The sequence below is a fragment of the Bos grunniens genome, chromosome 11 (genome assembly GCF_055505025.1).
Source record: "Bos grunniens cultivar Pamir isolate PY7600 chromosome 11, Bosgru_T2T1.0, whole genome shotgun sequence".
NCBI lineage: Eukaryota > Metazoa > Chordata > Mammalia > Artiodactyla > Bovidae > Bos > Bos grunniens.
The window spans coordinates 65,873,142-65,945,230 of NC_141175.1; the positions used below are offsets into that span (position 1 = coordinate 65,873,142).

General features: G+C 40.7%; 1 long non-coding RNA gene across 4 annotated transcripts; it reads left to right on the forward strand.

Annotated features, from left to right (window-relative positions):
* Positions 1-11,040: 11,040 nt before the first annotated feature.
* On the forward strand, positions 11,041-58,562 carry LOC147363266 (uncharacterized). Of its 4 annotated transcripts, XR_015135915.1 has the most exons (7): positions 11,041-11,326; positions 20,463-20,604; positions 24,264-24,578; positions 25,060-25,119; positions 26,326-26,451; positions 55,527-55,600; positions 58,198-58,562. It is a non-coding gene; the product is annotated as an uncharacterized LOC147363266 (long non-coding RNA). The 4 variants fall into 4 exon arrangements; XR_015135918.1 differs by lacking the exon at positions 24,264-24,578; XR_015135916.1 differs by lacking the exons at positions 55,527-55,600; positions 58,198-58,562 and adding an exon at positions 33,113-33,349.
* Positions 58,563-72,089: the final 13,527 nt, after the last annotated feature.

A 72,089-nucleotide genomic window follows, 5' to 3' on the forward strand; every position in this document is an offset into this window, starting at 1 on the left:
GAGGGGATATATCTATACCTATGGCTGATTCATGTTGAGGTTTGACCGAAAACAACAAAATTCTGTAAAGCAATTATCCTTCAATTTAAAAAAAAAATCCATTTTAAAAAAATGTGAAAGAAAGAATTCTTTGTGATCTAGTCCATCCTTTTCAGTTTGCAAGTGTGGGGACCGGGGTCATGAGAGCTAAGGTCAGACCATGTGCTGATTGCATGTGATGTCCGTCTGCTCCACCCAAACCTCCTTCTCTCAGAGGTGAGTATCCTCCTGATGCTGAAAACCATTTAGCTCATGGGGGTCCCTAAGCCCGTAACCACTAGGGGGCAAAACCAACCCGGCACTTCCAGTAATTCATCCCAGCTGAGCAGCCCGGTTTCCTCCAGCCTCATCCCAGGAAGTCTCTTTCTAGTGATGTTTTGAATTAAGAAGTTACAATAACATTCTCACAGTCCCTATCGCCTCTGTGGGTTGGCCTCACAGAAGGCCAAAGGAATTCACAGCAGCCCCCTGAACAGCCTGGGGCCTGTTTCTCCAGTAGTTAGTTACAAAGACAGAAACACATTGTCAGAAATGACCGACTGGTTCAACGCATCAGCCCAGTATCTACTGCATCCAAGGCCATTATCCACACAGAAAGAGGTGGGAGGCAGTCTGTGTCTGTTTCCTGTACCCTTAGGAGTTGGAGGCTGGGACAATCTGGTGTTCCCACCTTTCACAGCTGAAAGAACAAATGCAATCAAGGGTGCTGTTAGAGAAGTCACTGTGAGGAAGGGAAGTCTTAGCAATGTCAAGACTGGTGATGCTTTCCCATACGTAACTAGCCCCTTAGAGAGTGCCTGGTACACTTCCATGTATTGAATAATGAATGTGTGATGAATTAGTGATTCTACTGTGAGTTTCTTCTCGGGACATTGGTGGGTATGGAGAGAAGAATTTATTAGCCCATCTTACAGACGAGAAGTGAGGGAGAGGAAGTGGATCTCCCAAGACCACCACATTAATCAACTCAACATTTTATATGAAATAAAAATGAGGTCACTTAACTATTCTCTCACAAACCACAGTGCTTGAGTTAGCAACACTCTAAGATTTCCCCACACTTGATAATGTGACACATGGAGTTGGGTGAAAAAAAAAAGCATTTCCTTTTTTTTTAGAATCAGTGCCAATCTCTTATTATTTCCCACTTGACTATATGCTTAGGGATAAATATTACAGTTTTGTAAAGAAGGTCATAACATAACAGTTGCATATTTGTTTTAGTTTCATATGATGATATAACGTCATATAGAAGGAGTCTCTGATTCCTCATCTGGGCATGAAAAAACCTGATAATATAAGAACTATTTTTGGAAAACATTTGCTTAAACTGTATTTGCCAGTTTTCACTTGGCATAGGGACTTTTGGAGCAAAGATTCTAGATTACATTGCAAATTGTATTTATTTTCTTCCATTAAGACTAATTGAGGGAAGGAGACACTCAGTGATGGGGAAGTATTTTAGACCACAGGGAATTGTGTTCTGAATATTCCTCTGCTCCTCACTTTTCCAACTCCTTGCACTGCTTGGAGGAAAGTCTAAAACTCAGATTGTTTTTTGCTTTAAAGACAATTTTCAAACATATAGACACACACATTGGGGCTTCCCTGGTGACTCAGATGGTAAAGAATCCACCTGCAATGCAGGAGACCCGGGTTCAATCCCTGGGTTGAGAAGATCCCCTGGAAAAGGGAAAGGATATCCACTCCAGCATTCTTGCCTGGAGAATCCCATGGACAGAGGAGGCTGGTGGGCTATGGTCCATGGTGTTGCAAAGAGTTGGATGTGACTGAGTGACTAAGCGCACGTGCACGCGCACACACACACACACACACACAAACATTAAGGAAAAAAAGCACAGCTTTGCTTCCTTTATGTTGGCATAACTGAAAAATAGAAAGATGCTTAAAAATTCCCCCAAATTCTTTACTCTGCCTGCACCCACAAGCTGGAAAGAGAATTGAGGCAAACAGCACACACAAAAGCAGGTGTATCCACAGTGACACCCTAGGGAAGGAGTTACTTGTTTTTTAAGGAATAGGCTTTGTTTTCAAGACAGTAGTTTTTCTGACTCACAAACATAGATGTCATGTTATTAAGTCCAAGGGAAGAAAAAAATACCAAAGCTGGACAAGATCCCAGTCACTATATGCAAAATGGAGGGAAGGAAAGTCAGAGGAGGGGGAACCCCACTCTTTAATAGGGAAGAAAAACAGCATGAAAAGACAGACTTAGAAAGGCATGTCAGAGGACCCACTATTATCCTGCCTCCTCTGCCACACCTGTCATCAACTTACCATCTCTCTCCACGGGCTCAGCCACTTGCACTTTCGACCCTCCCGGAAGTCCCATGGCCCTTCTCATGTACAAGTAGCACAGAGAGTGTGGCAACTTCAAAACATTAAAAAGAAAAATGAAGCTCCTTCCCCACCACCATCGTTTCCCAAGATGGCAATTGATGTTGCCTGATGTGGAGGCTTGGAAACTCAGTTATACCACATTTCATTCGAGTGTTAGAAATTGGAATAAGAGCGCTGGACAGTGAGGCTCTTACAAGTAATGATGCTGCCATTTTATTTTGTGCTGGCCCAATGTTTTCATAGATTCAGGCTTGGAGTGGAGCTCACTGTTACTTCTTTCAAGGTCTTTGCTTCCATGTCCTTTTTCTTGTTTCTTGCTTCTCAGTCCATCTCTTTGCACGTGGCTGGGGCCATCTCATGATGTAGGCCTCAGCCATGCCTGGCCTGTGACTCCAGTGGCTGCTCTGTTTATTGAACAGCAAATGCATCACTGGAACACTTTCTACACCCCTTGAGCCAAATGTTTTATATATTTGGCCCTGAACAACATTTTGGGTGGTGTGATGAGAAGCCATTGAAAACCATATGGTGACCCCTAGCTCATATACTCTAAAGGATTTTGTATGTTATTGCCATTGTTATTAATAGTTGCCATTCCCTGAGGGTGACATGCACCACAATGAGTTTTAATTAGAATGGCTGTGCTTTGCAGAATGTTTTCCTACCAAAGGCCTCCCTATCATACTTTATTAACAGTTAAGAAGATAGCTTGCTTACTGACCCAGACCTAGTCATGCAAGGGTACACTATTATATGTGATATCCTTCTCAACTTGCTGTGAAAAGGGCACTCAATTCTCATTTACTTACTTAGCTCTTCAGCAGGTGGCAACTGCATCTCTGATGACTCAGGTGAGAAAAGATGAAGCAAGCCTGCATGAAAACATGGGTAGGAAGGATGGACTTAGTTTTATTGACAATAACCAACCATTCCTCAGTTATGGGTAGGATGACTCCTGGGCTTCCCCGGTGGCACCGGTGGTAAAGAACCTGCCTGCCAAGGCAGGAGACATAAGAGATGAAGGTTTGATCCCTGGATTGGGAAGATCCCCTGGAGGAGGGTATGGCAACCCACTTCAGTATACTTGCCTGGAGAATCCCATGGACAGAGGAACCTAGCAGGCTACAGTCCATGGGATCACAAAGAGTCGGATATTACAGAAGTGACTTAGCACACAAGCATGCATGCACCTCCTGTTAGATTAGGTATCTCATTCGCTCCTACCATCTGAATGAAGGATGGGGAAGCCTAGCATGCTGCAACCCATGGGGTTTCAAAGAGTCAGACAAAACTGAGCGACTGAACAACAACACCAACCCTCCATCTGAAGGACTTTCAAGGATGTCTTCTCTCTCTCTCTCACTTTCACTCTCTTTCTCTTTCTTTGCTCAGTGCTTATCTACCAAACCTTGTCTTCATGTTCCTGGCAGGGTGTTAGATACCAGTGCAGAATTCAGCCAACTTTTATCTCTGATCTATGATCATTTATCCTATAAGCCCTGAAATATTGACCTATACTGTATATCTGGATTGAGAAGTAGGATGATGATCCCAATCTCTTTCTTGTAGCCCACTTCCCACCTTTTTACTTCTGGCTTGGCGGGTCCTTTCAGACACAGATGTTTGGATACTAACTTCAAATTCACTGTTAGCATCAGTCAGCCTACAATAAACTACCAAGAGCAGAGCCTTTCAGCCAACTGGAGTTGGTCATAAAGTGCGAGCGATAAATAAATGTTGATACTCTGGTTGTTGCTCATTCTGCCAGTGAAGTCAATGGACAAAAACATAGAAAATAAATTGGTCAAGTTTCAGAAAATTGATCAAGATTGATTAGGGGAGATTTCTCAGGATAACAGCTGATCTGGGGTAGGAGGTGGGAGGTATAAAATTGGCACGGGACTTCAGGACCAGAGTCATGATGTGTAGAGAATCATGTTGTGTTTGGGGAAATTTTAATTATTTTTATAGATACAGAGTGTAATACAATTGGAGAAGTAGAGGGAGATGAGCTCTGAAACGTGGTTTGGACTCGATTCATTCATCCCCATTTGCCTGGGACAGTTAGTTGTACTCCTGTGGTCCCAGTATACTTTTTACTCTCAAGGATTTCGTACTTTAGGTGATAAATTATATGGTCATTCTACTTACACATCATGATTCTAAGACTAGCTTTTATATTATAGGTGATGCGGAGAAAACAGAAAGAAGACAAGATTAGATTTAGATTGTAGAAATAATCCTTTCACAGCTAAGTTTTGTTGTGGCTGCTGCTGCTGCTGCTGCTGCTGCTAAGTCAGTTTAGTTGTGTCTGACTCTGTGCGACTCCATAGACAGCAGCCCACCAGGCTCCCCCGTCCCTGGGATTCTCCAGGTAAGAACACTGGAGTGCGTTGCCATTTCCTTCTTCAATGCATGAAAGTGAAAAGTGAAAGTGAAGTTGCTCAGTCATGTCCAACTCTTAGCGACCCCATGGACTGCAGCCTACCAGGCTCCTCCATCCATGGGATTTTCCAGGCAAGAGTACTGGAGTGGGGTGCCATTGCCTTCTCCGTGTTGTGACTGCTAGGTACCTCTAATGTTCTTCCTACTGTTCTTTAGAAATCAGAATCCTCATGTTTATTGGGTCCAGTATTACAAGATTAGTGACCTAGCTTCCTTCACAGGTCAGTATAGCCACTGTATAAATTTTGGCCACAGAGATGGAAGTTAGAATGTTACATGGAATATTTGAAAACTCTCTTTAAGGAGTGAGGGGTACACTTTGTTGTGTCACAGGTAGATATAGGCGCATCATATTGGTAAAGCAGAGTCACAGCCTAGGGGCAATCTAGATCCCTGATGACATGGTGGAGTTACCCCAGCTGCCCTAGATTGCCTCCTTTTAGAGTTCTTCAGTGGGAGATAAATACATTTCTGTTTTATTTAGGCAATGGGTTTTGATCTTTTTATAATAGGCTGCTGAACAGATTAGCAACCTATAGGTCAATCCTTCAACCTGAGTCAGTTAAGCATTATTTCATAGGGGAGATATAAGAGGCAACCATGTTGGTCCAGATTGTGACATCATCCTCTAAGCCAGCTTTATCAAGATGTCCCATATTTTGAAAGTTATTGGACCCTCATAAATAAAAATGATCATTTCTCATTTGTCTCTTTGGGTCGCATCCCTTTGATGAGAAGCTTTTAGTCAGAAAGCTTTGCTTAGAAACTTAGCTCTTGGATTTGGTTTTGTGAATTTTAGTAATTCAACTCAAAAAAATCTATTGTATTTTAAAGTACTTTCTGGTGACTGTGGAGTGAGAATGATTTTTAGTTGGATGGGGATGGAATACAGAGAAATGAAAGAGAGGTAAGGAAAGGAGCCAGCATTTACTTTTGAAGGAACAACAGTGTTCTCAAATAAATGACTATCACCAATGAAGTGCTCTCCTATGGCTAGATTCACGTTTCTACCTCTGCCACTGGACTTACTATGTAAAAGAGCAAAAGCAGAGTGTTCTTTCATGTAAGACTTCCGATCAAAGAAAATGGAAAATATATGTATATTATATATACATATATATACATACATAATTTAATATATACATATTAAATCAGCCAAAGGAAGAATAAAATGGAGGAAAGCAGTAAATGTAAAGAAACAAAAGTAGATCTAGCCAGATTATATATTAAATAAAAGGCAATAAATAAGCACTGAGTGAAATTTTATATGTGCACATTACACCAAACCAGTCAAAGATTCTGACCCCTGGCACTGCAGAAATGATGCAGCCATCTTCTTCATTCTGATGCTTTCAATAAAATCATTCCCAAGAGAGCCAGGGAAAAATTCTCTCTCTCAATAAAATGTGAAACCGTCAGTATTATGAAAAAGCATACTAATAATTGGATAGTGTTCTGAAGTCGCTTTCATAAAGCCTCCCTTTCGATTCCCCTCCTCAGGTATTAATATTGCCCAGTGAGTCCATCAGATCACAGGGGTTTTGTTGGAAAAGAAAGTTGTAGGCTTGATTGGTGGCCTTGTGAGGTGAGGGTCAACAATGCGCATATCAACAGAGATAACTTGTGAATGATGTGCCCTGAGTTCCTGAACACAGCCCACCCGAAATGAATGTGCTGCTCAACAGCTTCCACCATGAATAAAGGAGTCACGGTGATGCCTGGGCTCTCCTGGCAGAGGGGGGAAACGGGTTGCATGTAGCCTGAGCTAAAGTTACACTGAGCTCTACAAATCGAGAGCTATATGCTGAAAGATGGATAGAAAGGCTGTTGTGATGGTGAGGGAGAAGGCTCTGGAAGCTGACGTCTCCTTAATGGCGATGAAACAACATGGGAATGTGGGATTGGCCCAGAATGTGAAAGCAAAGGAAGTCTGCAGCAGCACCCAGGATGAATGAAAGTTTGCAGTCACAACAATTAGTGCCAGTTGACAAGGTCTTTTTGAAACATGTCAGCAGAGGGAGTTCACATATGGTACCTCTTTTACACCTTTCCAAAGTTGGGAGAAGAGTGGGAGGAGGAGGAGGGCTGTTGACAGTAAACATTGAAGACAAGGGAGGGGAAGAATTTTTTAAAAGCAAATGAGCAAAAACGGCAACTCTTCAGTTTCAGGATAAGCCACAGGGAGTGAGCACCCTTGGTCTTGCCAGGTACTGAGCCTCTGCTGACCTTGTGTCCTGTTCACCACCACCCCAAAAGCTGCCAGAGGTGGTATTGCTCAATCTCCTGCTTCACTGAATCACCTTGGCATGTTCTCTGGCCACTTCACTGAGGTCTTTCTTACCTTCCACTTTTTCTTTATACCTTATGGGGTCAGTTCTGCCATCCTCTGTGTTGACCAAAAAATTCACTCAAGGCACTGTGATGTTCCACTCAATCTCCAACAGATAAAATCAATTTGAAACCTGTATCTACAATAAGATCTAAAGGGGAGAGGGGCCAAAGGGATGTGTTTATTGGAAACACAGAAATCCTATAGTGGTGGAAACGGAGGAAACTAGACTGCAAGACCAGAGGATATGCAAGCCTCTCGGGCTGATTTCAGCACTCCCCGGGAAGAATGGGCTTTCTTCTTATGTTACGTTCCAAACAGTGGGGCTCATCTCAATGTGCTCCAATTTTTCATAATCAAGATGTTTTCACTACCAGTAACACCATCTAGATGGGTTAAAGAATAGGACAATTGTCCTAGAGAAGTTTGGAAGTAGAGCAGAGGAGGAGGAGGAGGTGTTTATGGGTAGAGCTGAAACAGCTCTCCCCTTGACACTCTCCCCATCCGGGGAACTGTGAACGGGTATCTCCCCACGTACTGAAGTGCTGGCAAATAGTGTAACTGCTAGGTGGATATTCTTTAATTTTTAAAGCCAATAGTAGAGCATAGTATGTTCATATTTAGGATACTATGTCATTTTATTGCCTCTACTCCTGGGGCTACATGGCCCATTTTTTCCTCTTCCTTTCAGGTATCCAGGATGTTTGTCTAAGTGGATAGGCTCTGACCTCTGAAATAATAGTGTTTGGAGGTAACATGTTTTTCAGGGAACACTTTAATCTTTTTTTTTCCGTAGGTATCAGAGAGCTGAGTCAATAAACCACTGGGTAGAAAGAAGGAATGCTCCAGCTTCACATGGTCTTTGCTTATTTACAGGGGAACTTACTTTTGTTGAGGAAGACCTAAAGATGCTTTGGCTCTTAAACTTCTTTCCTTGGTCTGTATGCTTCCTTGTCAGATCTCATACATCCCAACCAAGAAAACCAAAGAAAGGAACCTTTTTTCCTTCTTAACCTGAGGAAGAGACTGACTTATCCACTTGGGTGAAGGAAACCAAAGTGAATGCTGGGAGGAGCAGCAGGCACACAATGATATTTGCCTGTTACCTGAAAAGAGAAGTGGATGCTCCCCATGAGGAGAGGTTGGGCAGGAGCATTTTTTTCTGAACCCAGCATCTTTGCCTCTGGTCATGTCTACCAGAGACCACTGAAGTAGCGAGCGCTTTGTCAAATACAGACTTAGAAACGAATAGAGCAGCTATGAAGCAAAGTTTTATACAGCTGCTTCTCGAAAAAACAGCTGTCCACCATAGGTCACCAGGGAGCTGCTGGAGCCTGGAGAAAAGAGCTTTCCTCTGTCTTTCCAGGCAACAGTAGCTACTCCTCATTCAGACTCAGCAGAGGGCCATGTGGACTTCATGCTCCTCCTTTGTGTGTGTTTGTGTGTGCGTGTGTGTGTGTGTGCATGCACACGTGTGCGTGTGCTCAGTTTCTCAGTCCAACTGTTTCCTCCAGGCTCCTCTGTCCATGGGATTTCCCAGACAAGAATATTGGAGTGGTTGCCATTTCCTCTACCAGGGGATCTTCCCGTCCCAGGGATTAAATTTTGCCTCTCCTGCATTGGCAGGGGGGCTTTTTACCACTAGCGCCACCTAGGAATCCCCCTCTTCTGTAAAGCAAGGCATTTAGAAAAGGGCAGTTTTCTGAAGTTACACTTTACAGAGGAGCAGTCGTACCTGATGCTTAGTGAAAGGGGGGCACGGAAACCAGCAGGGAATCAGAGACCTTCCTTGGCTGCTGGACAAAGCCAAACAATTCAAGAAAGTCACTGAAACTTTGATTTCTTTTTCTGAAAGTGAAGTGGGGAGAATAAAGCTGACATTAATTTCTCTTAGGCTCCTTCATTCTTAGACTTTCCTGACTCTAAAATGTCATCATTTGCTCCACATAAACATGTTTTGTCTATGTCCTTGGGTGAGAATAAAATGCTTTCTTTCTCAGAGAGATTGGGATAGATTTGCCTTTAAAATTCTTTTCACTAAGAAAACCTGAGTGCAGGCACTCAGGGAGTATGTAGGCAGGAACCGGGTCATTTCAGGGGACAGTGAAGCATCCATGTTGTTTCCTATTCTCAAATGGAAAATAGGGAGTCTACTCACTTCAAGAAGTGTTTATTTGGTTCCCACAGTGTTCAAGGCTCTGAGTCGGTTCTGATAATGCATTCTTGAATTTTCAGGGCACTTCAAATGATCTTAAGCAACACCAACATGACATGTATTATAGGATCCTCAGAGAAGTCCTTTGAGTAAAAGAACCCAGTACTATGTTGTCTCTGACTTCACCTGTGAGGAGATGGAAGCCAGGGTGCACAGCGTGACCGTCGCTCACCAGGTCTCAGCCCCAGAGACTGGCTGCACCCAGACTCGGCTCCAGGTCACTTGGTTCAAACCCAGTGTGCTTCTCTTCTCCTGCCCTCAATTCAGAAAACCATTGGTTACCTTTCTGGAATAGAAGAGTTTTCAAGAAAATGATGCTTTATCTTCAAACGAAACCAATGTTTCCTCTTCCTTTTTGTTGCTTTTTATTTTTTTTTAATGTTTTGTTTTTTCTAAAGGGATTCACTTGAACAGAGAGTTTGAATTATTCAAAAGGGTTTAACTCAACCTCTAGTCTCCTTAATATCCAAGGATCAAAGAAACTTGGAATGAGGAGGCTTGGCAAACAGAAGGCAGATAATCCATAGGCAGAGGAAAAACCAAGGGCAGAGGGCGGCTACACTCGCCACTATAGCGCTGACCTGAGAACTGAACTCATTAGCCTGATAAACATCACAGCCACCCAAAGAAGCAGAGGGAGGGTCTGCGTGGCCTGGGGTGACAGATAGAAACCCGAAGACAGAGGCACTCTAAAGACGCGGGGAGTTGATAACAAAGCCAATGATCACAGTTAGGCTGTCCACCCAGCACCCTGGCTGCTTGACACAGACCCCCAACTTCATTTCTGGAAATATTCTACTTTCTCTTTAAAAACACTCTGGGCCTTTAAAAATGAAAACAAACATCTTCCCTCTAGGCAGGTGTGCATGTGGCAGCACGCACACAGACACACGCGCACTCACAGTCATTTAACAAGGATGAGAGGCCGTGATCCCAGAGGCTTTCCAACCTCCTGTCCAAGGAGACTTCCCGGCTGGCCTAATCACTCTGGCAACAGCACACCTGAGCATTTCCCTCTCGGCACAAAGGAGAGAGGGGCCGGGAAGCCAGTTCTGTTGGACAAATAGTATCTGAGACTGGAAACAGCCGGTAGATGCTAAACCATTTCAGGGCCTTAATAAGCAAGGGAGGGAATCACCTTATTCGAAGGTTCAAATGTGTCTCGGCCACTGCTTCAAAGTAGCTAAGTCGATAGAGTCTGCTGTCCATCAGACTTTTCAAATAATAATAATACAATTTGAAAATTATGATAATTATGTGTTCTTGTACCCTGGGTGGGGGCAGAAGAGAGTGAGGCATATTTTCTAATGTAATTAAGGCTTTCAGCTGATCCCTCCCAATTGCAATTGTTATTTCAAAAGTGAATTAATAAATTATATTCAGCCTGCTCAGAATAAAAATTTGCCTTGAGGATTTTTGTTGCAACCTGCAAACTGTGACTCAAAATTCGGAAGAGAGAGGCTGAGTAGAACTTCTATTAGATTGGCCTGGGCTGGCTCCCAGACTGGGATAAACTTTTGGGGAGAAGGTTTTATCTGGGACATCTGGAACCATTTCCAAGCTTTATTGCAAGCAATATGCAAATAGTCTTTACCCTACATTCACTTACGGTTCCCTATGCTAAACTCGAAGCAATTAATGCTGACTCCTGGATGCCCAGGGGACTCAGATCTCCTGTGGTTTACACAGACCACTTTAGCTATCATGATGAATTAGTGTAAGGCCCAGTAATGCACCTTTGAGTATGTGAGGCCTTTTAAGGCTCTCGGAGGTCAAGCTTGTGGCTGTATAAAGTACATTTCCCCTTGGCAGGCCAGAGCCTCTGACAGCATACAAGGTTGTATTTCTATTCATCACAGGTTCCAGATTCCAAATGTCCAAAATCACCATCCTGTTTTCTCTGGATAGCTGATGTTTCAGGCCTGTGATGATTCAAGGTAAATATTTACCAAGAGGGGCTGGCAAGAGCACTTTGCATGCTTGGGAAAGAATGATGTGTCAATTCAGAGAAGAGGTATCATTTTTCTTTCTGTCCAAACACAGAGTGGGTGTAAAATCCACAGTAGGGCACCACCGATTGCATATCTCCTATCTGGACCTGGTGGTGTAGGGGGGATAGTTCTAGCCAGCAGTAACTCTGCTGATCTCCCTTAAAAGGAAAGCCAGAGGAGACTGGGCACATGGCCCAGAGGCCTCCTTGGTCACCACTGTTTATACAGGTAAGTGATGGTGTGAAGAGATACCAGGCTGAGAGTTACAGGCATGGTCCCTAGTGATAACTTCACACTATTGATTTGCCCTGGTACAAATTTGTAATTTCTTTTGGATGTTAGTTCTCATTGCTAAGATGAGAGAATTTCAGCACCATTTTATTGGTCTTTTCTACATATAAAACATGCTTGCTGTATTTTCCTCAGCAGGTATTTTTGCTAGTCTGTGATTTGTGTCTGGTACAGAGAAATGTATCAATGACAAAGATTGAAAGATACATAACACCCTGTCCCACTTCAGCTCCTCATCTCTTTAAACATCTCTCTTAGTAAGCTCTCTACTTTTCTGGCCATGTGGCCTTTGACAGTCCTTAACCAGTCTGAAATTTTGTCTCCTATCCATAAAACGGGATGATAGTAGAGCTTACCTTATAGAGTGGGTGTGAAGATCAAATGAAAAATGCACATGAAGCGCAGGATAAGCATTCTGAAAATGTTAGATGTTAGTGGTATCTATGTTGTTATTGTTCAGTCTCTAAGTTGTGTCCAACTCTTTATGACCCCATGGACTGCAGCATGCCAGGCTACTCTGTCCTCCACTATCCCCCAGAGTTTGCTCAAATTCTTGTCCATTGCGTCACTGATGCTATCTAACCAACTCATCCTCTGCCGCCCCTTTTCCTTTTGCCTTCAGTCTTTCCCAGCATCAGGGTCTTTTCCAGTGAGTCGGCTGTTCACATCACGTTGCCAAAGTATTGGAGCTTCAGCTTAAGCATCAGTCCTTCCAATGAATATTCAGCATTAATTATTTTTAGGATTGACTGGTTTGATCTCCTTGCAGCCCAAGAGACTCTCAAACATCTTCTCCAGCACCATAATTTAAAAGCGTCAATTCTTTTGCACTCAGCCTTCTTTATGGTCCAACTCTCACATCCATGCATGGCTACTGGTAAAACCATAGCTTTCACTATATGGACCTTTGTTGGCAAAGTAATGTCTCTGCTTTTTAATACACTGTCTAGGTTTGTAATAGCTTTCCTTCCAAGGAGCAAGCATCTTTCAATTTCATGGCTGCAGTCATCATCTGCATTGATTTTGGAGCCCAAGAAAATGAAATGTCACTGCTTCCACATTTTCCCCTTCTATGTGCCATGAAGTGATGGAACCATAGGCCATGATCTTAGCTTTTTGAATATTCAGTTTTAAGCCTATTTTTTTTTTCACTCTGCTCTTTCATCCTCATCAAGAGGCTCTTTAGTTCCTTTTCACTGTCTGCCATTTGAGTGGTATTATCTGCATATCTGAGGTTATTGATATTTCTCCTGGCAATCTTGATCCCAGCTTTTGATTGACCCCGCCTGGCATGTTACATGATGTACTCTGGGAAGTTAAATAAGCAGGGTGACAATATACATCCTTGACATACTCTCAGGAGACAAGGAAGGGGGCCTGGTACTCCCATCTCTCTAAAAGTAGTGTCTGTTGACTTAGCATTTCCCAGAATCCACCCTGTACCTTCTTTCCTCTGGGTTTCTGATCATTGTATCAGTTTCCTATGGCTGCTGTACCACAAACTGAGTGGCTTAAGCAACATAAGTTTATTGTCTCACAATTCTGGAGCCTAAACATCTGAGATGAAGATGTTGGCAGGGCCAGGCTCCCTTTGAAAGCACTAGGAAAGGATCTGTTCCAGGACTCTCTCCTTGCATCCTTGTCTTGTAACAGCCTGACTCCAATTTTTACATGGTATTTTTTCTATGGGTGTATGTCTGTAGTCAAATTTCCCATTTTATAATATGACGTCAGCCATAGTGGAGTAGGTGTCCATTCTACTCCAATATGACTTCATCTAAACCAATTGCATCTCTCACAACTTTATTTCCAAATAAAGTCACATTCTGAAGAACTGGGAGTTAGGACTTAAACAAGTGAATTTTACTGGGGGCAGGGAACAATTCAACCTGTAACAGTAACAGTTACATCCTTGCCTTTAAGGGAAATCTCTCCTAATCTTCAACTTCGAAGTTCCTGCTGCTCCTTTCAGACACAAGTTACTTCTTAAGCCGTCTCTGCCCATATTCACCTGGGCTCAAAAAGGTTCTTTCTTTGAAATTCTAATAGGACTCATCTGGATATCTCATTTGAAACTTATTTTAAATCTCACAATGTGGTTAATAGGCTTCCCCGGTGGCTCAGGGGTCATGAATCCACCTGTAATGCAGGAGATGCAGGTTCAATCCCTGGGTCAGGAAGATTCCCCTGAAGGAGGGCACAGCAACCCACTCCTGTATTCTTTCCTGGAGAATCCCATGGTCAGAGGAGCCTGGCAAGCTACAGTCCATAGGGTCACAAAGAGTTGGACATGCATGTGATGTGGTTAATTGTCTTTATTTCATATGTATTTTGTACCTTTAACTAGAGGAGAACACTGTATATAAGTGTATCACCCTCAGCTCTTAAAACACTCATTGCATGGAGTAGTAGAAACTTAGTAACTACTTCCCTTTACAATAAATATTTGAAGAAAAGATCAGAAGCAAAGTCATCACAAGTTTCACATAAGGCTAATGAGAACAAATTTTCATCCTTCCGATCTACTGTGCATACACAATGGTCTTCAGAAATGTTCTGCCCAAGATTTTTGTGAAGATGTCCATCAAACCTTGTTTGTAGACATCTTGTTCCTCCAGGCGGCACCTTGGATTCAGATGGTAGACTCACTATTACCAAGTTCTTGGTCGAGTCCACACTATAGGAAAGAAGTTGTCAAGAAGCATCCATTCCGCTTTCTGGGACTCGACAGCGAGTCTCTCTTGTATTATCTCTGACTTTGTTCTGATAGGTCATCATCATATTTCTAAGCACTGGTCATCTGAAACCCCCAACTGCGGTGACTCCTCAGTGGTGAAAGTAGTCTTAGGAACAAAGTTGTGTGTGGCCTCTGTAAACCTTTCTTCTTACATGATCCAAATGGCCACTCCTAGCTACTGCTAACGTACTTTCCTGATACCACCTTATTTGCTCTGCTCTTAGATTTTAGAACAGCAATTTTTTTCTGATAAATTCTTCTGTACTGGGTTCTGCCCTACACTTGGAACAATGCAGGTACCTTGTACATTGACTTCTTGTTTTACCAGAGCCTCCTATCAGAAGACTTGCGTATTCTGTATTTCTCTTTAGCAATTTAGTCTCTGCTTTTAATTTTCAGTCTTGCATCTTCAGGAACCAGGTTACAAGCTTGTTCTACGAAATGGCCTAAAAAATTTCCAGAACAAAAATCTCATGAGATTAGTCACCTATTGATGAAGACCCATTCTTTTTTAATTTTTATTGGCACGTATTTGATTTACAATGTTGTATTACTTTCAGGTGTACAGCAAAATGAATCAGTTATGCATATATGTGTATCCACTCATTTTTAGATTGTTTTCCCATATAGGCCATTACAGAGTATTGAGTAGAATTCCCTGTGCTATATAGGGAAGGATAAAGGATATAAGGATAAAGACCTATTCTTTACTTGTCCAAAATACATTAACTCTATATTCATTTTTTAAAAAGTGATTGATCCTTGAAACATAGTACTACTTGTTGACTAAAACAATAAGCATGGGTTGAAAAGTAGTGTGCATTAAAACAAACGTGATGACTTTTGAGGTCAGCCAGAGCTCTGAGTTTGAGGAGGCCACAGAAACTGGGTCATAGTGATATTATAGAAGTAACGCAGGAGAGAAGATGCTACAGCTTGCAAAGTGCCCAAATATCCCTGCTTGGTCACAATACAAGTACGGGAATGAAGGAAGCTGGGTGGCTTCCATCTTCTTGTTTGTGTTTAATTTAAATTGGAATCAAGTGCTAAATAGACTCAGAGAGAAAAGGCCTGCTTCCTCACACACATGTTCACAGGAGGTATTGGTTGGGCAGCACTGTTTAGTGGGAAAACCTGGATACCAAATTGGCCTGGTGTTTAGCTCTAAAGTATTGATCATTAGAGCATTGAAAGCTGCTGGTAAAGAAGCCATGTGAGAGCCATGTGAGAGCTGGCAGGCCATCCTTAATAGAGGCAACTAACAAGAATGATAAACCTGGAGAAACATTCACCAATAGATAGTCAGCCAACTAAAGCAGCTTAATGAAGTGTTTTACTTTAAGGTTCTGCTTTAAATGAATAGTTTGTTTTCTAAACACTTTGTCTAACATAGAAATAGAGCTATATAGACATCTATATATTAGACGGTGTGTAGACAAACTATAGATTCAGATACATAAAGGTGTCTTTGTTAATGTTTAGAAAAATATTGGGTCATTTCTATTCTTAAAAAAACATGTACTGAAAACGTACATAAGGGGTACCTGATACCCACCCAGGGAAATATCATTAAATGGGAACTATCTCATCCCCAGAGAGAGTGGGGAGCAGAGTTGAAAACTTTGTGAGGATGGGGCCAGTGCACTGAGACATGCAGAAGAACGTGTGATAATTTACGGTCCCACGAGGGAATGACACCTTCTGCACCAACACAGAACGGAGAACCAAGCCTCATCCTGCACATGCTGATGTAATGGAGACTTCTTGTCTAGTCAAAGGAGATAGAGGCCCAAGGAAATTGCAGGGCAAGCCCAGACCTTGTTCTCCAAGGTTAGATGAGACCTTGTTCTCCAAGTTAGATGAGAACAGGTGAGAAATGGTGAATGAGCACTGGCTTTAATAACGATACCAGGATGGGAGGAAAATGGAAAATATTGGTAGACCTCTTGAACAATGTTTATGAATTTCTTTCTTTGTCTCTTTGAAGCAGATTGATTGAAAACTTCTCTGAGCTATTGAACAAAGCATTACTCACATTAAGCTTGTGAAAAATACCAAAGCAAAGAGCACTTTGATTCCACTAATAAACTCTTAGGTTATTAAAAGTTTAATTTTTTAAAAAATCTAATTACTCCTTTCTCAGACTTCTGAGTTTATGTTTTGCTTTCTGCCCTGTGTGTAGTATGCCCTGACACTGATCCAAGATGTTTTAAGGTAGATCCAAACTGTATTGATGTTGATACAGGCTTAGTTGCATGATCAGAAGATCAAAAGCAACAGATTAAAGTTTCATTTTTTTCAAGCTAAAAAGATATAAATCCATTTCTGTCCCATACAGGATTCGGAGGCTGGAATTCCATAAGGTCATCTTACGTACCATCACAAGTCCCATTCTGGAAGCCAGAATAGTACTCTGTGTTTAAGAAACTCGGTGTTCCTTTCCAGCCGTCACCTTGCGGTGTGTGTGTGCATGCTCACAGCTGTGCCCAACTCTGTAGACCCAGGGACTGTAGCCTGCCAGTCTCCTCTGTCCATGGGATTTCCTAGGCAAGAATTCTGGACTGGGTTGCTATTTCCTCCTCCAGGGGATCTTTCTGACCCAAGGATCAAACCCACGTCTCTTCTGTCTCCTTCATTGCAGGCAGATCTTTATCACTGGTGCCACTTTGTCTTATCGAGGATGCTAAACTTGTTCACAGTCCAGGATGACTTATCTCTGGTTTTCCATAGCTTGATTTTGATGTACCTATGCACAGCTTTTTTTCATACTTATTCTGTTTGGGATTCACTAAGGTTTTGAGTCTGAAAGTTTGTGTCTTTCGCCCAACTTTGAAACTTTTCACCCATTATTTCTACAAATAGTTTTTCTAGCCCATTCTTTCCTCCTAGGACTCAATTGCATATATATTTGACCTTTTGTTATTACATTACCTGCCCCTGAGTCTGGTTACTTCTTAAATTTTTTATTCTCTTTGTTTCTCAGGCTGAATAATTTCTGTTGACCTGTCTGCACATTCAGTTCTCCTTGGTTGTCTGCATTCTTCTATTAAGCCCATGGGTTACATTTTTATTTTATATACCATAGTTTTTTAGCTCTACAACTTCTATATGGTTCTTTGTAAAGTTTTTATATCTCTGCTGAGCTACTCTATCTTTTCATTAATCATAAGCATATTGTTCTCTACCTTATTGTGCATAATTGTCATTGTCATTGTTCCAGCACCCTGGCCATCAAAAGGTTGGTTTTCATGGATTGTCTTTTATCTTAAGAGGGGTCTCATTTTCCTGGATCTTTGGATGTCAAAAAATTTTGAAGTATTTGTAAATATTTCTGAACATTGTAAGGATTTTGTTATGAAGACATTGGACTCCCTTATATTCCTCCAGAGAGATGATTTTTTTATTTGTTTTGGAGACAATTAAGTTGGTGGGATTCAAACCAAAAATTTTGTCTCTTGGGTTATAGGTCAAATCCAACTTCAGTTCTTTAATATTTTGCTGGATTCTATTCTGCCCATGCATGGTTCTGAGTAGAGCCAGAGGTCTGTGCAGAGTTTAGGCACAGAAATTGAGGTTTATTCTCTTTGCCTCCCTCTTTTCTCAGATGGACTCCTACTTTTCAGTCCCTGCATTTGCCTCAAACTCTTCCCTCTGTCCCTTTATGGCAGAAAGCCTGTGGGTTTCCTATTAGAGTTTTAAGTGCTTTACTCAGTGCAGCTGTGGCTTGCCCTCACTCTAAGAGCCATAAAAATTGGCAAGTCAACCTGCCATTCTCTTTTCGTAATGTATCTCCCTTCAGCATCCACCTGCTTTGTTCAATCTCCAGTGCCTTTGAGTCATTGTCTGTTTTGTCGATAGTTTATATCTGTGAGAAGGTCAGCTAGTAGAAGTTTATTTGGCTAGACCAGAAATGGAAATGAATTTGAACCTTTAAGTATAAGTAAAGGGGAACCTACTTATTTAGGGATAACTAGTAGCCTCTGTCCACAGTGGCCTTCCCTACATTTGTGTTTCTCCTAAAGAACACACTTTTAATTTTGTATCATACTCAATTTTCCAAAGAAATTTACCACTGAGTTCTTCATAATGAGGCACAAGGGGTTGCTTTCTGATGCATGTATTGCCCAAATTTTGTATATAAAGCTAATCATTTTTAAATAAAAATTTGAGTGCTACCTTTCATGTTTCAGTAGGATATATACCTGTTTCTTTCTATATACACAATGGTTTAACTATTCAGATAGAATATATGAGCTGATAATGTCTCAAAGCCAACCTTAAGCATAACCAGAGACTGCAGACCAAGATTCTTGATGCTGCTAATGCTGCAGTGATATCCATAGGCTAAGAGTAAATATTAGCTCATCCACGTAATGGCTTATTGCCAATGGTAGTATACCAAGCAAACCAGCCAGAGAATATTGACTTCTTACTATGTATTGGGCACTGTGTTATATAGGATCTAAATGCTTGTGTTACTGAATTGTCAGAAAGAATCTACATTCTTCTTTGAGAAATTGAAAATATGTTTCTATATTTAAACTGCAACCACAGAGAGAATATGCTATTATAAATTTCAGTTTTCAGGACCAAAAGCACAATCTAGAGCTTGATGTGATACTTCCGTATCTCCCAAAGACTTTCTTCCTTCTTCTGCCCACCTTTCCTTTCTTCCTTCCTTCCATCTTTCTTCCTTCCTTCCTCCCTCACTCCCTCCCTTTCACCCTCCCTTCTTTTTTTCCTTTCTCTCCTTCCCTTTCTTTGTTACAGGAGTTACAGGGGATAGGCAGGTGGAAGTGTGAAGTTCATTTTCATGAGAGATATGACTATGGGAGATAAAAAAGGAAATAAAATATTTCCCTGGTGAAATGTTTCTATTTTATTGTAGATTTATGAGCCCATCCCTTTCCTGGTGGAATCATTACAAAGTATGGAAAACCAAGTTGAAAATTATTAATTTTATTTCAGTGAAACATAATATGGGTAAATAAATACTAAGACACAGATATTTTTAAAATATAGAACAAATAATACATATCTGTTTTTAAAATGCTTTTAATCCAGAGGTAATCTAATGTTAGGATCTGGAGGATTTTGTAATATTATACTGCTAAGTCACTTCAGTCGTGTCCAACTCTGTGTGACTCCATAGACAGCAGCCCACCAGGCTTCCCCGTCCCTGGGATTCCCCAGGCAAGAACACTGGAGTGGGTTGCCATTTCCTTCTCCAATGCATGAAAGTGAAAATTGAAAGGGAAGTCGCTCAGTCGTGTCCGACTCTTTGCGACCCCATGGACTGTAGCCTGCCAGGCTCCTCCGTCCATGGGATTTTCCAGGCAAGAGTACTGTAGTGGGGTGCCATTGCCTTCTCCTTGTAGTATTATAAGGTACTTAGAAATCTATAAGTTCAACCAGAAATGTGTGCATAACTAAATATAGAAATGGAATGTAAGAACATTAAATGTTTAAAAAGGTATCCATTTCCAAAGAGAAATGGGAACTACTACACGCAAATATAACCTTTTGGGGGAGATATAATCAAGAAACAAGGTCTTCTAATTAGTAGGAACTTAAAACAGACTTCTCAAAGAATTCTTGAAAACAGGGAGCATGTAGCAAAGAAGAGTTTTATTTTGCATTCATGATCTTAAAATACTTTCTGACTTTGTAACATCAGTGATCACCTTCATGCATCTAGACAGCAGAGTCGTTAATTGCCAGGATAGTAGATACTCTTCTGCCAATGATGAGATCTTTTATTTGGGACAAATTACTTATACACTTAGTGCTTTAGGGTTTTTTCCTCCATAAAATGGGTTTAATAAGCCTATTACATCAGGTTGCTATGAGAAGCAAGTTATTTAATAAATATAAGGAAGTAAGAACATATCTGGAACATAAGCAGGGCTATTTCAATGTTAAAAACTATTGCTGTTCCAGTAAATGATACTGAAGGTGAACATTTAGATAACTTTTATTTTAACGTCTTAAAACTCCATTTAAAAACTTTCTCATACCAATGTCAGTTAATATAAGTATTATTTGGTTTGACAGGAGCCTGTGGGCTGCCGTCTATGGGGTCACGCAGAGTCGGATACAACTGAAGCAATTTAGCAGCAGCAGCAGCATAAAGCAGTTATGAAACTTCCCTCGTGGCTCAGCATCAAAGAATCTGCCTACACTACAGGAGACACAGGTTCGTATCCTGGATCAGGAAGATCCCCTGGAGGAGGGCATGGCTACCGGCTCCAGTCTTCTTGCCTGGAGAATCCCATGGACAGAGGAGCCTGGCGGGCTACAGTCCATGGGGTTGCAAAGAATCAGACACGACTGAAGCAACTGAGCACACATGCACAAAGAGGTCGTAGGCTGTTTATTTGCAAGAAGCATCAGTTCTAACATTTCCTCCATCATAGATCAGCTGTCTGTATTTGGGCAAGATTCTTTTCAACACATGAGGCATATCAGATTTCTCACCTGTAAAATGTTGAACCTTAAATTGCTAGGAAGTAGGGTTTGTGTTCTGTGCTCCAGAGCCTAGCACAATGCCTGAAACACAGTGTTATTAGTGATAGTTGAAATAGAGAATGATAACATTTTACCTGCACGACTAGGAGACACAGTGAAATATTCTCTTGAGAGTTCTCTCAATTTAAGATTTATCACTACTTATTAGACATTTCTAATGGATAGAAATTAAATTTTACTGCTTTATCTTCATGATGATTTTCAAAACATGTGTTAGCCTTTACCTACCAACCATTAGTGGATGACAAGCATCGAATTATTTTCTGGTATGAGAGATGAGTCTCAAGTGATATACAATCTCTTTCCTGGTCTTCTTAGTTACAAAGAGCATGGCTAGATATAAGGGTGTATTTTCTAGTCAAGAAAGAAGGTCTTTTCTATTGAAGATCTAATAAACCCAAGCAAGATTTTAACTCATCTCATGTTGCACCTTCAGAGCATGGTATATCAGTCCCTCATCAGGATACTGACCCTGGTAGCCATTACTGACTGCCAGCAAGGGATAGAGTTCCTGTGCCTCAGCCATGCATGAACTTCATGCAGAGATTCTTGAAGTTAGTCTGAATAACATGCTTGACGTGTGCACGTGTGTGTGCAAACACACCCATACCCCACCCACACCTTTCTAATATATGTAAACAAAGATGTGAGAGGACTCACTCTTCTATCCAGAAAAAAATATAAAATTACTTATTCTTAAAATCTGACGATCCTTTAAATGATTTCAGGACCTGAGAGAAATCTGAGAGGCAGCAATAGAGCTACTCTTTATAAAATAGGATGCTTCAAATACTTTAGTTTTATCCTTTGGCACTATACTAGGACATGTTGGTGATTGGAAGCCTTAAGGATCTTAAGAGCAGCCTTGCTTCCAAACACATAATGGGAAGATGGGTGGGTAAAGGGTAGGGAGCAACTTGTAACAATCTTCTTGCTCATATGACCAACCATTTAGGGAGCAACTTGTAACAATCTTCTTGCTCATATGACCAACCATTCATTTCCCCATATATTTGTACATTCAGTCCTTCATTATTTACTCAATATTCCAACCGTCCACTTCCTAAAAATATGAGATGAATATAGCATCATTCTTTCCTCATGCTCTAAAGAATTTCCCAGAATATAATAAGAGTGAAGCTGGAAAACATTTGTGTTATTTCCCTGAAGTTTCAGTGAGTACCTGTAACTAAAGCCTAGATGTTGGTTCTATGAACTCATTCAAAAGTGTGATGTAGATGGCTATCTCTTAAAAATTGGAAAGCTTTATTAACATTTGTAAGAAAAAAATTTAAGAAAAAACTGCTCATTTATATTTTTAACAATTAGCATTTTAAAAGAATACCTTATTTTTAAAAAGATGTTTGCATTCAAGATGGAGCCATGATTTCATGCTTAAACCTATATCCTCTATTTTAAATGCATGAATAAGTAAATAAGCAAATCTTAAACTTCCCAGAAAGAAAGACATGTTACCCAGAGGAGATGGCAGATTTTTGGCAGTAGGTTTTTATTAGCAACCATTGAGACCAGAATATAGTGAATTCTTATTTTTCAATGAATTCACAGAAATTAACTGTTAAACCCGAGAATTTTATGCTTAGCTATACTATCATTCAAAAATAAACAAAATAGACAAATACATTTTTAGATGTACAAAAAGTAGGCATGCTTTTCCCCACATAGACCTTTATTAAAAGAGCATGTAAACATATGCTTGTGGCAAAATAAAATCAAATCTAAAATAAAATATAATATAAGAAAGGTTTTAGGGGAAAATAAACTGTGAAAATTACAAAGATTAATTGAAGTAACAGGATAATTTAAGTCTATATTGATTGCTGTGGGTGTCTCTGGTGGCTCAGACAGTAAAGAATCTGCCTGCAATGCAGGAGACCTGGGTTCTATCCCTGGGTTGGGAAGATCCTCCAGAGAAGGGAATGGCAACCCACTGCAGTATTTTTTCCTGGAGAATTCCATGGACAGAGAAGCCTGGTGGGCTACAGTTCATGGGGTTGCAAAGAGTTGGACACAACTGAGTGACTAAGCGCGTGCGCACACACACACACACACACACACATTGATCACTTTCTTAAACTCTCATTTTTAGGTTAATGTAAGTAAAATTATGACTTTCAATAATAAAACCAAGAAAAGTGGGATGTTTAATGGGTAGCTAAATTGTGCTAAAATTATTTCAGTATTTAGGACAAAAATTTTAAAAACTGACTTGCTGTAGATGCATTTTTAAAATTATAGTCATGAAAATATGTTTAAAAATTAATGGCACTCATTAAATGAAATGCAATGCATATATTCCAAATCATCATAGGATAAAAGAGTACATGATGAAGATTGGAGAGGAATGGAAAGGACTTCTTTACTTTGAAAGAAGATTGAAGTGAATAAGAAAAGGATGATAAACAGCAAGGACAATATTTGATGGTATAAATAACCCAAAACATACAGTAATCACACTAAAAGCAAACAACATGTGCAAACACACAGAAAGTACATAAATTCTACATTGAGAGATAGATTCTTAAAGTGGCGTAAATGGATGACGGTATATGTTACTTGACAGAGATCTTCCAGATCAGTCACAATGCAAAGTTAAAGACAGAGGGGAGAAAGAAAAGGCAAAGGGTAAATAGTGACCAAAATGAAGCCTGTAGCAATATAATCTGACCAAATAAAATTTAAGGGAAAAAAGCTCTAATAGGTTTCAGAAGACCATACATTAAAAATGATCAATCCACCCAAAAGACACAGCAACCATGAAGCCTATTCACCTAGCAGCAAAGTTAAGAAGTCTCCAGAAGGGAAAAAAATAATAATAAATGCCAAAGTTGCAGACACACAGGCCAATGCTGGAAGGTCCCAGATCAAGGAACCAACTTGGAGCTACCTTCATCTTGTGGCTAGAGTGGACTTTTGGAGTTGGAAGGAGAGAAAATATTTTCAGCCTGATCCTTATGGATGAAATCTATCTATCAGTGTAAGATAGGGATGGGTTGAGACAGTGAGGAAGAGAGAGAGAAAGGAAAAGAGGAGAGGGAGGGCTGAGGAAAGGGGAGGTGGATCACATAAACAGATAAAAACAAACTTTTCATGAAGCTTCTTAAACTTGCCACTATAACCCCATGCTAATATGTCCTGCCATAAAGGTGAATTTATCCCTGCTGCAGAGAACAGCTGATAGTTAGGTTATGTCTGGCTGGGGAAAGCATGAAATATTTAATCAGGACATGCCTGGTATTGGATACAACTCATAACACTCTTGGCCTTGCCAGATGTTCATTTCCCTCTCCTTGCCCTTCTCTCCAGCTGAGCTGCACTCAGTTAAAAGGTGTCTCTGGAATGCAGGCTCTGAGGCATTAGCTACGGACTGTCATCTTTGGTGAAATACATGCAGAATGTATGATTGGCCTTCTTCCACTGAAGTTCAAGGCCCCTGCTGAAACAACATTGCCCAGACCAATTTCAGAGTCCCTTCAAGTTTGCTTTATAAACTGTCACATCAAAGAAAAATAGACAACTCAGCTGAAAATAAAGTCAAAGCTGGCCTGGAACATGGATATGGACTCGGAAGGTCAAGTTGATATTAAGCCAGCAGATGAGTTTGGTTTCTGGAGCACAAAGGTGGGTATTGTTGTGTTTTGGGAACTGAGTATCTATGTTTGAAATACATAACTCTTTTCTTCCAACCACTGGGAGATGTCCAGGCGTGTAAATATGTGTGCGTGCACACTAAGTCGTTTCAGGTGTGTCTGACTCTTTGCGACTTTATGGACTGTAGTTCACCAGGCTCCTCTGTCCATGGGATTCTCCAGGCAAGAAAACTGGAGTGGGTTGCCATACCTTTCTCCAGGGGATCTTCCCAACCCAGGGACTGAACCTCTGTCTTTACATCTCCTGCATTGGTAGGTGGGTTCCTTATCACTAGCGCCATCTAAGAAGCCTGCATGTGGGAAATAGATGCTCTGGTAAACCCCAAACCCTCATCCAAAAAGTACTGAAATAATATCAAAATGGAGAAACGGAGCCCACAAACATTTGAAGGGGTCTGGCTTGATCATTTTTTGGTGAGGAAAATAATTTTGACATTTATTTCACTTTATAGATAAGGAAACAGAAGCTCTGAGAGGTGAAGTGACTTGTTCAAAAACAATGAAGCTGGTTGGTAAGTAATAGACCTAAGTAGTGGCTGATGGCTGGTGAAATTTCCTAACTCACAAGAGTGGCTAATGGAGGAAAAAAATCATTATAAGGCAGCTTGCTAATTTGCCTGATCCTTAGAAAAACATTCAGGACATTCAGGTAACGATTGACTAGATTCATCTGATGCACACACTTGTTCACATTCTTGCCTTATGCGCATGGTGACAAAGCAAGGAGTGAGTGCAGGCTGGGGTTAAGTGCTCCATCTGAATATGATTCATTATGTCAAGAAGGCAGTTGGCTAATGGTTTTACTTTCAAAATGAAGTCTTTTGAGTTTTATAGCCAGCTTCAGCAACTGATTAAAGAGACCCTTGATAGCATTTAAGAGTTAAACCATACTTTGAAAGTCCTAAATGTTCAACTAGAAACACAACACAGGCATTGGGATATTCTGATTCTGGGTTGGGTTCCTTGGGAAAAGGGAGATGTTTAGCAAGAAAGCCCTAAAATGCTTATAGGCTTTGCATTCACTATTGAAATGCAAGCCAGACATAGAGCCAAGTCAGCAAAATAATGATTACTGCAAATGGGTGTGCTAAGCTGGGTTGTTAGCAATTTATCCAAATTAAGAGTTGGGACTTTATCATAATCACTTGAGAAGTATGCCATTCACAGAATCATTTATTTTCACATATGATGTTCATCCTAATTTCTAAGTTTACCACCATCCCCTTCCAAAATATAAACATACAGCCTACTTAGAGCTCACTTAAAAGAGTTCTTTCAAGTTAGAAGGTAAATCAAAAATAGACTACAACTTTTTTTTTCATTCAGGAAGCTGTCCAAATTTTAAGGGTTTTTTTAGATTTTAAGAGTCTTTAGGCATGTGTTCCTTCTCATTATTTTGATATTATACATAGTATTACATAAAGTGAAAGCTCACTAAAATGGGGGTAATTAAGGAGAGTTTAATAAAGGGAAAATTAAAAAAGCAAGGATAGGGATAATCTAAAGGTTTGTGTAGTACTTTGGGGCTGGCAATGGTTGGGATTAATCACCACTCCTAAGCCTGAATGGACAAGGAGAGGAAATGGTGATGGAACCCAGAGAGGCCGGCCACAGCCGGGGAGAAGGCTGTCTAACAGGAGCTGTGTCTCCAGTCCTGGGACCCCGCAGAATGGGAGCTGAAGGAAAAAATACCCACTCCACTCTCATTTTGCCTTTAGATCTGCTGGTGCTCTCCACTAGCCAGAAGCAACTGTAAGCCAGAGGGTAAGGAGTATGGGGAAACAGCTCATATATCTCATTTTCCTGCCCAGAGCAGAATGGAGAGAGGCGGACAGTGGATCAAGGTAGGCTTGGAGCGTGGGGATGGGGGTTTAGAATGAGGAATATCTAGCCCAGAGATGCTGCTTTTTTTGGTGTGAAACACTGATGATGAGGGTGTGCTAAATCACTCCAGTCATGTCTGACTCTTTGCAACCCTATGGACGGTTGCCTGCCAGGCTCCCCTGTCCATGGGTTTCTCCAGGCAAGAATACTGGAGTGGATTGCCATGCCCTCCTTCAGGAGATCTTTCTGACCCAGGGATCAAACCCACATCTCCTGCATCTCCTGCACTGTCAGGCAGGTTCTCTACCACTAGCTCCGCCCTGGAAGTCCCAATAATAGGGGAGGCTGTGTATATGTGCGGGTGGGGTGTACATGGGAACTCTCTGTACCCTCCTCTCAGTTTTGGTATGAACATAAAACTGCTCTAAGAATAAGGTTTATTAATTTTTAAAAGAGATATTTCAATAGAACCCAGACAACTCTTTACCAGAATCTCTTTCCCAAAAGATACACACACATACATTTGGCAATTCTGAACGAGAATAGTAGAGCCAAAACAACTGCCACCTTTTTGAGAGGTCCCTCTAGGAATTTCAGGAATCTGTTATCCTGTGGATCCTTCTGCTTCCCAAAAGAAGAGTGAGTCACAGTGCAAGAGTGAGTGATAGTGCAAGAAGAGTTCCTTCTGAAGAGTTTTCTAAGGATTTGACCTGGATATTCAGTTCTATAAAATGAAAGAAAGACTGGAAAATAGAAACAGAAAAATATTCTTTTGAGTTTTAGGAAGAGTCGTTCAGGTGAAGACGTATGCTATTGGCTGGAGGGAAGAGAGCCCAAGTCGACTGGGGCAATAACATTGTGTGTAATGAGAGTAAAGATAGAATTTCTGTCATTCAAAGAAAGTTCTTTGGGTCAGTTTCAAAGCTGGAGATCGGGAGGCAATTTACAGATCAAAAACATTTTTAAAAGAAAACATTTTCAAGAATGGTTCATATGATGTTGTTCATGTAAATAAGAATCAGGTAAATATGCTCTCAAATCGCAAGTCCACCATTTCCCAGTTCTGCAAACTTGGTCAAATTGCTTAAGCTTTTAGAAACTCAGGTTTCTGAGCTCTAAAGTGAAGGCAAAAATGGTGAGCCTAGATCACTTTTTGAAGAATGAATACAAAATGTATGTAGGTAGGTGGATTGGTAAATAATTTATCAATTATTATGATTATATATGGAGAAGGAAATGGCACCCCACTCCAGTACTCTTGCTTGGAAAATCCCGTGAATGGAGGAGCCTGGTGGGCTGCAGTCCATGGGGTTGCTAAGAGTCAGACACGACTGAGCAACTTCACTTTCACTTTTCACTTTCATGCATTGGAGAAGGAAATGGCAACCTACTCCAGTGTTCTTGCCTGGAGAATCCCAGGGATGGGGGAGCCTGGTGGGCTGCCGTCTTATGGGTCACACAGAGTCGGACACGACTGAAAAGACTTAGCAGCTTAGCACCTATGATTATGTATATCAGAGATCAGATCAGTTGCACAGTCATGTCTGACTCTTTGCGACCCTATGAATCGCAGCATGCCAGGCCTCCCTGTCCATCACCAACTCCCAGAGTTCACTCAGACTCACATCCACTGAGTCAGTGATGCCATCCAGCCATCTCATCCTCTGTCGTCCCCTTCTCCTCCCGCCCCCAATCCCTCCCAGCATCAGAGTCTTCTCCAATGAGTCAACTCTTCACATGAGGTGGCCAAAGTACTGGAGTTTCAGCTTTAGCATCATTCCTTCCAAAGAAATCCCAGGGCTGATCTCCTTCAGAATGGACTGGTTGGATCTCCTTGCAGTCCAAGAGACTCTCAAGAGTCTTCTCCGACACTACAGTTCAAAGGCATCAATTCTTCGGCGCTCAGCCTTCTTCACAGTCCAACTCTCACATCCATACATGACCACAGGAAAAACCATAGCCTTGACTAGAGGGACCTTTGTTGGCAAAGTAATGTCTCTGCTTTTGAATATGCTATCTAGGTTGGTCATAACTTTCCTTCCAAGGAGTAAGTGCCTTTTAATTTCATGGCTGCAGTCACATGCATATGTATTATGGGCTTCCTTGGTTGCACTAAAGGTAAAGAACCCACCTACCAATGTAGGAGACATAAGAGATGTGGGTTTTATCCCTGGGTTAGGAAGATACCCTGGAAGAGGGCATGGAAACTCACTCCAGTATTCTTGCCTGGAGAGTCCCATAGACAGTGGAGCTTGGCGGGCTACAGTCTGTAGGGTTGCAAAAAGTCAAAAATGACTGAAGCAACTTAGCATTCATGCACGTGTACATATTTTAGTTATAAAAGATGTATTATTATGGTGTTTAATAATAATAACAATAATAATGTTTTCATATTATTACCATAAACAAATTGTCTAAGCACAATCTTTTAAATCAACAAGTAATAGTGAAATCCTACCCTGCACTTAATGCTTTCATACAAACTTGATAATCTAAGATTGCTACTGCTACTGCTAAGTCACTTCAGTCGTGTCTGACTCTGTGCGACCCCATAGATGGCAGCCCTCCAGGCTCCCCCGTCCCTGGGATTCTCCAGGCAAGAACACTGGAGTGGGTTGCCATTTCCTTCTCCAATGCATGAAAGTGAAAAGTGAAAGTGAAGTTGTTCAGTCGTGTCCGACTCTTAGCGACCCCATGGACTGCAGCCTACCAGGCTCCTCCATCCATGGGATTTTCCAGGCAAGAGTACTAGAGTGGGGTGCCATTGCCAAGATTAGGTCCTTCCAAAAGAAAATTGTGATCTAATAGGGGAGACAAGATGCATATGCAGGAAACAGCAGAAAATATGAGACAATATAATTAGGCCAATTATGCAGTCTAGAGTGTAAGTGCTAAAGAGGTTCAGAGAAGAGTACAAGCAAAATGACTAAAGTTTCAGGACTCATTTCATGAAGGAAGGACCTTAAAGTTAGGTATGGTTTAGTAAGGGGCAGAGTGACATTTCTTAATATCACCTGGAAGACAGGTACCAAAGTAGGTAAGCACAACTTTTACTTATATAAAAGTTTGCTCAGGGGAGCTGTAGAAAGCATGCTGGAAAAGTAGGGGTGGGGCAGCAGTGGGCTACAAAAAGAAAGGGTTTGAGCTTCATGGAGTGATGATTGGATAGCTATTGAAAGTTATTTAGTAGTTGTGTGCCCTGATAGACACAATACTTAAGGAAGTTCAGTCTAACCAAGTGGATGATGGAAAGTACAAATGGCTAAAGTCAAGATTAACTGAGAAGATATATTACATCAAACCTTGTCTTTTTAGTTTGGAGCTTTCTGTAAATTTTGAATTTTAAAAGGTGAACCTGTATTGTTTCTTTCATTAGGAAAGATATTTTTAAAATGGAATGAACTATTAAAAGAAAAGTATAGTATTAAGCAATATTTTCCCTCTGTCTTGAAAACTGTTAAATTGAGTCAGATAAAGGAAACAGTATATTTTAATTTCTCTTTTTACCCCAGCTGCTAGGATTCTCAAAATTATTTTTAACGCAAATCTAGTGACTTTCCTGAAAATAGAGTTTTGATGTTGTGCTCCCTCATAGCAGCTCCAGGCAAGACAAAGGGAAAACCATAGAGTTTCTTAGCTAAGCACCCTGCTACTCACAGCTTCCATTAGAGTACCTGGAAATTGGTTTTACCTCCAGGAAATAAGATATTAACCAAAAAGGATGCAATAACTCCTATGTGTCCAGAATGTGCTATTTCGTGACTGAGGTCACAAACAAAGCTAAAGGAATCTGCTCCACGTGGGGGGAGTGGGTGATCAGCCTTTTGCTGAAAACAAAGAAGAGTTCCAATGGGAAACGTTGGCAGAGTCCACACAAGCGGAGTGGAAGAAGGAAAACAATAGAGCAAACCAACACAGTATAATAATGCTACAATGACATCATAATATAACCAATATTAGCGAATGTTTACTGTAAACCAAACTCTAGGCTAAGGGCTTTCATTGCATCATTCATTTAATTGTCAATCCAAGAAGATAGGCCTGGTGGTTATTCCCAGTTTAACGGTTAGAGAACTGAAGGCATAAAGATTTTAAGAGCCATGTTCAAAGTCCTGTCGCTGGTGAAGATTAGAGCGAAGGCAATATGGCTTAGTGGGTTTTACCACAGCTCCAGGGGTGGCTTGTGTGGATTCCGGGCTCTGCTCTCCTATGTGTGACCTGTATGACCTCAGGCAGACAACTTGAACGCTTTCTAAGTTTCATTCTATTCATCTCTACAATGCAAATATTAATAATATCTATTTATTAGGCTGTCATGAAATAATGTGCGTAACGGGTGGGGCATTCACAGACACAGTAAGTTTGATCATAAATGCTGAAGAGCAGGCATAGCTGACGGTCCAGTTGCAGGTGTCACCGTGCTAGATGCTGTATTAGTGTTTATGAAAACACAGTGTAGTGTTGTATTAAACGTTTAAGAAAAGTGAATGTGAAAGTGGTAGCCACTTAGTCATGTCCAACTGTTTGCAACCCTATGGACTGTAGCTTGCCAAGGCTCCTCTGTGCTTGGAATCCTCTAAGCAAGCTTACTGGAGTGGGTGCCGTTATATCAACTCCTAATTCCTTTTCATCTAATTCTGTGATTGCCAATCAATTGTCTAAAAATGCAGCTTCTTTTCTGATAGGAGAGGCTATGCTGGTGAGACCATATGTCTGCCCCATTTGCCTGATAGGTTGTTTGCTTGAAAGGTATATTAATAAATCAGCATTCTAGTTTGATTCAACACTCACTGACCTTTATTAGCATGAATTGACTCTGAGTCATATACTGTCAAGATCCGCTTTCTAAAAGTCTAAAGGTGAGACAATGGCAAGTGGATAATTTACCAAAGGAAATTTGCTTTGAGGGTTTCTGTGAGGACTGCAGCAAGGCCTTTTTTGGGAGGCTTCTTCTCTCTTATTGTGAGACCTTTTTAAACATCTACAAAAAGTTATTGCAGTATTATAGGTAGACAGAGCACTATTCATCAGAGTACCAAGGGAGTATTTAAAACTAAGTCCCACGTCACAAAACCAATTTCTCTCTGTACATTGGGATGCAGGTGACTCTTTTGGAACCCCCTTGGTTATCCAGAGCCAATGACATGCCGTGTGTCCCTTCCCCTCATCACTCATTGAGTCCATTCCGAGAAGAACTCTGGCAGCCCAGAGTTCAATAATTGGGACATGTAGGGATTCCAGCTCCCTGGCCTAATTTCACATATTAAATCAGCCATTTTTCCTTTTTAAAAAATTCCCCTGCTTTTTGCTTCGCTCCTCTATCCACTCCTTCATGCATTCAGTTTTTTAACTGCATAATGCTACCAAAGAGTCCTGAACCGTATGCAGCAAAGAAATCTGAATTTTCTTACTGATGCATATAAAATCTCAGATGCCTGGATTCTGTGCCATGCTGTGCTCAGTGGGGATCAGGAAACAAAGGGGTGAAGGACAGTGGCTGCCTGGTGTCTTAATAAGATGCAGATCAGCCGAAGAGCATCAGACCATCAAATCCAGGGTCTGCGGCAAGCACACACCTTTCGTCAGGCTTGGAATGGGCCGAGATGGATTCGGGGCTTTATTGAAAGATCATACAGGATGACTGCAAAATCCCATTACTTGTTGATTAAGTATTGATTGCCTCAGTATTAACAAGCCAGCTAATATGAAGTGACCTCTGAGGCCAGTGGTTTAGGGGGAGGGGGAAGACAATTTACTAAAACAGGCAGGCAGATGAATAAGAGGGCTAGATTTGCTCTTGGCTTTTAGCTTCGGTTAAAATGTCACACTCGATAGTGCAGATCAATGCCCACTTTATTTCCTCACAGCCGTCTTATTACTATCATGAGGCTGCCTCCTTTGATGCTTTCTAATGACCCTCTGAACCGTCTGCTCGGCTCACCCTCTGCTTTCAAGTGAAAGCACAGGCCTCTCTGCCCCCTCGCTGCTGACGGAGCGGCCATGGACGAGACCGGGCCACGATAGACCAGCAGAGCCTTGTCCGGGGTCAGCAGTGCTACACTTGCTGTGCCTTTCCTCTTGTCCTTTGCTTTCCTTTGAGCATCTTCAGCATCAAAGCTTGTCTCCTCTTTCCAAGATTCCAAATAAAGCTGAGGCGGTGAAACGAGAGGCTGTGCTCCAAACTCCCACCCAAGGCCACCATCCGGGTCAAGGGCTTTCTGACTTCATTCTCTAGGAAGGAAATTCTCGCCGATTTGAAACCTCTCCCTTCCATCCAGAAATGGGTGTCTTTGATAATGGCAAAAATAAGTAAGCAAATAAATGACTTAAAAAAAAAAAAAGTGTCCTTCACTCCAATCAAGCAAGCTGACTTAAGAAGGCCTATGGCCTGTGCCAGCCAAAGGAATGGTAAGCAATCTTTTGCTATGGAAATGTTTGTTTGGTTTTTGGTCTATAAAGACGAACTTTTCTGAACATGCTTTGCTCTTTTAGCAAAGTGTTTGGCTTCTGTGCTGCAAAATTGACTACTTAGTCTAGCTCTCTCTGAGTATAAATATTTCATGTGCTGGCCAGGGTAGGGATTTGTCAATGCCCTCCTATTGGCCAGAGTTCTGGCTTCAACTTTCTGCGTCAGAAAGAAAATAGAGAAGTGAATCTAGTGAAAAACTTTCTCCTTGGCAGACATACCCAATTGGTCTCTGAAATGAAAAGGTTTCCAACATTGGATGGCTAGAAGCGGGAACAGGAGTACAGAGAGGAAACTTCAAACTCTAAGGCTGGTATTCAAAGCCAATGTCGACCTGAAGATGAAAACCACAATAATTTCTCTGGGGCTTTAAGAAACTGCCTCAGTCAGTTTTGTTGCTGCAAAATTCATAATTTAAACCCTCTTCCCACTTATTTCAGCCTAAATTGGATGAATAAAGATCATTTCTTCCTTTACTTAACTATGTCAGTCTTTTTTCTCAAGGTTTTCTCAGGGTTCCATATAAAGTCCTATAATTCAGAACCACTCAAAGTCCAGCACAAACAAAACCATTTTCCTTTCTCCTTTTCCCATCTATTATTTTCTGTTCTTATAGGAAAATCCACTAGATTTCTCTGCCACTTTCCCTATTTCTCAACCACAATCACTAAATATTTATTTAATACAAACCATGTGTATATTTACAACATTAAGTTGGCATTCAAAGATTTGCTGAATGAATACACTCATTGTTTTGAATTATTTTTCATTGAATTTGTAAATTTACTGCGTGGTTCTGTAATGTATAGAGACTAATTCTCTCTACAAAAATTTAGACATCATAATGAGAAACCTGGCTTGCATTCTTTCCTCAGTCTCATGACCCCCAATGAATTTGCTTGAAAACCTCTAAAATAATGAGTTCTATAATGAAAGAAACTTTTGGAAGAAAACATAAAAGTCTCAGCAAAGAACATTCCATGTTTTTGATACCCAGGAACCCCTGAATGGAATGATATTCTGTTTAATTTTTGCAAAACTATTCTTGCCTCAGAGAAAATTTCTAGCTTATAAAAGATCTCAGTCTAAGATATAGTACAGGGATAAACAATTACTGGTCTCAGGAAAAGTTTACATAAAATTATGGAAAAAAATAGATACATAGCAGGAGGTGAAGGGAAGTGAGGCTTAAATGGAAAGCACTCAAGTTTCTGATTTTAGCGTCATTCTGCTTTCATACCCAGCCATACCTTCTGAAAAAATGATTAAATATGTGTGATCTGTCTCCTTTCTTTTAGTTCAGATGCACTTTACTTGTATCTTCAGGAAATATTTATTAAATGATGACAACTTAACACCAAGTAAATATTTATTAACTGATGACTGGTGGACAATATGAAAACATACCTAAGGAAATGCATTGCACCTGAGCCAAGGAGCTTCCTCTAAGGGAAACCAAAAGAATCATAGGAACACAGCAATATAATAGGTCTAAAGCCAAAGATGATTGAGGCTCTAAAAATTATTGACTGAAGGATTCTATCCTGAGTGACTGCCTGGGTGCAACTGGTGTCTTGATTTCTGTCTGACCTCTTCTCCTTTAACGGAGTATATTAAACTAGTTCACTAGATTTACCCTGAAACCAAAGGTGACATCATGACTTTCCACGACTCTGAGTGATCAATGAGGCGAGAGTGAAACCAACAAGGTCTTGTTTTTGTTTTTTTATCAATAGTAGTAGCATTTGCGCATGTGCGTTGCTCAGTCGCTTAGTCATGTCTACCTCTTTGCGAGCCCATGGACTGTAACCACCAGGCTCCTCTGTCCATGGGATTCTCTGAACAAGAATGCTGGAGTGGGTTGCCATTTCCTCCCCCAGGAGATCTTCCCCACCCAGGGATCAAACCCACATCTCCTGCATTGAGAGGCAGATTCTTTACCACTGAGCCACCAGGGAAGTATAACCTACGTGTTTATTTTCACTGTTTCTTAAAAAATTTAGGGACCAGTACTTTGAATTATATTTTTCTCAGAATGTTGCTTTATGAAAATCTTTATTTTCTTCTTGATTTTCCTCAGCAATCTCATTTTCTACACTCCCACAGCTTCTTCTCATCCCCTACCACATGTTTCGGAAGTACTGAAGCATTGAGCTCTTGTCCCTAACCTTGCCCCAATCTTGTTTCCCATGTCTTTGTGCCTCTGAACACACTGTTCTTATGCCTTGGGTACATTTCTCTCTCTTTCCTTCCTGAAGATAATTTCATCTATAAATATGTCCTGGTGTTTCCTAAAAGAATTTATTCATTTCAAAAAACTTCATATTTAAATATGCTATTTTCTAGGCACTATACTAGATACCAGTGAGATAAAATTGAGTTAAAAAAAAAAAAAGGATCCCAGACTTAAGGACTCACATAGGAAAGAAAAATATGTAAACAAATGATTATGATATAAAATGATAATATTCATAATGTAGAAAACACAGAAAGGTTACTGTTAGTACAAAGGAGCTACTGTTTCATTCTGGAAGGGTGAGGAATGAATAAATACATTCAAATATGTAACACAGGTTGAGTAGTGTTTTCAAAATTTAAAGTGGAATACCATTTGTGCAGGAGGGGATAGCAGAGAAAGGTGGAAGTGTATGGTGTTCTGGACCTACGCTCCTAGATTTACCACACCCTATTTCTAGTCCTAATGTGATCATCTCTTACCACTTGGCCATGAACTTCACCAAGTCAGGTCTTCATTCTCGTCATCTCATTGTATCCACTGAATTGGTACTCAAAATTCTTTTGAATGAATAATTTCATAAAATTCTCTCCAACTTCACAATATATCATTGAAAAGATGAGTAAGCAGTTTTATATTTGTCATGCTCCTCAGGATCAACCAGGTCTGCACACAAGATACACCTAAAGTGAGTTTCAAATAGGTCAAATCTGTCTCATTAACAGGTGTATCATGTATGCTAATGGTCTGTAGTTGGGCAAATATGTAGCGATATTCATGGTGGATTGGATGCATTTGGGATGGTTGATGGTATGTTAAATTTGGAAACCAGTTTTCTGACTTTGAAATTTTAAAAGTCACACTTTGTCACTGACGTCAGCACTCAAGGCCTGGGTGAGGCAGGTGGGGGGAATGAGCAGGAAGGTGGAATAAGTTCAGTTCAGGTGGTGAAAGAACTAAGGAGATGGTTATACAAAAGAAAATGTGAACCACGTTCTACATTTACATTCTCGTTTAAAGGGTCGGTACTGTATGGCTGTGAAATTCAGGGTCTCGTTATGCTAGACTGTGGCTGATGGGGAGTTAGGGAAAGGAAAGTTGCGGCAATTTGTGGTTGTAAGGCCAAAGACTGTTACCTTTTAAAATACTGAGTGACTTTAAAGAATAAAACTGAAAACAGACAATATGAGAAGAACAAGTTTTTGCATGGCATTCCTAAGAAGAAATAATACACTTGTTATGCATTACAGTCTGTGCTCAAAATGCTATTTCAGCATTCTGGGTATTAAAAAAAGAACCTTATGTGGTCTTGTGGTGAACGACTGTGAAGGATTATTTAAAGTAAACTGTAGGGAAATATAAAACAAACCCAGCTAATTTATCACAACAGTGAAGATGCATAAATAAGATGTTTATGAATAACAAGGAGAGCTTACCTATTATTTCAAAAAAATTTCATTTTTAGTAGAAAATCTGCCACATTTTATTTAAAGGAGAATGACCTCTATTTTTTCCCCACATCTCTATAGCCTCTGGTACAGCCTTACTTATTACTATGAATATAACATGATGGTTATTTTGGAAATGTTTTAATTACACGACAAGCCTCTGGGAATCTTGGCTTCAGAGATATATAACTTCACACTCAAGACTAATATTGTCTTAAGCCTAGGAGCTCAGGAATTCTGCAAAGGTGGCTGCCAATCAGTGGCCAATCGAAGAGACAATGGATGATGAGAATGAAGATATGCCTCTGTACCTTGTGATTCTTTCATCAAAGAAAACCGCATGGCATCTCTCTGGCCAAGTGGCTTTGTGGATAAACATCCTAAACAAATTTTTCATAGAAAGACTTCCCTGGTGGTCTAGTGGTTGAGAATCCACCTGCCTATGCAGGTGACACAGGTCCAGGATGATTCCACGTGCCGCGGGGCAACTAAGCCCGTTCGCCACGACTACTGAGCCTGTGTGCTCCACAATAAGAGAAGCTTCTGCCGTGAGAAGCCCATGCACCGCAACTCGAGAGTAGTCCCTGCTTGCCGCAACAAGAGAATGCCCACACGCAGCAACAAAGGCCCAGCACAGCTAAAAAAATTCTAAAGGCACCAATGATAGCTTTGGATTTTTATCTGAGTCCTTAAGTTTCATGTTATATTTCTGACACCAACATGCCAGTTCATGTAACACTGACCGTCAATTGTCCAGCAAACAGTTTTGCTTCTGGTCATACAGTTAGACTGCATTTCTCAGCTTCTCTTGCAGTTAAGCTGGAACCATCATTACAACTTGTTGTTCAGTTGCTAAGTCTTGTCCGACTATTTGTGACCTCATGGACTGCAACAGGCCAGGCTTCCCTGTCCTTCACTATCTCCTGGAGTTTGCTCAAACTCATGTCCATTGAGTCGATGATGCCATCCAATCATCTCATCCTGTTGCCCCCTTCTCTTCCTGCCCTCAATCTTTCCCAGCATCAGGGTCTTTTCCAATGAGCCAGATCTTCACATCTGCTGGCCAAAGTATTGGAGGTTCAGCTTCAGCATCAGTCCTTCCAATGAATATTCAGGGTTGGTTTCCTTTAGGATTGACTGGTTTGATCTCCTTGCTGTCCAAGGGACTCTCAAGAGTCTTCTCCAGCACCACAGTTCAAAAGCATTACAAGTGATCTCTGGCAAATTCCCAGCCTGTGAAAACTCCCCTGCTGATCCTTATCCTACTTTTTTCCTTATGTACCAGGTGAATAGAGAAGTCTTCTAGGATCTAGAAGGCGGTAAAGCCACAATGTGGAAGGAACCTTGCTCCTGAATGAATAAGCGGACTTCTTTTCACTTTTACATCTCCAAAATCCAACTTTATTGTGTTCAGTCACTCAGATTTGAGGTTGTTTGTTACAGTAGTTAGCCTGTATTTATTCAAATACAAAATCTTTCTTGTGTCCTTTTTACGTTTCTGTTTCTTAAGCAAATTTTAGCTGGTTTATCTTGTGCCTAATAAACAACAGGAAGTAAACTAGCAAAAATAAATATTTTCATTATTGAGATATATAAGAGAGGATAAATAGCTAAGTAAAGAACACCCTTCTAAGGATGATATTAAATATAACCAAGTCATAGATGCCATCATCATGTTTGGAAAAGAGTTGTTGAAGAAAACAATGTATATGCAATTCATATTGATGAAATTTTTTTCTGATGTGACGAAACATAGATCAGGCATGAAAATGTGCCACGAGTAACCTATAGCATTGATCATTAATCCAGGTCTCCTTGTGTCAAGTGAAAGACAGCCAGGACTTTTAAACTCTCTTTGGAAACTCTTCTCATCATGAAAACAAGTTCATGCTTCTTGGAACAGGTTTATTTATGCTAGCTATACTATCCTGAAAACCTTAGAAAAGTTTTGAGTTCTTGGAAACATTGAGTCTTTTAGACATTTGAGATGCCAACACAGTCCAAGTGTCCTTTAAGTAAATTCCACAGTGATGCGGAATAAGATATGGCAGTCAGAAAGGTGTTTGTTGAATACTCTCATTATTCACCTTCTACTGGAAAGTCACATATATGAAAGCCCTACACCTTATCACCATCACATCCATTAAAAACCCATCAGGTTAGGATAGGGAGACTTCACCAGTTAAAGAGACAGCAGATGGAAATTCATAGAAAGGACAGATGTCAAAACATCATCCTCAAGAAGTGATACTCTCAGAGGTTTGCACCACTGCTCTTTTACAAAATCTTTGATTTGCTTTTGATATGCATTTTCACCCTTTCAAATGCAACCAGATCTCAGTACATATCACATTTTTAATGAGAAGAAGCAAGCAGGTGTTGATGTGTTATATATAACTGTTACAATTCCAGCTACTTTTGTCTAATGGATAAGAATATCACTTTTCAACAATACACTAAAGAAAATGAAAACCAAATAGAAACTTGTTCCTGTATTTGTTTTCTAGAGAGGACATGTTTAACTGATTGCTTTCAGATATTTTGGGAGACTGTTGAAAATTAGCAACATTTAGAAATTACTGAGAAGCCACTAATGTGAATCAAGCTCACATTATTAATAATTTGTATATTACTTAATTACCCATGTTTCTTTCTTGAAAACATCTCTGGCAATATTTGTTCCTTGATACACATCACGGGTTGACGTTTCTATTATTGAAATTCACACTATCAAAGTGATGAGTTTTTACCATAAGTACTTCAACTGCTGTCCTTTTCAAAACATCCATGATAGGAATATATGCACTTTAAACCCATGGAAGGGTTGATATAACAGTGCTGTAATCTTTGCCCACAATTATCAAAAATGCTAACTTATGTGATGCTATTGGCTACAACAATAGCATCATAAACAGCAACAAAGTATTTATTAAATGTGTAGTCTCTATAAATAAAATGTTTGGGGATATAGGTAGAGGAGTTGTGTGAATGTATTCAAAGAAATTACGGACTATTAGAAAATATGAAAAATCAATGTGAGAGTAATGACTATGAATACAGGAAACTTTAAAAAATAATCCATGTCATAGATATACTCTACAAAGTTTCACTGACAGCAAGTCTGAGCAGACCAAAAAGTCATTGCTCACACGAAAATGGGGCCCACGATGGGTAAGTGCACATATCCAGCAATAGGAGGTGATTCTGGAAGGCAAGTCAGTGAATCCTTCAAAGTCTGAGTGCTTGAAAATGAGCCTTAGTCATGCAGGTTTTCTGAAATGTGCCCTTTCTCAGTTTGAGGAAATTCCCTTCTATTGCTAGTTTGCTGACTGTATCATAAATGGATGTTGAATTTTGTTAATTTTTTATACATATTATGATTATCACAAACACACACCAGATTACCTCATTTATTCTGGTAGTATGGTGATTTTGTCTTGATTAGTGAATGTTCAAGTAGCCTTGCACTTTGGGAATAAAACCTTCCTGGTCATCGTGTATGTATACACATTTCATATATAAGTGCTGGCTTTCATTTGCTAGCATTTTGTTCAGTTTTGCATCTATACTGTTGAGGGTTATTGAGCTATACATTCCCCACCCCCCCACAATGTCTTTGTCTTGTTTTGATGTCATGGTAATAACAGCTTCATAAATTGCGTTGGAAAATGTTAGATCCTCCTCTAATGTCTCAAAGAGTTTGTGTAAAATTGGTGTCGCCTTTTCTTAAATAATTGATAGAATTCACCAGTTGAAGCTATGTGGTCTGGAAATTTTTATTTTGAGAATAATATTCTAAATTATCAATTCAATTTGTTTAACACATATAGCTATTTATACTTTCTATTTATTCTAGTGTTAGTTTTGGTAATTTTGTCTTTCAAACAACTTTTTTTATTTCATCTAAGTTGTCAGTTTTATTGGCTTAGTGCTGTTTATAATATTGTCTCAATATTAATATATTTAATGAATTTACAATGTTCAGTGGTATCATCACTTTCTTTCCTTCTGTTGGCTTCCTTTCTCTCCAATCAGGTATGTGTGAACACGAATGTCTTCCAGGCCTCTGTGAACTCGGGGGGCTGTTCAGCTTGCAGCATCTCAGTGTTTCTTCTTTGCTGAGCCTTATGAAGTTTCCCTCTGCTTTTTGCAACCAGAGATTCATAAAGACGCCTAACAGATCCTGATAGCTCTTTCTTGCACAGTTCCTCTATATTGCTCTGTATCACAAATTCTAGCCACCTCAACCTCCCAGCATTCCAAGACCTGTCTCCTCATATCAGTGATATGACTGTTTCCATCTTTCGTCCATTCAGTTCAGTTCAGTTCAGTCGCTCAGTTGTGTCCGACTCTTTGCGACCCCATGAATCGCAGCACGCCAGGCCTCCCTGTCTATCACCAACTCCCGGAGTTCACTCAGACTCACGACCATTGAGTCAGTGATGCCATCCAGCCATCTCATCCTCTGTCATCCCCTTCTCCTCCTGCCCCCAATCCCTTCCAGCATCAGTCTTTTCCAATGAGTCAACTCTTCGCATGAGGTGGCCAAAGTACTGGAGTTTCAGCTTCAGCATCATTCCCTCCAAAGAAATCCCAGGGCTGATCACCTTCAGAATGGACTGGTTGGATCTCCTTGCAGTCCAAGGGACTCTCAAGAGTCTTCTCCAACACCACAGCTCAAAAGCATCAATTCTTCGGTGCTCAGCCTTCTTCACAGTCCAACTCTCACATCCATACATGACCACAGGAAAAACCATAGCCTTGACTAGATGGACTTTTTTGGCAAAGTAATGTCTCTGCTTTTGAATATGCTATCTAGGTTGGTCATAACTTTCCTTCCAAGGAGTAAGCATCTTTTAATTTAATGGCTGCAATCACCATCTGCAGTGATTTTGGAGTCCAAAAAAATAAAGTCTGACACTGTTTCCACTGTTTCCCCATCTATTTCCCATGAAGTGATGGGACCAGATGCCATGATCTTCGTTTTCTGAATGTTGAGCTTTAAGCCAACATTTTCACTCTCCACTTTCACTTTCATCAAGAGGCTTTTTAGTTCCTCTTCACTTTCTGCCATAAGGGTGGTGTCATCTGCATATCTGAGGTTATTGATATTTATCCCGGCAATCTTGATTCCAGCTTGTGCTTCTTCCAGTCCAGCGTTTCTCATGATGTACTCTGCATATAAGTTAAATAAACAGGGTGATGATATACAGCCTTGACGTACTCCTTTTCCTATTTGGAACCAGTCTGTTGTTCCATGTCCAGCTCTAACTGTTGCTTCCTGTTGGCATGTTGGTCCATTACATGCCTCCAGACTGAAAACCAAGGTGATTGGATGACTTACCTCGTTGGTTTCCTTTTTCAGGGCTTCCCTGATAGCTCAGTTGGTAAAAAATCCACCTGCAATGCAGGAGACCTCGGTTCGATTCCTGGGTCAGAAAATCCACTGGAGAAGGGATAAGCTACCAACTTCAGTATTATTAGGCTTCCCTTTTGGCTCTGCTGGTAAAGAATCCACCTGCAATGGGGGAGACCTGGGTTCAATCCCCAGGTTGAGATGATCCCCTCAAGAAGGGAAAGGTTACCCACTCCAGTATTCTGGCCTGGAAAATTCCATGGGACCAGATTTCCATGGAACGTCCTTGGAAATTCCATGGTACCGCCTGTCATCCAGCATCTGAAAACAGCTATTTCACATATTTTGCCCAGTTTACCAGTTGTTTGGAGTCCTAGTAAGTCTGGTACCACTTAATCTGCCATGGCCAGAAACATTAGCGTTTTACTAAAGATGGGAGAAACTGAAACTCAGATTTTTTTTTTTTCAGTGTACACTGCTAATAAACATGACTAAACCCTCTACCTATACTTTTTCCACTCTATCATGTTGCCTCTCAACTTATCCAGCAGATGTTTATGGAACGCATAGAAAGAATTTTGCTAAATTTAAGATAATCCCTCAAATTTATGTAATTGGAACAAAATGATATATTCACATGAAACAGTATAAGACAGTGAATTATACAGTCTGTACTGGCAAAGTTTAAAGAAGATGGGAGACAACATGTTTTTCAAAGTTGTTTTAACAGAGGAAAATTATTGCATGTAACTGAAGTATAAATAAAACGAGAGAGAATATAATGTTGAGAAAATATCCAGTGGTTGACGTTTGTGAGTACTTTCTAATTTTAATATCTTGATGTCAACCGTATTAGTCTCATTGGGGTAAAGTCAAGTCATTTTTATCTTTTCATCTTTGCAGCCCCCTGAAAGAAGTCTATTTGAGAATTATTTACTGACTCCATTATAAAGCAGAGATCCTAAAAGCTGATTTATGTTAATCCTTAATAATTTAAAAAAGATACATTTTAGCTTCAGTGGACAACTGAAAATTTTTTAAAGCAACAGCTTCCACAGAAAATAATTAAGATCATCTAAAAATTTCAATGTAATTGAATTAGTTATTTAAAATTTGGTTTACTCAAGAATTTATTTAATAATTTAAGGCATCTCTATATGGAGGAACAGACTTGGTAAAAAGCCAAGAAATAAATATCACAAAAGAATTTACCTATGAGATTTATTATTGTGAAGTGTCAAAATGTGCACCTCATTGTATAAGCAAGTGACATGCCCATCACAAAGCAGAATTCCATGAGTTTAAGAGATTTAAATAAATACTAACCTCCCATATATTATGATTGCTGTGAGATACACAGAAATGGGAGCCTCTTGGCTACTTCTCAAGTCTATTCCACATTTCCTGTCTTTGTAGATGTGTTAAGTGTTACAGGTAGACTTTTTCCCCCAGCTCTCTAGTTGTTTCTAGGTGTTGGTAGTCATTTGACTCTTATTAAAATAAGAAAGTAATTTGTTGATCTTCAGGCAAAAAGACACAAAATTATTGATGTCTTCTTAGAATGCTTATGCACATCGGGTGAGAAAGAATTCCAACGTGAGTGCAAACAGAAGAAAGTAAAATTGGTATGTAAAGATGGTTTTTGGAGCACATGCATTGAGCGCACATTTGCCTCTAAGCCTGAATGTTTAAGAATCTATCTCTCAGTGAATCATAATTTCTAAATTAAAGGTAGAAAAAAACTGTTGAGGATCCTTTCCACCCTGACTCATGTGATACGTGTAATGGCTTATGGTTCATTGTGTGTGTGTGTGGTAGTTGCTCAGTCGTGTCCGACTCTTTGGGATCCCATGGACTGCAGTCTGTTAGGCTTCTCTGTCCATGCGATTGTCCAGTCAAGAATACTGGAGTGGGTTTCCATTTCCTTCTCCAGGGGATCTTCCCAACCCAGGAGGGTATGGTTCATTATTATCATGTTTTCCCAAAAATGCTAATTAAACATCTTGATATCTTGAGAGACAACAGTCACTATAGTCCTGACGGTCTGAGGTGGATAGTCAACAGCACACATGGAAATCACATGTGTTTGCAAACTTATATAATGGGAGTAGAATTAAAAATGAGGTCTGTATACGTATGTGTCAGGGGTCTCCTGACTGCAAGCTGTAAGAAGAGCTCACTCAAACTTTACTCAGCATAAAAGACCCCTTTGGTGAGGTGGCTGGAAGGAGCTGACATGAACAAGTGAAAGTCGCTCAGTCGTGTCCGACTCCTTGCGACCCCATGGACTGTAACCTGGCAGGCTCATCTGTCCATGAAATTCTCCAGGGAAGAATACTGGAGTGGGTAACCTTTCCCTTTTCCAGGGGATCTTCCCTACCCAGGGATCAAACCCACGTCTCCCAGATTGCAGGTGGATTCTTTACCATGTGAGCTACCAGGGTGCTGAAGTGAACTTTCCGTGTTGTGAGCTGAGGGACAAGCGCTGGCACAGTTTCTGCATTTCTCGCTTCCGTCCACCGGGACTTGGGAATCTGAATGATCTAAAATCGGGATCCTCAAACTTGGTACTATTCACATTTTGGGCCAGCTCATTCTTTCCTTGGGGTGAGGGGTGGGGCCTGTTCTGTGTGTTGTAAGATGTTTAGCAGCTTCTTCAGCCTCTGTGCCATAGGTACCAGTATTGCCTTCTCTTGAGTTCGGCAACCACAAATGTCTCCAGACATTGGTAAAGATCCCATGGAGGAAAACACTGTTGCCAGCTGAGAACCACTGGCTTAGAGATTAATAGCATATACTGCATAGGTTCAAATTCTGTCACTTTCTGGCTGTGTGAACTTGAGCAAGTAATTTCAGTCTCTGTACTTGAATTTACTTATCGATCTAATGATGATTATAGCATTATCTACAAAATGAGGGTATTCTTAGGATTTGTTGTTGTTCAGTTTAGTTCAATTGCTCAGTCATGTCTGACTCTTTGCGACTTCATGAACCACAGCACACCAGGCCTCCCTGTCCATCACCAACTCCCGGAGTCCACCCAAACCCATGTCCACTGTGTTGGTGATGCCATCCAACCATCTCATCCTCTGTCATCCCCTTCTCCTCCTGTCTTCAATCTCTCCCAGCATCAGGGTCTTTTCTAATGAGTTGGCTCTTTGCATCAGGTGGCCAAAGTATTGGAGCTTCAGCTTCAGTGTCAGTGCTTCCAAAGAATATTCAGGGCTGATTTCCTTTAGGATGGACTGATTTGATTTCCTTGCTGTGCAAGGGACTCTCAAGAATCTTCTCCATCACCACAGTTCAAAAGCATCAATTCTTTGGCACTCAGCCTTCTTTATGGTTCAGCTCTCACATCCTTACATGACTACTGGAAAAACCATAGCTTTGACTGCATGAACCTTGGTTGGCAAGTAATGTCTCTGCTTTTTAATACTCTAAGTTTGTCATAGCTTTTCCTCCAAGGAGCAAGCGGCTTCCGATTTCAAGCGGCTTCCAATTTCACCATCGTTCTGAGGATTGAGATCATACAAATTAAATTCTCAGAACATTCTTAAAATGCTTGCACCTAGTCAGCCTTCAGGTGTTGCTAGCCCTTAATGCTAACAGCAATGTTCCCTTCATTTTGTAAAGAAATGGCTTCTTGCAGCACCACATTAAAAAGAAGTAGCTTAATAACCTCAGCAAAATCAACAGCATTTTTCTCCCAGGTTATCAACTAGTCCAGCTCGGGTCATTCAACTGTGTCTTGAACCAAGTACAGCTGCCAAAGGGATGGAGTCTTGTGAATGGTGAGGCTTGTGTCAAACCAGTTTCATAACTAAAAGAAGAGATTTTATTCAAAGAAGTGAGATGGACAAGCATAATGGGCAGGCATTGTTGAAACACACCGTGGACCTCTTAAGTGTAGAAAACATGTGCAAAGTAGACTTCCTACCTTGGCAACTGTCCTCAGGTCATGAAAACCCATCTCTAGTCACATTTTGGTGAGTTTTCTGGGATAAAGAGGTCAGCAAAGTATCAGACCAGACAATGTTAAGATGTGCCAAGAAAATGACCATCTGACAAGGTATCAGAGGCAGACCTGCTATCCTCAAAACTAGAGTGGCAGAAGGAATTGACATAGCTGTTCTTTGCCAGTTTTGTAATGAGAAAGATAAAGCTGGAACAGTACTGACCAAAGCCACCTTTCACTGAGTTCTTCCGAGGGGTAGATTCTACATTGTTTTATCTCAATCAATACAGCATTTCTGCATGGTCATTGAAATGATTCCCATTTTTATTTATTTTTTTTTATTATGATCCTCATGAGAGGGTCATCTCATCTGCTGACCCTCTACTCCTCAGCATGCATATTCACCCCAAATTTCCCCCGGGATAAGGCCATACCCAGTCCCAGGAGAAGCAGCAGAAAAGTCAACATCTTTAGGTGACAGCCTTGCCTCTCCGCAGAGAAAAGGCACTAACACATCAAATTCAAGTTCTTCCTTCACCACCGTGTAGCTCTTCCCTACCGGCTCTTTTTTTTTTTTTTTTTTTTTTATATAATTCTATTTTAATACTTTGACTTTTGATTTTTTCAAGTTTTCTTCTAGACATGGGTATATAAATCACAGTGGAGATATAAGACCTGGCATTGTTTTTCATGGATATTGCAAACAACTTTCTATACCAACAGAATAATTACAACTATCATTTTATTTATTTATTTTTTTAATTTTTCAGCACTTTATTTATTTATTTTTTTATTTGATAAATTTAATGCCTTTTATTGCCATACCTCATTTTACTGTGCTTTGCTTTAGTGAGCTTTATAGATACATGTTTTTTTTTTTTTTTTTCCTTGTTAATTTTCTGTTTAGTTGATCTATCCATAGGTGTGAGTGGGGTATTAAAGTCTCCCACTATTATTGTGTTATTGTTAATTTCTCCTTTCATACTTGTTAGGATTTGTCTTACATACTGCGGTGCTCCCATGTTGGGTGGATATATATTTATAATTATTATATCTTCTTCTTGGATTGATCCTTTGATCATTATGTAGTGACCTTCTTTGTCTCTTTTCACAGCCTTTGTTTTAAAGTCTAATTTATCTGATACGAGTATTGTGACTCCTGCTTTCTTTTGGTCCCAATTTGCATGGAAAATCTTTTTCCAGCCCTTCACTTTCAGTCTGTATGTGTCCCCTGTTTTGAGGTGGGTCTCTTGTAGACAACATATGTAGGGGTCTTGTTTTTGTATCCATTCAGCCAGTCTTTGTCTTTTGGTTGGGGCATTCAACCCATTTACGTTTAAGGTAATTACTAATAAGTATGATCCCGTTGCCATTTACTTTATTGTTTTAGGTTCGAGTTTATACACCATTTTTGTGTTTCCTGTCTAGAGAATATCCTTTAGTATTTGTTGGAGAGCTGGTTTGGTGGTGCAGAATTCTCTCAGCTTTTGCTTGTCTGAAAAGCTTTTGATTTCTCCTTCATACTTGAATGAGATCCTTGCTGGGTACAATAATCTGGGCTGTAGGTTATTTTCTTTCATCATTTTAAGTATGTCTTGCCATTCCCTCCTGGCTTGAAGAGTTTCTTTTGAAAGATCAGCTGTTATCCTTATGGGAATTCCCTTGTGTGTTATTTGTTGTTTTTCCCTTGCTGCTTTTAATATTTGTTCTTTGTGTTTGATCTTTGTTAATTTGATTAATATGTGTCTTGGGGTGTTTCTCCTTGGGTTTATCCTGTTTGGGACTCTCTGGGTTTCTTGGACTTAGGTGATTATTTCCTTCCCCATTTTAGGGAAGTTTTCAACTATTATCTCCTCAAGTATTTTCTCATGGTCTTTCTTTTTGTCTTCTTCTTCTGGAACCCCTATGATTCGAATGTTGTAGCGTTTAATATTGTCCTGGAGGTCTCTGAGATTGTCCTCATTTCTTTTAATTCGTTTTTCTTTTATCCTCTCTGATTCATTTATTTCTACCATTCTATCTTCTAATTCACTAATCCTATCTTCTGCCTCTGTTATTCTACTATTTGTTGGCTCCAGAGTGTTTTTAATTTCATTTATTGCATTATTCATTATATATTGACTCTTTTTTATTTCTTCTAGGTCCTTGTTAAACCTTTCTTGCATCTTCTCAATCCTTGTCTCCAGGCTATTTATCTGTGATTCCATTTTAATTTCAAGATTTTGGATCAATTTCACTATCATTATTTGGAATTCTTTATCAGGTAGATTCCCTATCTCTTCCTCTTTTGTTTGGTTTGGTGGGCATTTATCCTGTTCCTTTATCTGCTGGGTATTCCTCTGTCTCTTCATCTTGTTTAAATTGCTGAGTTTGGGAGTCCTTTCTGTATTCTGGCAGTTTGTGGAGTTCTCTTTACTGTAGGGTTTCCTCGCTGTGTGTGGGTATGTAGAGGTGGCTTGTCAAGGTTTCCTGGTTAGGGAAGCTTGTGTCGGTGTTCTGGTGGGTGGAGCTGTATTTCTTCTCTTTGTTCAGTTGCGCTATGGGGAGGGAGGGAGGGATGCTGCTAACAAATGACACTGGCGTGCGCTCGCAGTGCCTCAGCCACACTGGGTCTGCCCCCGCTCACGGCGCGTGTAGCCTCCCTGCCCACACTGCTCAGGCTCTAGGTTGTTCCGCCGGGAACAATCCGAGGCTGGCCCTGGGTTGCATGCACCTCCCAGGTCCAAGCCGCTCAGGTTCAGGCACTCAGGTAGTCCTCAGAGGCGCAGACTCAGCTGGGGCTGCGTTTTGTGCTCTTCCCAGGTCCGTGCAGCTCAGGTGATGAGGTGTTTGGCGAGCGCCAATGCTGCGACTTATCGCCTCCCCGCCACTTGGTTATCTGGGTGTAAAACCGGCGCACCTTCTCAGGCAGATGTTGACCGTCCAGACCCCCAATAAGTTTTAGTTAGCAAAGAAGCCAGTTTTATAGATAATGTCTCTCTGGGGCTGCGATTGCCCCCTTCCGGCTCTGGCTGCCTGTCAGCGGAGGGGGAAGGTTTGCAGCCGGCTACCTCTGTTTAGTCCTTTGTTCCGTACGCGGGCTGGCGGTGTCTTAGGTTAGGGCTGGCTTTTCGCATGGTAGATATCCCACAGTCTGGTTTGCTAGCCCAAATTATTTCGCTCAGATAGCGCTCAGGGTATTCGGGCCAAATTCTTACTCTAAGCGATGCAGCCCGTGCCTCGCCTCCCTGCCCAGCCCCCGCTTACTAATGGCGGATGCAGGCGTCTGCGCTGCTTCTCCGCTGGAGGAGTTACCGTAGGGCTCGCAATCTGCGAGTTTTAATTGTTTATTTATTTTTTCTCCCTGTTATGTTGTCCTCTGTGCTTCCAAAGCTCGGCACGGATTCGGCAGTGAGAAGGTTTCCTGGTGTTTGGAAACTTCTCTCTTTTTAAGACTCCCTTCCTGGGACGGAACTCCATCCCTCCCTCTTTTGTCTCTTTTATTGTCTTTAATATTTTTTCCTACCTCCTTTCGAGGAGTTGGGTTGCTTTTCTGGGTGCCTGATGTCCTCTGCCGGCATTCAGAAGTTGTTTTGTGGAATTTACTCGGCGTTTAAATGCTCTTTTGATGAATTTGTGGGGGAGAAAGTGTTTTCCCCGTCCTACTCCTCCGCCATCTTGGCGCCTTCCCCCCTGATTCCCATTTTTAAAATGAGGAGACTGAAGATTTTCTAGGAAGGAAGAGAAAATTTGCCTAAGGTTCACATCCAGTAAAGGATGAAGACAGAATTCAAGCTCAAGCTTGTCTGACTTCACAGTTTCTATTCTTCATCCCCACATTTCCAGCCCAGAGTCTGGCCAAAATGCACAGGAAAACCAAGTTGCCGGATTTGGAGGTGGGTGGGCACATGCTTACTGAAGAAGACAGAGCATTAATTAGGGATTCTCTGGTTGGTAAATGAGCCTAACAAGCACTAAACTGTGAGAAATCCCCAAATTTCACATACTAGGGATGGAAGTCCATGCAGGATGACTCCTCCCTGTCAGAGATTCACTTCTCTTGTCTTAGAGTTGTCTTGAGTATTTGTACTTTCAGACATTGCCTTTTGTTTAACAACCCAGCTCAATTCAACTTCTATTCAGGGGCAGACTTAGCCAAGTAGTCACCATGGATAAAAAGAAAACAAATTTCAAATAATAAAATATGTACACTTTCCCCCATACCTTCATTACATAAACTTCATGTGACATAACAGTTCAATTTCATTGGAATTGCTTTTCATGCCAAAGTTTCCTCCTTTATTTGTGACTGGATAGCAACGGCACCCCACTCCAGTACTCTTGCCTGGAAAATCCCATGGGCGGAGGAGCAGGGGCACTAGTTACTCCTCCTTGGTAAAGTCTTGATCCAGGTAAGGTGTACCCAGATAGCCGTATTGTGAGTAACACTGCAATGAACATGAGGTTGCAGATAACTCTATGAGGTCCTAATTTCAATTCCCTTAGATACCAACATAGAAGCAGAATTGCTGAATCATATGATATTGAACAAGTTTCTTAATTTTACTGGTCTTTAGTTTTCTCGTCTGTAAAGCAGTTTAATAGGATTTCCCACGTGGCTCAGTGGTAAAGAATCTGCCTGCCAAGTAGGAGATGCAGGTTCAATCTCTGGGTCAGAAAGATCCCCTGGAGAAGGAAAGGGCACCTACTCCAGTATTATTGCCTGGGAAATTCCATAGACAGGGAAGCCTGGCAGGCTACAGTCCATGGGGTCGCAAAGAGTCAGACGTGACTTAGCAACTAAACAATAACAACAACAAAGAGGGCTAATAGATAAACCTTTTTCCTAGGATTCTGAGGGTCTTATAAAATGATTTTTTAAGTAGGACTTGGCCCATACACTCTCAGTTTTCATGAGTTTTCTTTCCTTTCCCCACTCTTGCTGTGAGACCTTCCTATATTCTCTAGATGAAATAAAATGGAATAGTTAAGTGAACAGACATTGGAGTTTATGCTCTATCACTTAGCTTCCCTGATTGGACAAGATACTTAATCTTATCTTTAAAATGTGAATTAAGGGGCTTCCTTGATGGATCAGTGGTAAAGAATCTGCCTGCCAATGCAGGAGACATGGGATCAAATGATCCCTGATCTGGGACTATACCACATGCCACAGAGCAACTAAGCCTGTGCACCACAATTGAGCCTGTGCTCTAGCGCCTGAGAGCCGCAACTATTGAGCCCACAAGCCACCCCTACTGAAGCCTGCATGCCCTAGAGCCTGTGATCCGCAACGAGAGAAGCCAGCGCTATGAAAAGCCTGTGCACCACAAGGGAAAAGCTCATATACCAAGAAAAGCCTAGCAAAGCCAAAAATAAATAAAAAATGGAAGTATTTTATTATTTTTTTAATTTATTTATTTTTAAATTTTATTTTATTTTTAAACTTTACATAATTGTATTAGTTTTGCCAAATATCAAAATGAATCCGCCACAGGTATACATGTGTATTTTAAAATGTGAGTTAATAATTGAACCCTCTTCACAGGGTAATAAAATGAAATGAGGTAATTATGCAAAATGCTTATCCTGAGCCTTTTTCAAACAATGGTGGTAAATACTGGCATTTTTACCATACCAAGCCTTGCCACCTGTGGTCTTCTCTGGGGTCTGATTCAACCAGAGCAGGGATGCATTCCATGGACAGGCCCCATCCTAACTCATTCTGGAGCCAGTCTGGACCAAAACAGGGTACTATCAGTCTCAGGCCACAAGCTAAGTGATCTAGAATCAGTCTGTAATAGTATTTTTGTAGATACCTTTATGCATTTTAATTCTCCCCTTAAAAATGCGTTTCCATCATTTTTTCTTCTAGACTGCCCTGTGGTACAGTGCCCTAAGGCATGAAATTGAGACTTCTTGACATCTTTAGCAAGACATGAGATTGGAAGTTGTATTTACAGAACCAGTCCTAATGGTTTAAATTAAGGAATCCAGAGAAAAAAGAAAGGGTCAAAAATGGGGTCAGGGAGTCCACCTCTTCTACCACTGGAGAATGGCAGAAAGAGAAAGATGACATGTGGAGGAAAGGAAAGTCATTACACGTCATGAGTCTTGATGGCTTTGTTGGGGCTGCAGTTTGGAGAGGGCAGATGTGTTAGAAAAGTGTAGGAATTATTGTAAGGAAAAGGGAATTCTGTCCAGATTCCAAGTGAGACTCTAGAACAGTCCTTCCCTTGGTAGACCTTCCTTTGGTAGACCTTCCCTTGGTAGACCTTCCCTTCTCTTCTGCCCACATCCTTCTACTATCCTAACCCTACCTTACCAATACCTAATGCATCTGTATGATAGTTAAGTTTGGCTTCCCACCTGGTTATGCAGAGAGAAGTCCTTCAACTCCTCTTTCACGGGCCGGCTCATATGCTCTCTGGCATGGAAGAGACCCAGGAGTTGACTTGTCCTCTTCAGAAGGAATTTAGAAGGCCTTCGACTTGAGATCCAGTAGGATTGTGACAGCATATCCCATGCCAATAGACTAGGCAGCACTACTTTAGCAGAGGCTGGAGATGAGCCATCCGGGCATGGGATGGATGGAAGATGTGTCAGATCCAAGGAAAGGCAGGTCATCAGAGAGTGCTGCAAGATGCTGGCAAAGCCAGGAGAGGATGGATCATGGGTTACCCTGGCCACAGACATCATCCATAACCAGAAAGGGCAAGAGGTGTTTCTGCATATCCCCACCCCCTACCTCCATGTGATTTTAATTTTTAGGAAAGTCACATTGATAGTCTAGATTCCAATGGGCTGCGTCCCTGCAGTTAGAACTGCATCTGTTTGCATAATGGAGATAAAAAGTTATAGGAAATCAACTCTGTCATCCAATTTCTGACAGCTACAGCCACTCACTGTGGGCCAGACTTTGGGAATTTGATGCCCTCTGCGTGCCAGTGAGAAGAGCTGGCCAAAAGAGAAGATGGGCAGTAGAGTGACCGAGCCCAGAGATGGTGTGCCCAGGGCCAGTGGCCAAGCAGGAACTGGCAAACTGGTCAGGGGACAAGAGTAATTGAGGCAGCTTAATTTGATTTTAACAAATATGGGGATTTTATTTCCCTCAAAAAATAACAAAAACAGAAAAGAGAGAGCCACTGCAAACATCCTTCGTTATACCCATTCATGCCTTGAGGCTAAATTTCAGCTCTATGCTGATATGGGCATTCTTAGTTTCTCTTTAGTCGTGCTGTAAAAATGTATTTGCACATTGCAAAACACTCCACAGGCATAAACTTAAGTCCAGGTGCTTGTACATAAAGTACCCAAAATAAATTATGTCAAAAAATGAAACTGACAAATATTTAGTTAGCTAGGCACCATGAGAAATAGAAATAGGGAAAGGCATGTAGCTGACAATCAAGTTACAGTGGCAGGCACTAAGACTTGAGGAACTCGTGGCTGCCCACAGCAAGAAGAGACAGTCTCAGGCTGAACTCAGTGACCAAGACACGAAGATGGGAGAGACCATCTCAGCCTATGGTGGGTGCTTGGGTTTACCTTGGAGGCAGGGCCAGATAGTCATGGGGGCAGATCAATCTACAAAGGATACTGTAAATCAGAAAACATGCCAACCTGACACTCCTTGTATAATTTTCGCACTGTAAATCAGCCCTGCTATCTCCAAGTAGGGAGTACTGTAGTAAGGCAAGTGGCAAGAGACAAACCCGTCTCACTGGCACTCTTAGCTTAGTAGGGGATTTTTTCAAGTTGGGAGGCACAACCCAGGCCAGCCTCCAGTCCTAATAGCAGCTTCCTGATGCCACCCTACATCGGAGTTCTTGGAATCTGAAATTCTGTAATTACAATAGCCAAGGCAGGGAAACAATCTAACTGTCTGTCAATGAATGAATGGAAAAAGACCATGTGGTATACATACACCACACACACACACACACAAGAATATTATTAAGCTCTGAGAAAGAAGAAAATGCTACCATTTGTGACAACTTAGATAAATTTTGAGGGCATTAGGCTAAGTGAAAAGTCAGGCAGCAAAAGATGTTGTGTGATCTTATGTAACAACATAAATGGGAAAATAATTTGAAAAAGAAAAGTTACATGTGTGAGTATAATAGGAAAAAATGTTTTACAAATGTAAGGGGAAAAAATCACTGATTGTAAAAAAAAATTTTTTTTTAAATATTGTGTGGTTTCACTTATATGTAAAACTTAAAAAGACAAACTCAGACCAACAAAGAATACAGGCTGGTTATCAAAGTTAGGGGTTGGGGGGTTGAGGAAATGAGAACATGTTGGTCGAAGGGTACAAACTTCCGGTTACAATAAGATGAACAAATTTGGGATATAATGTGCAGCATGGTGAGTGTAGCTAATAATAGTGCATCATACACTTGAATGTTGCTAAGAGAGGAGATTTTAAATGTTCTCACCACAAACAAGAAATAGTAACTATGTGACAGGATGGAGGTTGTAGCCAATGCTATGATTTTGCAGCATATAAATATATCAAATTAACACTTTCTACACCTTAAACTTACACAATGCTATGTGTCCTTTATATCTCAATAAAACTAGAAAAGTGTTAAAATAGAAACTTGTACAACTGGAAATTGTAGACCTGGTTTTGAACTTGCACTATTTTCAGAAAGTCTAGGCTTTCCCTACTAGGCAGGCTTTCAAAGACAAAAACCTTGACCCACCCTGCATTGTAATATGGGGGCTAAATTATATGATCCAAATACAGAGCAGTGTCTATAGCACCATTTATTCCATCAAAAGAATGATTTGATACAGCAATGGAAACAAATTCTGCAAGGTCTCTCTTAACTTGAGAGTTCTTAACTTGGTTACGACTTGGTTTTCCTAAAGCCCAAGAAAATGTACTTAATATGCCCAAACCACATACAGCTTATGGCTCGTGTGTGTGTGTGTGTGTGTGTGTGTGTGTGCGTTAGTCACTCAGTCGTGTCCGACTCTTTGCAACCCTATGGACGGTAGCCCACCAGGCTTCTTTGTCCATGGGATTCTCCAGGCAAGAATACTATGGCTCATGGCTAGGTTAAAAAAAAAAAAAAATCAGGATTTCCTCATTGAATAGGAGAAAAAAGCACATTGTATTGGTGGAATGCTTTATACAAAACAAAGAAAGAGCAACATTGTCAGTCTCTTGTACAAGCAGCACCAAGAGTTTGGGCTTGACAGAGAGAACCGGAGATCCTAATTCAGTAAGTGCCCAGGCAGAGAGGACTGAGAGGTGGGGAAATGGAAGGGCAGAGGCTGGGCTAGGGTGCCACAGCAGAGTGAAAACTGCTCTTACATTTATGTGTGTTGGCCTGGCTGAGCAGAAAAGAGATATCCTTCCATCTCCCTGTGGGACAGATGACAACAAGCACTATGTGAGACATGAAGTTGGGATTTATCCTTTGCCTGTTCTGAGAAGACAGCTGGCTTCAGCTTATGTCACCCTCACGTTGCAAATGTTGGTACAAATGTCAGTGCCCCAGGAACATGATAAGCATCTCAAGAGAAGGGATTGTCTTCTACTTATTCATAGACATACCAGGTGGGCAGGGAGATGCCTTTCTGTAAGTATGGAATGAAAGAGTTGTCCCTGCAATGATCATTCTCTTCCATTTCATTGTAGCATCTGAAGAGACATGCGGAAAAGGAAGAGTGATTCTGCAACTCAGTGAATCTCCACAGAAACCCAGCTATAAGGTTGGACTGAGGAGCCTGGTGGGCTATAGTCCATAGGGTCGCAGAGTCGGAGACAGTTGAAGTGACTTAGCACACATCTTTATTCTCCTTCATGGACTCCCTAACCTTTTCTTTTGTCATCACCTCCACATCATCTCTTATTCATTCCCTTTCCCAGCAAACAACATTGCCTTTTCCTCCATGAGTAGCCTTGTAGCCTCCTAAACCCAGAAATGTGGACATTCATGCTCTCAGCTCACCTGCTTCTGTAGGTTTCTCAGTAGCTCCCTTTAAAGCTTGTAGCTACTTCTCCATGCTCTGGCTTTGGCATTTCCCCCCAGTGTACTCGATGACACCAAGTGGTTCTGATATGTCCATATGCACTGCTCTCTGCCATACATGAATGAGGAAATAGAGCAGGGAGACAGGAAAAGGAGTGGTGGGGAAAAACAGGTGAGATAATGAGAGTAAACAGTCAAAGCAATCATGGAAGTTTGAGAAATACAGACATTACTAAAAGCTGCAGAAAATAAAACATTCTAACCCTTAAAATGATGGACAGAATGTGGAGGAGTATTACAGTTTATGAAAATACAAAGAAATTCAGTACAACACCCAGGAGGTAGGGTGGGGTGAGACAAACAAAATCAAATAGTGGCATGTTATTCTTTCAAAGGAGAGAAGAAAAATTAGCATGATATGATCAGAGAGAATAGATTAAGCTCGAAGACAGTGGGGCTAAGCCTGAGTTATTGAGAGATCAGAGTAACTTAGGAGGAAAGAACCAGTTTCTTCCAAAGCTGCTGTCTAACTTCCTGACTCTGTGGCATTTGTCTTTCCATGTCTCAGACCCACTGAAATGCCAATTGTCTGTGATAGAGAGCTGCAGTGTTCAAATTGGGAGCCATCATGGCCACCACTAGGAGGTGAGCTTAGACTTCAGATCATAAAGTGCTTCTCAGATCTGCCCCCATCAGACCTGAGGTCAAGAACATACATATCATAGATCTAAGTAATAAATTATATCAAGCTAACAACCATTAGAAAGCTATATTCTGTTTCCCTACCTTGGCGAATATAGATTTTTAATAATCTGGAAATTCAGCATCTAAAATGAGAACTTTTGGAGTCCTCTGAGTACTCTAATGGAACTTGAAGATGCAGAGAAAGCTGGTTTTCAGTCCCCACAGCCTGCACTTCTCACAAACAGCCTCATTTCCCATATGGGCTTCATACTGTACCATACCACATTTATATAGATATCATCACCTGCATACTCAAAGCCAAGTTTTTCACGTATCTTCTCTCTGAACAGCCACCCCTTGGCTTCCATTAACCACTTCTGAAGATCACATCTGCCATTTCAGCAGTGCAGTCTATCCACAGGAAGATGGAATCCCAGGGATTTTGTGCTGGCCCTTAAGAAGTGTACAACATGGTCAGAAAGTGAAGGCAGAGTCTCTGCTTGGGCTCACCCTGTAACCAGGATGACCCTCATCTTGTGCGGAGGATGGCAGTCAGGGGACGACCAGAGAGAAGCCTTCAAAAACCTGAAATCTGAGGCCTGTCTTGAAGCACTGCCCCTGGGGTCATAATCGTGCTTGCTAGCAGTTAACCTGTGGAAAGTACCAGGCTAAGCTGCATGCAACATATTGGTAGCACTGAATGGAGACAAAGTCACAAATGGTAAGGAGAGTTAAATGGTTATACAAAAAAGTAGCTAATTGAACTCTCAGAGCTCACAAATCTCTACCAGTTTCTTGGTCTTTAATAAATCACACCCATGACCACCAGAAATCTGGCCTCACTCTAAGTTTCTCCCATTCTCTTGCCACTATATTATGCTTCACCTATTCCATTTCCCAAATTCTTTTTACACAGATTGATGAGTGCAAGTCCACCCTATGATATGTGGACTGTGGACACTATGTAGGCCGATGTACTGAAGGTGAGAGGAGAGACCAACAGCCACATTCAGCCCCTTGTCAGGAACTTCTTACACATTTTCTTTTGGAAGAGATTGGCCTTGAAGGGAAGATTCACATCCAGATAAGAGAGGAGTGGTTAGGCCATTTTGAAATCTGTATGCCCTTGTGCAAGAATCTATGAGAGGAGAAAAGATACCAGGCTTTCTTTTGCTTATTTTTAGGGTGCTGTTGTTCAGTCACCCAGTCATAACCCGTTCTTTGTGACCCTATGGGCTGCAGCACGCCAGGCCTCCCTATCCTCACCATCCCCCGAAGTTTGCCCAAGTTCATGTCCCTTGCATTAAGTGATGCCATCCAACCATCTCATCCTATGAGGACGTCTTCTCTTTTTGCCCTCAGTCTTTCCCAGGTTCAGAGATTTTCCAACGAGTTGGCAGTTTGCATCAGGTGACCAAAATACTGGAGCTTCAGCTTCAGCATTAGTCCTTCCAGTGAGTATTCAGGGTTGATTTCCCTTAAGATTGACCAGTTTGATCTCCTTTTTAGGGTAGTTCATCCATAACATTAACCAGAGCCACCCTCTTCAATGGAAATAAAACAGTATGCTTCTATAAGGTCATAAGGAACCTACCTTGTCTTTCTGCCTTTACACTTATGCTTTCTCCTATCATCCCTCCAAATCCTTGACAGGTTGACCAACTGGATCATCTTTGAGAATCTTTCACCTTCCAGGGAATCCCTTACACAGGAGTGCCTTTAACTCATCAAATACAGCTCTGCATAAACCTCGAGGCACAGGCTTCCAGCTTGGCTGGACTGAGGTGTGAGAACCCAAGTGTGATGTCAACCTACCATGTGGACAGTTTTAAGTCAGCTCCAATGTGTATTCAGCTGCCCAGCTCTAAATAGAGGTCTTGTGGGCCACACGGAACCTCAGCTGTTTTATAGCCATCCTCCCAGACTTCAAAGCACTTGGCCCAGATGAGCCAATGAAATCGGATATATATGTATATTTTTTATTTTTATTTTATGCTCCTCATGTCCAGGCAATTGGAATAAACTGTAAATTAGGTGTTACAGTGCTGTAGTTTGGTTAGATGCAATGGTTTAGAAATGTAGCTTTAGTTTGTTATGAGATAATAGCTGCTTTGCTTTGTTGTGACAGTAGCAATAAAGTAAAGTTACTACGATGTAAAATGTGGTAACCAACCCAAACTACTGAGACAAAGCTACAAATCAGGGGTGGCCCAACTCTGAGAGCTTTACGTGGAGTGCCATCTCTGAACAAGTAGCACAGAGAGCCTTGCTCTCATAGCCATCACATGGGTCATATTTGCTGTGGGTCAAACCCTGTTCCTCAAACTACAGGGTAAAACTCTGTTGGGAAATAGAAAATTTTCATGCCATTTACATCACATAGAAGGGAGGCTTTGTTGAGCCTAAGCTGGTATTCAGATGTGCCTGGACAAGTTCTTCAGAATTGGGATATGGTTCAAGGTCTCTAGGAACCAATTTGCTGAGAAAATTGGCTGGGAAAGTACTCTTTTGTACCATTTCCTGGGAGAAAGCCTGAGATGGAGAGGAAAGGATCATATTTATGTTAGATATTAGTCCTTATTTTGACCTTATCCATGCATGCCTGTACCTTGTGGATGGTGCTATAAGCAAAAGTTGAAATTTTGTGTTTTTTTTTTTGAAGGAACTGCAAGCAAAGGGGCTACCACACTGACTGTTTCACTGAGCTGGTAATAAAATGTGCCCATGGAATAAAAGACAGACACATTTTCACCAGGAGACTCCCAAATAGTGAGGAGTAGGTTGATAACTTTGGATGTAGCAGGAGGGAGGCAGGGCCCCTGGCACTGGCCTCAATATTCTTATCAGTCTTGGCTACAGATGCAGTAGCAAAGAACTATCATCAAGGGCTTTAAGTCAAGCCAACATCAACAAGAAAAATGCGAGACAATTCATGAACCTGTGTGAAGCAGCCCAGGAAAGCCAGGAAGTATTGATGGAAGGCTGGGAGAGAGGGACTCGTGTATGCCTCTTGCAGAGTCCTTTATTCCCAAAGGTTCAGCAAATTTCAGAAAAATTGGAACCATTACTGTGATTGTAAGCCTGTTTTGACCAGAATTTAGCAGAGCTAAGACGGCATGAGTTGCAGATGGTAAAGACTTTGGTGTGATACTAGTAAGCTAGTATTTATTGAGTATTTACTATGTGCGCGGGGCTTCCCTGGTGGCTCAGATGTTAAAGAATCTGCCTGCAATGCAGGAGACTTGGTTTCGATACCTGGGTCAGGAAGATCCCCTGGAGGGCAAAATTGCTACCCACTCCAGTATTCTCGCCTGCAGAATTCCATGGAGAAAGGAGCCTGGTGGGCTACCATCTCTGGGGTCACAAAACGTCAGACACAACTTTCAATTTTTCAGAAACTGTTTTACACACTTTTCATGTTTTATTTCTTTTTTGCCATAACCATATAAAATTACTCCCATTGTTGGTTGCATTTCTCAGGTGAAAGATTTGTAGTGCATCAGTCTTAGCCAAGGTCATGACTACGAAGTGGCTGGCCAGAGCTGGGAACTGAACTCACAGAGTTGACTCTCCAGCCACGCTCGTGACTTTTATATGATTCCTCCTTTATTCACACTATTTTGAGAACCACTTTTTGTATAATATTTCAGAGTGATGTTTCTCTACCAGGCAATTTCCCCGGGCCCTGAAATACCATTAACACATCTTTATCAATAAATTTATATAGCTATATGATACCATGCAAAATAAACAACAATGGGAATGTCTTCATACATACTCACCTCCTAGGAAAACAACTTCCTGAGCCCATAGTAAAGTCAAATTTCTATTAATTTGGTGGAAAAGGACAAATGTTCTAAGAAATACTAACTAGGACCCAGAGAAAAAATGTTACATTTTCTGTACAGCAACCCATTTTGAAGCCACCCAGTTTTCTGAGAATTCCAGAAAACTCAGGCCAAATGGGCCCTCGCAAATGGCCCTGGAAATAGCTTCCGGATGTTCAGATATCTTACATGTGAAAGGCATGCAACCAGATACATAAAATTCACTGGGCTGGAGGAGAGGGCTCAACTTTGTTTATAGACTTTCTGATTTTTTTTTTTTTTTTGGTTGGTTAAAAAGCTGACAGACTGTATTACAGCTAACATTCCCATATTGATTATACCATTTCTGAGTCTGGCCTCTCTGTGACAGGAGCAGCATAATTAGTTTTTTCCTTGTTAAATATTTGTAAATCATTCGTACTTTTATGGGGTACATAACCTGGCTGTTACCTTTCAAATAATCTTCTTGTTACTTGTTTAAACAAGAAATATCTCCTAGAGTGCAGTGTCACTTTGTCCTTCGATGAGACTACAGCATAAGGACTTCTCTTGCTTATGAAATACAAAAGGGCATCCATGCCACAGTTAACAGAAAATAGGTCTGTAAGAGGCTCTGTCCAAACAGATTCAAGAGCATCCGCTGCTGCCTCTTGGTCTGTTTATACCTTCAGGAAGCAGCTAGACTGAAGACAAATCTTTTCTTTATTTTCTTTTGCTTTATGTTTATGCTGATTTATTTTAAGCTACCGAGAGTCACAGTTCTCAGTCTCCATCCTTAAAAAGCACTGATATGGGGTTCACAGTGGAAAAAGTGTTAATACCATCTGCAATTATATGATAGTTGAAGGCAATGGCACCCCACTCCAGTACTCTTGCCTGGAGAATCCCACGGGTGGAGGAGCCTGGTGGGCTGCAGTCCATGGGGTTGCTAAGAGTCGGATACGACTGAGCGACTTCACTTTCACTTTTCACTTTCATGCATTGGAGAAGGAAATGGCAACCCACGCCCGTGTTCTTGCCTGGAGAATCCCAGGGACGGGGGAGCCTGGTGGGCTACCATCTATGGGGTCGCACAGAGTCAGACATGACTGAAGTGACTTAGCAGCAGCACATGGTGATCACAAAGCATGTGGTATCAAGGTACACCTAATAAATGTGGCTTTTTCTTTATTGTGTCCATTGAGAGCTTCTCCTTCCGAAATAGGCAGCATAGGATGCTATGCAAATATTCCAGCAGTGCTACAGTTACTAAAGGGCTCTTGGAAGTCCTCTTGGGAAGTAGACTATCCAGTACAATAGCACAACATTTGAATAATGTTGATGATTGTAAATCCTTTCTCTTTCTTTTAAAAGTTGGCATGAATTTGATTTTGATTACAGAAAAAAAAAGGCACTGACTATAAATCTGATAAATAAGTTGCATAAAAAACCTGTATATGTTCATGTAACATACAGAAAATAGAAAGGTATAAATCCAAATGGTTGTGTCTAGTGACTCATAAACAAACCAAAAGTCTGTTTAAGAATGGTGTCCCTGGAACAGGCATGTACCCTAAACATGAGTTTGTGTTTGTAGGTGGCAGAAACCCATACAGACCGATTAAAGTAAAAATGAGAAGATTGTGCACTAGTTCACAGCACCTTAGGTTAGGCAGTAAACTTAGGCCTCACAAGAGAACACAATTGTAAGAAAGGAAAATAATTCATTCACTCTTCCTGAGACCACTGGACCCCATAAATGTATTTCATGGTGCCTCTTCACTAGTCTTTCTCTGCAGATGGGCTGACTACTTCTGCCAGAACTTAACTCAAAGACCTAGTTGTGGCTGGACTGAGACTAGCACAGCTAAGCTGCAAAGAGAAGCTGCTGAGTTCATCAGGACAGGCTGTGGATGGAGGGTGTGGGGTGTGGGTTGTAAGCAGATGCAGTGCAGTAAAGAGCAGAGGAGGCAACGTGTTTGTGCCTGGCCCCAGGGGGATTGAATGACATAAGGCTCCAACTTGGTTACTTGCGAATATCCAAGATGGCTTGCTTTAGAGCCAGAATCTAGTGTTTAAATACTTTGAAGGAAAGACACATTTGGACCATGTTTTGAATGCTATGCATCAGACGATGGCTACAGAGAAGTCAGGTCATCAGTGTGTCCCTGATAGGTAAAGAAAGATTTGCAGATAGAATAGGCAATTATTCCTGTGCTTTTCATTCAGTCTCTAGCTCATACTTTATTTTTTTTAATGTAATGGCCAAATTTTACACATCTTAATGGAGAAGAAATGAGCAATCATAAAAGTTGGTTTATACCACCTGGTTCCCTCAGTCCTTTTTGCATCCTGGGCAAATCAATGTGTGTCGCTCTGCATCAATTATTATGCACCAAATGGTTATCCTGTGTTTGCACATATGCACACCTATGTTAGGACAATAGAAATCTTACATTTACATATATTTTCATCATATTCCAAACTGTTAAAAGAAATTATTTCATGTAGAGGGGAAATGAGAAGGGCATGGCAACCCACTCCAGTATTCTTGCCTGGAGAATCCCATGGACAGAGGAGCCTGGAGGGCTACAGTCCATGGGGTCGCAAAGAGTTGGACACAACTGAGAGACCAGCACATTACAAAATGTTAGAAAACATTATTTCATGTTGTAACCATATAAGACAGAATAGCAATAGCTTGAACCATACAAAGTCATCATTTTCGCTGGTCAAATGCAGGCAACTACTGTCAATATTATATATTTCATCCTAATATTAGTATAACCATTTAATATACGAGGCAACCACCTAATAGAGATGTTAAAGAACTAACTGGAGTTTTCCTGACTCCTGAGTTCTTGAGATGGAATCAAGATCTGTGTCTTCTGACTCTTGTCTGAGTGTTATGTCCACTGCAATATTATATGTAAAGAAAGAGCATATTCATAGACAATATAAACCCAACTAAAGCATCTTGTCTATGTTTATTTTGTGATAAACTTACTATAGACACAGATAATGAGAACAAATTCAAGAAGTCTGCTTTAAATGCTCTTCATTAATTTTTTGCAACCTTATGCATTTTTTCCAAATTAGCAGAGTGCAAAGAATCAAGTCATTTATGCCTTGAAAAGATTACATATTTAGTTTTTCAAATTAGTTAGCTAGGAGTAAATTATTTTTTTTACCTTTGCTGTTTAGGGTTCAGGGAGCTAAAGAAAAGCAAAAATAATTGTGTTATTAAATTTTAAAAAATAGTTATTATTGCACGAAAAAATTATTTCTCGACATCTCTTATTTTTCTCTTTGAAAGTGAGCCAAAGTCTCCCCATTTTGAGAAAGACATAAGTGTATCTTTTGTTTCTGGCATAGTCTTCTTAAATAATATCTGAATCAGAATTTAAATCATTAGCCCAATCCCTCACCTGATGATAGTAATGTTTCTTTAAAATACAGATGTGTTTCAAATGAGTAAATCATATATAACTTGTTAGTTTTTTTTTAATGCTACAGGGGATTCAAGTAGGTTATTATACATGCAATGTTTTCCCAAGATTTAGCAAATGACTATCAAACATGAAAATACAGTTTAGCAACTTAAACTAAAAGAAATGTACATCATTAATTTAAATTCAATTAGCTGGCTGCATCCCAACAAACAGCACTAGTCAAGTGCCTCAAGTGTGTGGTGTGGGAATTCCACTGGTCCAATGAGCCCCTGATTTCTGTGAGCAGCTTCGCAGTTGTTCTGTTGCCCGGGAAGATGGATCCTTTCTCCCCACGCTGTGCTCACAGCTTCTCAGGGCAGAGAGAAGATGGCACCGATTTGTTTACCCATGAATGCTTTTCTGAGAGGAGAGAGACTTCTGTGCTTTGATATTTTCCCCTTGGACAGAAACTTGGAGTGGGGGGAGGGAAGTATTTCTGTGTCATTTTGCTGTTTTTACCTTTCTAGCTATTTGAGAAGATTCTTCCTCTACCTTCTAAGCTTAAGTCAAGAGCAAAAAAAAAAAAAAAATTTCACACTATTACTCGCTATTATTTCCAGACCAAAAACAGTTTATCAAAAAAATTCAGGATGGGAAGAAACCTTCAGAAACATCCTATGAATGCAAGTGTATTTCATCTGATACCTGGTGGATTCAGTCAGTAGGGGAGGCTGTATGGAAGAAAAATAGTTCCCTGTATATGCTCTTCTATAACACTGAGATTCCCCCTACACACACACACATACACACACACACACACACACACACAGACTAATTTTATATCTTTGGGCTATGACTGTACAAGGTTGTCCATGTTGAGTGAAAACAACACATCTACAATCATCCTTTGTTAACACATATATTTTTGGTGGGATATCCTTCATTGATTACCTTTTTTTATGTATCAATCCAATTTTCTCTTTCAATAAAGTCACTGCTTGGCCTTGATTTCATGAATGAGAAATGGAATATAAAAAAGCCACAAATTAGTAGCTCTGTCAGTGGCAATTATGTAGTCAGAGAAAGAGACCAGAGCTACCAGGACACCAAACTCAGCATCCTGAAACATGAAGCACTTATTATTGCCCACAAATCTCCAGGTCAGCTGGGTAGTTCTGGTCTCCACTGGGCATCCTCTTACCAGCCGAGGGTTGAGGTCAGTTCTGCTGGTCACGGCTGGTATCTCTCATATATTTAGGGGTCGGCTGAGGGCTGTCTAGGACAACGTCACCATTTGTGTGATAGTTGTCTGCTTTTTGGCAAGGACAACGGGGGTGACTGGTGCCCCGTCAGCACCCAGGCTAGCCCAAGCTCATTGACTGGAGCCTGAGAGAATGAGTGGAAGTCCAAGTCCTCTTGAGGTTTAGCCTCATCTCTGGCACATCAGCAAAAGCAACTCACAGCATTAGACCAAGTTCAAGGGTAGAGGAAAGAGACCTCGCCTTTCACTGGAAGAAACCACAGACTCACATCATCAAGGGTGTGGATACAGGGAGGTGTGAACATTTGTGGCCATTTAAAAAGTCAGTCTATCACAACAGTTAATAGAATGTTTTCAAAGCATGCTCCATGAAGCACTGGTCCCATATGCTATTAATTGGTGGTTTGCAAAACAAGATAACATGCACATATACCAAAAGGGGGCAGGGTGGATCTCCATGGCCAAATACAACTGGAAAACAGCCTTTACCTGCAGTACTTAGAAATCAGCTCGCAGAGACTGTGGCTCCAACTCTCTCTACAGGGGCAGCCACCACTCCCCCTGTAAGTTTAGAAACACCTTCTCCTCCCAGCAGCAGGGATTGCATCGAGACATAGGTTTCCAAAATCAATCCTTAAGTCTCCAGATACCAGGCAACTAGAATTTCCAGCAATCCTCCAAATGTCTGGTGTCCAAGTTCAGACTGCTAGATGTCTGAGCCCAGTTCTTGTCACTGAAGACTGTTCTCAGGTTTGCCCCATATAAAGGGAGAGCAACAGAGCAGCAGATGCCTGTCGAGGAACACCGTCCCTCAGTACATCCAGCTATGTCTGGCCCCAGGACCGTGTTCTCACATCTTCACAGGGCTCTAAGGGAACAGGCCCCAAGTCACACTTGCTGTTGTATGAGCAGGTCAAACACACATTCCCTGATTCCTCTGATTCATTACCATAGAATCTGGTGCGTTTGGTGATCAACTCTCCAATGGACAGCATAAATATACATTTCCCAAGCAGTTTTGACAAAGGTACTTTTTTTCAAGGAGCATGTTGAAGATTTGAGAATGCGCTGTAGGGAATCATGTCTCACTTACAGGGTGATTTCAGTAAAATAAATACATCAAACATTCAAATCCATAAAACGCCCTTGGTTTATTTTCTCATTTATGGTTATTCCGCTTTCAATCCCTTCTGACTAATTTCTGATTGCCAAAATAAGCAACTCCACAGGAGCGACTAGGAAAGAATTTGTAAGTCGAAGTAAGAAAAGGACAGGCCAAGAAGGAAAACAGTCCCAGCTGTCAGATAAGGTATCCCAGTGCCTGGTACATTTTAGGAACCCACATGAAAAGTATCAAAGCAGAATCTGTATACAAAATTGAATGTGCACGAGTGAACGAAGTAATAATCCACTATTCATTCCATGAAACTTAATTATGCCTCTACTTTGTATCAGTCACCTGGATTACTGGGGACACACAGTGAGGAGAAGAGAGGCCTTGTCCTCAAAGGCTTGTGCTCTAGAGCGAGTCATCAAAGCAGAGCCCACAAGCCAAGTCCTGCTGGCCACCTGTTTCGCCAAATAAAATTTATTAGAACACAACCACACTCCTTTGTTTCTGCATTGTCCATGGTTGCTTTTTTGCTGCAAAGACAGAATAGTGTATTTGCTACAGAGAGGGTATGGTTGGCAAGCCTAAAATATTCACTGTCCAACCCTTAATACACAAAAGTTTGCTGACTGCTCAGACTCTCAATCCATCTTTAACTGCTCCATCTCTGTGTTCTTTCTCTTAGAAAAATAAATTTATATGGTTTCAATTACTGCTTATGTAGACATGATTCTGTGATCTCTATACCCAGTCATAGGCACGAGAGGTATTTCTACAATTTCTCAATCTGTCCTATAGAGGCAATTATCTCCTATACATACTCTTCTTTTTATTCCTGTGTCAAGGTCAGAATTGACACATAGGTTAGAGACAGAACATGAAATGTGACCATTCAGATTTGAGGTGCATATAAAATCCTTTGGTATTGCTCTGATAATATCTTGGTTTACTTTGGAAAAGTCTCAAAGTGACTCATCATGATTAGTTTCTTTATTTTACCAGACAAGGGGGATTTTCTAAATTTACTTATTTATTTCCAGCTGGGCTGAGTCTTTGTTGCCATGTGCAGGTTTTCTTCAGTTGTGGTGAGCAGGGGCCACTCCTCCTTGCCATTCGTGGGCTTCTCACTGCGGTGGCCCCTCCTGCTGTGCAGCACAGGCTCTAGGTACATGGGCTTCAGTAGGTGCAGCATGCAGCATGGGCTGCAGTAGTTGAGGCATGCAGGATCAGTATTTGTGGCTCATGGGCTTAGCTGCTCCATGGCAGGTGGAATCTTCCCAGACCAGGGATGGAACCCTGTATTGGCAGGTGGATTCTTACCCACTCTATCACCACAGAAGTCAGGCCAAGGAAATATTTTTTTTTTAAACCGTTGATAGTCTCACTGTCCAGTTGTGAAAGCAGATGCAAAGAAGTTAAGGGATTCACAGAAAAGCTTGATTCTCTGACGGTGAAAGCTACTCCCAAGTTTGAACAGCAGGCTTCTACTTTGTTATTTTCCACGCACAGTCTAGACTTCCATTCAACATGAGTTCTCATGGAATGAGAACTTCCATGAGTTTTCTCCTTCAGGCCCTAATCCTAGTTTCAGTGTAGCTACTCATTATCTCCCAGATGATGCATGGCAAGAGGCTTAGCCTATGCTTAGCACTATTATTATCAGGTGAAGAAATAACAGTACAAATTCAGTATCTCTGTTTCCCCCAAGAATTCCCCAAGAGGGTATCTCTGACTACGTGTGTCTCCAAGTCTCCATCGTGGTTGGTTTCCTTGCTCCTTCTGCTCCCACCACTGAGGTTGGATAGTTCCCTGTGTAAAGATGACAATGGTAAAATGCAATCAGGCCTGACTGAGTGGATACTCTCGCAGTCTGCCCCTTTCCTTGAACAAAAGCACTTTCTAAAGGCAAAGGTGACTTCTCTCTACTAGCTCTGAAAAACCAGTTTCCAGGAATGAAGAGACTCTGGAAATCCAAGAGATTTTCATAAAAGAAATAGAGGCATGATAATTTTTCTCCTAGGACTGCAGGAGCTCAGTTGCTATGTAGCTCTGCAACTCCACTCACTCACTCTGTCCTCCTTGTATTGTATTTCAATAAAAACTTAATAAACAGAATATTAAAGATTTGAAGAATTATACAAAGTATTCAATTTCTAACCCTGCCATTTATTTTATTTTTATGAGATATCAGGACCAGTTTAATAAGTATAATAAACATAAACCCTGACATTTATAACACTATTCACCAGATTAATACCAGATAATATTTTCTAGAAGTGCCATTTTAATAGGAATAAATGGATAAACAGATATGTCTTAGACTTAGTCTACCAAGATTGCAGGAGCTCAATTTTTGAAAGCAAACTAACAACCAAAATCAATATTTTCCCCATTAATTTCATATTCACTGAAAGAGTTTTACTAGTAGAAGATAGCGAAAGGTATGTTCACATTGGACCAGACAATGTTGATTTTGATGCATGTTAAAAAGAGAGAGTTCTTCTCATTCTATGAGTTTTAACCCATGGCTCTGGGCTTTCTCCTATGCTTACAAAGCCCCTTATGTATGCACACGAGCACAACTGATGGTTAATAGTATCAGATTCATCTGGGGGCAGAGGTCAGTATGATGTATTTTATTATTAATTTTTCTAACTTATCATTCTCCACTGCTCTCTTTCTTCCTATCTCCTGGTTAAGAACTTCCAAGAAGTTGATGACGTCAAAGAAGAGCCAAAGACATAAAAAAAGAATATCAAGAGAAATGGGTCCTTCTTAGATTCTAAATAAAGAATGAAGAGGATAGTATTCACGAAATCAAACCACTTTATATGAAGTCCACATATTTTCACACTACAGAGAATGCACAGTCCAATACCTTGTCAGTTACTCCAAATCCAAATATTCGCAGAACTCCTCAAGCTTTAGTATTATCAAAGAACAATTCCTAAGCGATAGCAAGATATCATATTCACCTATAGAAATAAAAAAAATAAAGACTTTGATCAGTATCAAGTCTTGGTGAGGGTATATGGGAATGGGGATTCCTCTACACTGCAGGTGGGAATTAAAATTGTTGTAGAAACAATAAAATTTATGGAGATCAATTTGGCAGCACTGGTCATGATTTAAAGCATACATATGCCTCAGCAGAGTGAAATCATTTTTCACTATCTAATTCAGAGACATTTCTGTACATGACTACAAAGAGTGCCTCTAGGAGCTGAGAGTGACCAGCAAGGAAAATGAAAATGTGGATCCCAGTCTAACAAACTCAATGAAACTAATTCTCCCGACAGTCAGAAAGCTTGGAAGAGGATGTATAACTCCAGATGAGAACTGAACCTTGATCTGAGCTCAGTGAAACCCTAAGTAAGCAGAGAATCTAGCCATGTCAAGCCTATTTATTTTATTTTATTTTTTGTCATACAAGTTAACTCAGATGATCCAGGGAATAAGATTTGGATGTCTGGGCAGGGGTACAGTTTTTAACCAACCACAAATGCTTATTGTATAGTGATGCTATAAAAGAATATCATCTATATCCTAATTGAAGCACAATCTTTGCAAGGATTAGGCAAAAATAAAACTCATTTCCAACTGGGAATAATAGAGCTTGTTAAAGAAAGAGAAATGTAAAGCATGCTTCAAAAATAAGTGTGGATTTAAAAGTAGGAGCAGGGTAGAGAGAAAATCCTGACTAGTGGAAGATTTAGAGAGAAGCTATGGAAGGGAGTAAGGCTGGCAGGTAGACTGCTGCTGCTGCTGCTGAGTCGCTGCAGTCGTGTCCGACTCTGTGCGACCCCATAGACGGCAGCCCACCAGCTCCCCCGTCCCTGGGATTCTCCAGGCAAGAACACTGGAGTGGGGTGCCATTTCCTTCTCCAATGCATGAAAGTGAAAAGTGAAAGTGAAGTCGCTCAGTCGTGTCCGACTCTTAGCGACCCCATGGACTGCAGCCACCAGGCTCCTCTGTCCATGGGATTTTCCAGGCAAGAACACGTAGCATTGGGTTAAAACCTTGGGTTCTAAACCAGTTTCCTGGATTTGAATCTCTACTTTGCCGTCTTCCATCTGCGTTTATTTGATCTCTCTGTACATCAGATTTTTTCATATTCATAATGGATATATAAGCATCTAACCCATAGAAGTTTGGTTTTGTTACAATGTTTAAAGTACTTAGAAAAATATTTGTTTATGGTAAAATATAAGTTGCTATTTTCACTTCTAAATATCTAATATTTCCTTATGCTTATTGATTAATTACCTTGAACCCCTTCAGAAATAGGTAGAGGTACAAGTCTTACATGAGTTACTGAGAGGAACTAAAGTTTTTCAAATGAGTCATTTTCTTTACTACTTGCAGTCCAAGCCCTGTAGAACTGCGTGACAAAAGTGTAATGATGAGACTCCACTCTGGTATTTTTAGCTGTAGACCCTTCAAGTAAGGAGGGGTAGGCTTCGTAGATGTGTTTAAGTTAAGGGTCTTTATGAAATGGGGAGATTACTCTGGATTATCCAGGTGAACCCTAGGGGCAGTCACATGTAAACTTGTAAGAAGGGATTAAACACACACACACACACACACACAAAGTCAGTATGACAGTGGAGGCAGAAATTGGATTGATGCAGCCACAAGCCAAGGAATGCAGGCAACCACAAGAAGTTGAAAAGAGTTAGGGAAGAGATTTTCCCCTAGAGCCTCTAGAGGGAGCATGGCCATACTGACATAGTGATTTAGGTCCAGCAACATAGATTTTGGGCTTTTGACCTCTGTAACTATCAGAAATTTACATTACTTTAACCCATTCAGATTGTGTTAATTTGTTTCAGCAGCCTCAAGAAACTAATACAGAGTTATTGAAGTCAGTATTTTTTAAAATAATTTCATTAAATCAATTAAATAATAATTTTTCACTTTTAAACTTGCTCTTTAGGCACAGAATCCTGAATAATGAAACTATATTATAAAATATATATATGATATATATATTATAAACTATATATATATATATATAATGAAACCATATTATAAAGAAGTGAGTCTATATTATGCATTCAACTAACTATAGCAAAAAAACTACAATTTCATCATAGGATATTATGAAAGGCAAAAAGATCTGTAATGTTAGTTCAACTTTCTGTTGGTAGTTAAGGAATGTGTCGGTATCTTCCACTAAAAGTAGAAACAAAAATTTCAAAAAAAAAACAAAAAAATTTTAGCTTTACCGTTTCCAATAAATGGGTACTTCAACGTGTTTCAAGGTTAAGTGATCAGTTTCATTTTTCACCAAAAATATCTCTATTGTTTATTTCTTCTGATAGAAAAATAAAATAAACAATTGCACAAACCTGAAAGGTATCCATCCAAAGCATTACATAAAAAAGACTGGCACTTCCAGCAATGATCTTTATTCTTAAGTACTAGGATTTGCCCCAGAGGACTTCTGGTATTTCTTAAATCCATAATAATTGAAATATTTTCAACAATTTTCCAAGTTAAATGTAAGACCTCTGTAATTTATAAAAAGAAGGAAGTCATTTTATGAAACTCTGATCAATACAAAATTAATATTGCAGGTACAATGAAACACTGGAGTGAGTTTATAATAAAAAAACTTCAATACACCCTATAACTGCTGCCAAAATAAGCAGAAAGTTACTTTTCGTTTGAGCAGTCAGATTTTCCTTCTGTCTGCAAACAGATCAAAATTCAGGACATTTCGCTACTGGGGAATCTCTAATGAGTGGGTAGTAAAATACCCACCTTTCTGACTGCCACTGGATATCAAAAAATTACTCACTTCTGACTCAGTAATTACCCACCAAAAATTTAGATCAAGTGGTCGTCACGTCACCCAAATTAGTACCTGACAGGGAATGCTTTTGGCAAGGTTGGCAGCTGAGAAACAGGAAGTAGGTTGCAAAACATTATT